Source organism: Myotis myotis, unplaced genomic scaffold, assembly GCF_014108235.1.
Source record: "Myotis myotis isolate mMyoMyo1 unplaced genomic scaffold, mMyoMyo1.p scaffold_m19_p_16, whole genome shotgun sequence".
NCBI lineage: Eukaryota > Metazoa > Chordata > Mammalia > Chiroptera > Vespertilionidae > Myotis > Myotis myotis.
This window is the reverse complement of record NW_023416320.1, coordinates 3142749-3213582: the sequence shown is the minus strand read 5'-3', so window position 1 is coordinate 3213582 and position 70834 is coordinate 3142749. Positions and strand designations below refer to the sequence as shown.

Genomic DNA, 70834 nt, shown 5'->3' with positions numbered 1-70834 from the left:
GTGGAAAAGGGCATTCTGGAAAGAGTGTGAGTGCACAGGGCATCTCTCCAGTCCTAGGATGTAACGCCCCTGGGATGGTAGTTAAGGGGCGGGGGCAGGTCCATATCTTCACCCACTGGGGCAAGGCTGGCCGAGCCCCTGACCCTGGAGAGAATTCCTCACACCTTCCTGGACAGCCCGCATGTGCGGAAGGCCGGCCACGGCGGCAGGTGGCTCCATCACTGGGCTCATTGTCAACTACATGCTGGGGGGTGGCCATCGTCTGCCTGCGGGTAGACAGGCTAGAGAGGGAAAAGGTGCTGTCACTTCTAGTCCGGTGCTACCAGCCGCCGCACACCCAGAGGGCCAGGTGGAAGGGCTTCCCCTGCAGAAGTGCGTCCCCCCGAAGTCGTGGGCCCTCCAACTAAAGGTCACGTGCAATCGGCAGGTGTGCTGCGTGGTCAGGGCCCTGGCAGAGATCAAAGACAGGCGCCTGGAGGAGAGGATGTGCCCCGAGGGGCGGGCAGGCAGGGTGGAGCAGCACTGGCACATGGAGAGCTCCCCAGGAGTGTCTGGGACACAAGCTGTCCCTTCTTTGTCAGCAGATGGGCTCAGGCAGGGAAATTCGAGTCCAGCGCCAAGCGGGAGCCGACGCTGCACCTTCTGGCTCACTGTGCAAACCCACCTCGGCGAAGGCTCAGACAGACTGGGTTCCCCTTTACGAGGCCCAGGCAAGGGGATCTAGGGCTCACCTTTCACACTCAGCCCTAAAAATAACCTTGTAGTGCCGACCGGCATGGCTCACGCTCACCTATGAACCAGAGCTCACGGCTTGATTCCCATCAGCGCACATGCCTGGGGTGTGGGCTCCACCCCAGTGGGGGACGTGCAGGAAGCAGCCCATCAGTGATTCTCTCTCATTGTTGATGTTTCTATCTCTCTCTCCCTCTCCCTTCCTCTCTGAAATCAATAAAAATTATATTTTTAAAAAAATAACCTTGATGTGTTGAGCTTAGTGGGAGGCAGGGTTTGGTTTTACGGTCTCCCTCCAGCAGGGCCCCTACCCTGGCTCTGGGCCTTGGCAGCACATGCTGCTCCCATCACCCTGAGGGGCTCACCCGGCCCTGGGAACACACAGCCCCACCCTCTGAGGGCCGCGTGCACTGGCAGGAAGGGTGGCAACTTCCGTGTGGGGGCAGCTTGGTGCCCACGGGGCAGTGGTGGGAGCTGTGACCTCACAACAGGCTGGAGCCCAGATTCGTCCTCTAGGCAACCGGCAAAGGGGGCATTCATATTGGGGGGGGTGGGGGGGGAGGTTGACACAGCAGATGCTTAGGTTGCTGTAACACAATACTATAGACTGGGTGGTGCCTGAACAACAGAAATGGTTTTTCATGGTTCTGGAGGCTGGACATCTGAGTTCAAGGTGCGGCTGGTGCGGTTCCTGGGAAGTCCTTCCTGGCGTGCAGACGGCTGTCTTCTCAGCGTCCTCACAAGGTGGAGAGAGAGAAGAGGAGGGAGAGAGAAAGCGAGCTGGGGTTCCTCTTTTCTAAGGACACTAATCCCACCAGGGGGCCCATCCTCATGACCTCATCTGACCTAACCACCTCCAAACACCACCTCAGTGGGATTAGGGCTTCAACATGGGAACTGGGGTGTGGGGAGCACAAACATTCGGTCCATAACACCATGTGTTCTGGTTGTTTAAGGAATATTTGCATTAGGTTAGTTCTATGATTTACTGAACATTCATTTTCACTAGCAAACACTTTATTCTAGACAAATAGTGGGTTATAGCACATTTAAGGTACACTGTTCATTTTAAAGTGGTTTAAGAATATTACTGCAGCAAGTGGGAGCTCCGACACTGGGGTGGTGATGTTGGTAAATAGCTCTGTGTGTGTCCCATAAGCGAGATGCATACACTCTCCGCGCTGAGCAAAGCTGGGTCCTGGGAGGGGGCCCCAGTCGCTGCAGCCTGACGTGTCAGATCAGCGGGGGCACTTCTGGGTCATCTTCAAAGCCTGGATCTTCCTCATGTGGCATGACTTTGGGTTCGGGTCGGACTCTTCTGGGTGCGGGTGTTTTCTCTCTGACTATGTTAGCCACGTCGGGGAACGAGTGCTTACTGGGATCCACCTCGAGTTTCTCAGTTTGTCTGCTTCTAGAACAACAACAAAAAAGGCCAAGGGAAATTGGAACATCGTTTAAAATTAAATCACAAATGGATTCAACTCACACATTCATTTCTGCAGCAAACGTGGTAGGTACTACCCCTGCAGCATAGCAACGCCGATAAGAGGCTGTGCCTGGTTTCCCGTGGCTCGGGGTCATGAGCATGACCTTGGAGTAATGGGGTGTGAACAAGTGCTACCGGGCTGTGCGAAGGTCCAGGCAGCTGCGGAGTGGTCAGCTGGTCCAAGGTCTGCTTACCTAAGTCAAAACCAGCTTCCCACAGCCGGGATCACAGTGGAATCGCTCCAGGCAGGTCTTACTCCTGAGTGTCGCTACTAAGGCCTATGGACCTGCTGGGTCAGACAACCCAACCTGCAGTGGTTCGGCAGGAGCGTTCACACTACAAGTGCAGATGCTTAGCCGAGCTCCGCCTACCACGTTCCTCGCCCAGGAGAACCTGCTCCTCCTGCCCACACCCAGAGATCCCAGCAGCAGCTGTAGTGAAACACAGGACAGAAGCCCCACTGGCCAGGGATTCCCATTGTAAGAGTCGGTGAAACTCTAGATGGGGGGTGGGGAACGTCTGGCCCAAGGGCGGTATTATCCCCGTAAAATCATTTGGCCTGGCCCGGCCAAGGCATCAGGGGTGAGTTGATTAAATGTTTGACCAAATACAGCAGGCCAATTTTTAAGCTGATCATTTTGTATGGTGCATGAATGATGTTATAAACATCCAAATGGCCACTGGCAGGAAAAAGGTTCCCCACCGCGGGTCTAGATAATACAGGTCGCTGGGCTGCTTTTCTGGCCATTTCAATTCCATAGTCCGGAGTTGGGCCCAGTGAGCAGTATTTATAAAAAGTTCCCCTGGTGATTTTGTCGATCAGTCAAATTATTTTGGAATCACTGCACCATTCATCTAGTCCAGTGGTCGGCAAACTCATTAGTCAACAGAGCTAAATATCAACAGTAAAACGATTGAAATTTCTTTTGAGAGCCAAATTTTTTAAACTTAAACTATATAGGTAGGTACATTGTTATTAACTTAATTAGGGTACTCCTCAGGCTTAGGAAGAGCCACACTCAAGGGGCCAAGAGCCGCATGTAGCTCGCGAGCTGCAGTTTGCTGACCACGGATCTAGTCAGTTATTCCATAGATATATGCTAAGTGTCTACTACATTCTAAACACCAGCCATCCAGTGGTCCGTGCAGACAGGTCCCCTGGTAACTACATCCAACAGTGTAGTAAGACCTTGACTGTACACTACAAGCTATGCCGGAAGTTATCGTTTTCAGGGACCCACATTAAAGTCATTATTAGCCCTGACTGATGTGGCTCAGTAGGTTGAGCATCGTCCGTGCACTGAAAGGTTTCCAGTTTGATGCCCGATCAGGGCCCATGTCTGGGTTATTGGCTTGATCCCCAATAGGGGGCCTGCAGGAGGCAGCCAATCGATGTTTCGCTCTCACATCTATGTTTCTGTCTTTCTCTCTCTCTCCCTCCCTCTCTCTCAAAGAAAATCTTTAAAGAATATTTAAAGTCATTATTAAATAGCGTTCTACTTTTTAATTACTAGATTCTTATTGAAAAGGCTATGATACCAGTGGCTTAATTAAGTAAACACCCAAATCATCTATTATAATTGCGTTGTCCTTGACTTAGTGGAAAAACAGCCTCTCTCGCTGCCAGCGTGTCTCCTGGGCCACAACTTCCGGTCTCAGTAATAGAGAGTGAGCTCAGCCTGGACGGGTCACCTGCCGCTCTCCCACCTCGGAGGCCGAGGGCTGACTGGCAGGCAGGACTTTAATTACTCCTGACGCTCTGGGTAAGGAACAGCGAGCAGCCGGCCTGGGGCGCGAGGGCCGCACTCATCCCCACAGAAAGAGGCGGCGGCTCTTCTCCCTGCTGCTTCCTCCTCAGGGCCCGGGGCCTGAAGCCCAGGTGCCCAGCGTGGTCTCACCCACCACCTGGCTGCCAGAAGCAGAACCGCTAAGTCTAGTAAGGAAAACTGGAAGACAAAATTGATATACTTATTACCAAAAAAGGAAGCAGAAAAAAAAAGTATTACTAGGCGTAAAACCATCAAAGATTGATTCGGTCTATTAAAGAGCGTAAGAATAGCGATACGCGGGCTGGCATATTTGGCCCAAAGTCTCCCATTTCCAGCTGAAATTTTTCTAGAGGTCATGAAGAACCTGACAGTAAGGAACGACCAGAGATCAGAACTTAGTGGATACAGGAGCCCAGAGAGGGAAGCAGATCCTGAAGCCATTTTTGCCCCGAGGGCATCTGCTGGGCCCCCGAGGCTGTGCTTGGCCACGCTGACCCCATGGAGTCCGGGGACAGAGGCCAAGTTCCTGAGCGGGCCAGGTGGGCAGTCTTACAGGGCGAGGGTGGGATCTCGGAGGGCTCCTTTCCTGTCGGAGGGAATAAGAAGTGAGCCCACCGCCGGGGCTGAGAGGAGGCTGGCCCCGCAGGACTGAGGAGAGCTGAGTTGTCACCACACGCTGACATTTCCATAAGATCTGGTGGTTTCCATGGCAGCGGGCAGTTAAAAACCCTCAACCTTGAATTTAGAGTCAACTGGTTTCCCACTGGCAGTGCCTTCGGGTCTGCCCCAGAGCGCCTGCCAGGGCTTCCTGGCCGAGCACCTTCGGGACGGGCCTGGTGGGCCCAGGGCAATGTGGGTAATGAAGTTTGTCGGTGGCTCAGGAGCACCACACACCAGGTATGGTCGCGAGGGGATCAATTCTTACTAATCAAGATGAAAATAGCATCGGAGGTGCTACTGGGAAGAATGGCGCAAAGACCTCTCCAGTCACCGAGTGGGATCACAGTGACACCGGGTTTCCTGGGTGTGAAATCGGCTCCAAACTACTTGCGCGACCGGGCTTCCCGTCGCGACCCGATCCCTCCCAAATGAGGTTCCGATCTTTACATGTTGATGCCATGTTGATGCTGTTGGGGGTTAATTTTGACTGTGAGTACCCATGACAGTCACGGTGCCCGTGAGTCTCTGTCGGTTACACGTGTATCTGAAATGGAGATCACGGCTGGGACACACGAGTGGGTCTCCAAGGCGAGCAAAGCTCCGCACTCTCCAGGAGGAACTGAATGCCATACCCGTTCAAACCAACCCGTGTTAGAAACCCCTGCGAACCGCCGCCAGCGGTCTCTGAATGCACGCGCGCCTATCTGCTTGTATGATGCAAGAGATCAATACAGCCCCTGCTCAGGTGTTTATAGGGTGATAATTCCAGCATAGACATTGGTGTCACCAAGATAGTGTGCGGGGGTTCAAAACAGACTCTGCCATCTGGCCCGCAGGAGTCTGGAATCATGGCAAGTAGAAGGAAAGTTGAAAGAATTGGGGTGTTCATTCTGAGGAGGAATTGGGAAACAATGAGAGCTTTGTCCAAAATACTGTAAGGGGCATCCCTGCCTGGGGGGAGGGGGCTTTGTTTGAGGGTCCCCGGGGGGCAGAGCCGGAGTCTTCAGTGAGGGATCAGAGAGGCTTGCCAACACCAGCAAATACTCAAAAGGGGTGGACGTTCTCTTGAGAGGGTGAAGGTCCCGGTGGGACGAAGCTTAAGCGAAGGCTAGATGATGACCTCTCGCAGGAGGAGACACGTCGGGGCCTCTGGCCCCGGCAGCCTGAGAGGTGGGGCTCCATGGGCTGACATGTGGACCGTCCGGGCAGGCAGTGTGCGCAGCACCAGCAGCAGGCTCCGACACGACCTCCCTCTCCCTCACGCTCCCCATCTTTGAACTGAGGACACAGCTCGTGCGGGTTCACGTGCTGGCACAGGGCAAGGGCTCAGGAAACGCCCGCAGTGTCGCTGCTGACACCACCATTTGTATTATCGCAAGAAATCGGGACCTACAGGGACACCGATTTGTTTTCGGGGACCCAGGGCCTTGCCCATCACGAGTCTAAGTTTTGGGAGCTAACCTTCCTGGTATGACTCACTTTGAAACTTTAAATAATTGCATCTCTTTGGGAGGTGCTCCCAGCGGCCCGAGAGAGGGAAGAGAATGAGATGATGAAGCCACAGACAGCCCAGCCCGGAGGCGGTACCTTTCGCCTGTGTGCTCCCTGCTGCTCTCCGAGGTACTCGGCACAGACGCGGGCGCTCGCGGGCCCCCTGTGATCACTTCTCCCACCTGGAATGAAAATACAGCACACGCTAAGCGGAGTGTTACGCTCTGTCATGTCTTTTAACATATGACACATGAATATGGATATGGCTTAAGACGCTAAAGCGCTTTAATTTTCACTACACAGTCCATGGCAGAGCCTCACTTTACACTCTGTATGTGGCCTGGAAGGTATAAAACAGAATAGATCTGTTCACAATAGTCTTGTAAGGCCAGAGCTATGTTTCAAAGGGCATGCCGGGGATGCGGCGAGTGAGTTCCGTTTACTAATGAGTTTCCTGAGCGCCAGCAGCAGGCCCGACCCTTGGGGAGTGCTGGGGACCCAGATGGGACTGACACACCGCCCTGAGGAGCGCCCTGCGAACATGCTGCCGAAAGTGCTCTAAGCCGGGACCGAGAGTCCCCGTCCTCCCAACTCATTGGGCTCCGGTCTCTTCCTCTGAGAAATGAAGGAATTAGATGTGATCTCCAAGGTCCCTTCCTGGTCTGAAAAATTCTGTGATGTTACCGCTTCTTTTTCGCTAAATGACCTCAGTGCTGCGCACGGGAGGTCTCCACAACGAAAACCGATCGATCGGATCCAACAAACATCCAGGACAGCTGTTCAGACCCAGGACCCTCCCTCAGGAAGCTCGCCGGGGGAGGGGCGGGGAGGCCGTGCGGGTGCATGTCAGCCCTGACAGCATGCCGGCCACGCTGCTGTGCCAGCCAGGCAGTTTACACATTTCCCTTACTTAACCCCCCAACTCCCCGTGTCCCCATGAGACAGGGATTGCGTGTAGGCGGAGAGAAGGAATTTGAAAACTGGCCTCCTGTTGCCTTGGTCCCCTGGCCAACGTGGGGGCTTGCGCCCTTTCTTTTCAAGGGAGAGAGAGATCCGAGTGTCCATGGCTCTCTCCACCCTCATCAGCAGCTTCTCTGTGGCGGGGGAATGCTTCATTCACTGGGCACATCTCCCTGGTGGGCAGGTCACTCCTCTGACAGGTGAGGGACACATTTTAATCATATGAGTGAGGCCAAGGTTAGTGAAAATTTACTGCAGCATTACTTCCAATAGCCAAGATCTGGAAGCAGCCCAAGTGCCCATCAGTAGATGAGTGGATAAAAAAGCTGTGGTACATTTACACCATGGAATACTATGCAGCTAAAAAAAAAAAAATGGAGCTCTTAGCCCTTGTGGCAGCATGGATGGACCTGAGAGTATCATGCTAAGCGAAATAAGTCAGACAGAGAAAGACAAGTACCATATGATCTCACTCATATGTGGAATCTGATGAACAAAATAAGCTAATAAGCAAAATACAGACAAAATCATAGATAGAGAGAAGGCTGACAGCTGTTGGGGGTTGGGGGTGGAGGGATAGAGGAAAAAAGAGAAAAAACTCATAGACACGGACAACAGTGTGGTGTCTGCGGGGAGGGGGAGGAGGGAAAGGGGGGTAAATGGTGATGGACGGAGACTTGACTTGGGGTGAGCACACAGTGCAGTGTACAGATGTGTGGCAGAGTTGTGCACCTGAAACCTGTATAATTTTGATAACCAGTGTCATCCCAATAAATTCAATAACAAGGGAAAACATTTTAAAAAGATATGTTGAATTTCTTCTTAAAGTTGGTGGGATTAAGTAAATTATAAGACTGTGTAATAAAAGTAGATATTACAGAAAAGAATAGCAACTTTAAGAAGAAGGCTCTTGAGCCCAAGGTCCAAGTTGTGTATCTCTTCATATTGTAAATGCACCAACAAGAACGGGAGCACAGGCATAATTAGCGTCTTAAAACACCCATTTCTAACACTGTTACTTGTCACGTAATAAGCTCAGACGAAGATCCTCTGTGTTTATGGAAATGCAAACAGAATCACAAATGTGGGACTTTCTTCGCAGAGAATGCTGTGCACCAGAATCTAAATGTGTCCCTTCTTTTTAAAAGCTATTTTCAGCTCAGTTAGTTTCAAAGGTCCCTTTAAGCTGAAAAGTTAGGAGGGACTGAGAGCTCAGCCGTGTGTGAGATGCTGACACCCACATTCACATGAACCGCAGGCAAAACTCTGCTGGTGAGAGACTCCTGCTCCCGATTGGAGGACCGTGGGCTGGGCGCTCCGGGGCAATGACCTCGGACTCCTGCCATGCCCGCGGCGGCGTAGGGCTGCTCCTCCTCTGGGGGGGATGCCATGTTCATTAACATCAAGCATCTCCTTCATTTGTGCTAAGCACGCTCAGGAGCGACTAATGGAAACCCTGGGAGAACCAAAATACAGACTGTTTAATACATTCGGTAACGTGGGACTAATGGTTTCCTGAATCCACAGAGAGACACGTAAGCAGCTACTTGAAGAGTGGGTTGTGGGAGAGGCACGCGGGTCCAGATGAGTGTTTTCAGGATGTCAAGCCTCACTTGACCACGTGCAGAGCCGTGCCGCTGACTGTCCTGCAGAGGACGCAGTCCCTTCCGACACTTTCCTGACAGGTGACTGCTGGCCTTTGCTGAAATAGTGCCCCAGGGATGAGGTCGCATTACCTGCCTGGCAGCACCCTGCACGGACACGGTCTCTGTTCACTTGACCGCCATGTGTGTGGCTGCTTCACCAATTCTGAGAGCTGCCGACGCGACTCGCCGAGGCTGGGTGAGCCGTGTAAAAAGCCAGTGAACAGATGCCAGGGAGAGAGACACGGCTTTTCTTCCTGATGTTGAGGTTGAGCCGCAGAAATGACCAGTATCTGATCATTTTTGACCCACACAGCGGTGATTTCACATGGTTCGACGTCAGAGTTATTTGTGTGAAGTTGAGTGAGAAAGGGCCGACATCACTCCGTTTCAGATGAAGATTTGCTGGTGGCAAATGAAAAGAGGGACTGGGCAAAGAAAACGGGGTGTAATCAGACGTATTTGCTGAGCCTGCTCCACACTGGGGCGTAGGAACGGCCGAGGGCAGACCTGGGCCTGCGGGGATGATGGTCAGGGGAGTCAACAGGGAAAAGGCAGAAGAAGGACCAAGGAGCCCAGTGTCGCTCACTGTTCTCCCCACAGCAATTCCCACAGCGCTCTCTTCATGCCAGCTTCTTAATAAATCTTTGGTAAATTGAATAAATATTTTAATTGATTGATTAATAATTCATTCATTGTCTAAAGTTGTTCATGATGTTGCAGAAAGCTTTCTATTTCTGATAGCACCCCACTCCCACGTTGGGACAACCCAACAGACGAAGTCATTCCCTCGCCTGGTACTAATGCCTCCCGTATAATTTATTGACGGTGCATCAGCATTTTGTTTGGTGTGCACACCCAACGTCTTCGCCCATGCCTCAGAAGTAGTTTCTAAAAATGTCTCCCCATTATTTTCTTCGTAAAACTTCCGCACTGCCTACGCCCATTAGAAACCAGTGGCCTTGACATAGGCCCGTGGCCTGATGGGCGGGTGGGGGAGCAGGATCAGTGAGTGGGAGGGCCCTCAGCCACGGGCCCGCCCTACACTGAAATGGCAGCTGCTTCCACCAATCCTGTAGCAGCTCCAGAAGCAGTGGGTCACATAAACTGTTCACCTGTTTACATATCTCTGGTGTTTCTGTTGATTGGTTAGTTATCCATAATTCTGATATTGAACATTTTAATATGCAAAGTTCAGATTCCTAAAACAGAGGAATCCTATATAATAAAAGGCTAATATGCAAATCAACCAAACAGGGGACCGACTGGTCACTATGACATGCACTGACCACCAGGGGGCAGACACTCAATGCAGGAGCTGCTCCTTGATGGTCAGTGCACTCCCACAGGGGGAGTGCCATTCAGCCAGAAGCCGGGCTCACAGCTGGCAAGTGCAGCGGCTGTGGCGGGAGCCTCTCCTGCCTCCACGGCAGCACTAAGGATGTCTGACTGATGGCTCAGGCCCACTCCCAGGAGGCCTATATCCCCAGAGGGCTCCTGGACTGCAAGCGGGCGCAGGCTGGGCTGAGGGACTGCTCCCCCCCCCCCCCCCCATCGAGTGCATGAATTTTTTGTACTGGGCCTCTAGTATTAATATAAAACTTTAGAATCTATAAGACATTTTTATTTCCCTCTGGCATTAGACTACATTTATATATATAAACTCTTTGAACAGATAAAAATACCTATATAAGTCAAACATTTCTGAAGTATATTCTATCTCAAATAAGTACATACATAGCAGCAAAGGAAATTTAAATTCTGAAAAAACAAACAAACATAAAAATACTAGCTTTGATTCCAAAGTTACCCAAGTTGTCGGAGGAAATTTTTAAAAGGCGCGATTACTGATCTTTCTATGTGAAATCAATATTGACAGTTACAAGACTTTGAAGTAAAAGTAGAACATGTCTAACTAACAATAGGTCCTTCAAAATTCTCTCATGCTTGTAAGGTGCAATCTCATCTGACACCCACAACACAGCCTAAAACGGAAAATGTTTGAGGAAGTTAGGACGAACATCAAGGGTGATAATGATGTTTAAAAAGAAGAGAAAACATCCTTTGACAGTCTCACTAGGGAGTCTCGGTTGGAAATGTCCTCCATCCACATGACCATCCTGCTTGGTCCACACCAGCCACAGGGCGGAAGTGCTGGGACGTTTATACCACCCCTTCCCCACCCCAGCACCCCCACAGCAGGAGCAGCCATCAGCCACAGAGCCTGGGGCTGGCGTGCCCCATCCCAGCCCCATCACCCCTTGGGCAGAGGGGTCCCGAGGTGTTCGATCTGCACCCTAGAGCTGCCCGCGGGGATGCTGGCTCAGTAGGACACTGCCGAGGGCTGCTTCCCTTCCCTGCTCCCGACCAGCATCCCCTCACTGACCAAATTGACTGCCGCACTCACAGCACTACAGTAGCTTCCGCTTCTGGGAGACCTCAAGTTAAAACAGTGTTTCACAGCCTGTGTCTCACAATCTAACCCTGCAACAACCGTGGGACTCAGGAGGGAGGGAACAGCCTGGTATAACCAGACTCCCAAACACTGACTGAGTTTCTCCTGGCGCCCACTCATGTCTCAGGGAGCGCCTAGCTTAACTGTGTGTGCTGTGGACTATTTGAAAAAAAACAACAACAAAAAAAACCAATTATCTGCTTATCTATCTATTATCTATCTATCTATCTATCTATCTATCTACTTATCTATCAAAAATTTGAGTCCATGGCGATGTTTACTTCCTCACTGGGTTTGTGAGGCATGTGTGAGTGGTTGGTACTCACCTAAGACCATCTTCATTCAAGTCAAGGCCTAGTTTGGAAACCATTTAGACAGGCTGCAAGACGTTCTGAGGATCGGGTGTCCTCTCATTGACCTCCCCTCCTTCAGTCATATTGCCAAGTGGGGGAGGTTTCTAGAACCCCTATCCACGGAAGCCTCTGAAATGTGACTCTTTTCTTCTCATCCCTGCGTAGTCACTGAAAACATGGTTTATTCCCTTGGCCATTCCTTCTGAATCACTGGGCGGTAACTGCTCACTATCTTAGTAGGTACTGATATTCCTGAGATGTTTTAAAAATACGTAGCGGTTCTCAACCTGTGGGTCGCGAACAATGAAAATACATCCTGCATAGCAGATATTTACATTACGATTCATAACAGTAGCAAAATTACAGGTATGAAGTAGCAACGAAAATAATTTTATGGTTGGGGGTCACCACCACATGAGAAACTGTATTAAAGGGTCGCGGCATAAGGAAGGTTGAGAATTTTTCCTCATTGTGTTTGCTCTTCCTGATTCTCTAGTTGGCAACTAGCAGATGATGGAGACCTAGAGGTGTTACTTAAAATCCTTAGATTAGAAGAGATCATGTGTGGGATGAATATACATGGAGAAGAAAAAGGGTCCCAGAATTCAGTCACTAGGCTGGCCAACTCTCAGAGGCCTGGCCAGGAGAAAGGGCCAGCAAGCAGACATAAATGTCTGTGCTAAGAGTTTTGCTGTAAAGCAGGTCAGGGCAGTAAGTGGAGGGTGGCGTTTTCATTGTGCTCTGCTGTTAGGAAGGGAGATGGCTCAGCATGTTTCCTAACATAAGGTGCAGAGGGGAAACGCGACCAGCAGCAGAGAGAACAGGGGGCTGTCGGAGGGGACCGTGGCCTCTCCAAGGCCAGTGGAAACAGGAGCCCACACACACTTGGGGGGTTTGGATGGATCACAGCCAGCTCATTCGTAGAGTCCGGAAGGAAGGCCTAGCAGGGGAAGACAAGAGGGATGAAGTCTGTGGAAGTTAACCTGCTGCTTCTGGAAGTTTTAGGAGTGAGGAGGAGTGTTCTAGAAAAGAGTGGAAGTATTAATGGAACAGGACGACCCAGCAAGCCCTCACTGAAATGATCACCCAGAGACTAGAGGTGAGTTCAGGATGGGCACAGGCAAGTCTCTCTGAGTAAAACGTCCTGAGAAATGGATGTCCAACCGATAAGGAGAAGGGCATCTGAGACTGTGTTTTTTAGAGTCATGGCCTGTAACAGTGACCTTCACATTGACCTTCACCTCTGTGCTCACTAGAGCAGAACCGAGCAATATGTTCACCCACTGGAGCTGTAAGTATATTTTGCTGTTCTGTTCACATGGCAACTTCCTTAATCTCGGTTAATTATTCTGCAAGAACTCCCACAGGACATCATGGAGCATATTCCTGGAGTGTCCCTATAATTGTCTGTTGAGGGCCTAGATGGGAGTTTAATTTAATGACTTGATGCAAGCCCCTCGGTGAACGCAAATGTTCAGTGAAGTCCGGTTAGGCTGCCCTGGGAGGAGGTCAGGTGCCTCACCCTCCCCGGCCGCTGGTGGGGAGGCTGTTTACAGGCGTATAACTCAGTCCGACCTCACGCTTAAGAAAATATACGGAAGGCCAAGCATAAACTCTAGGAAAATGTAATGCGGGAATTCCCACTCAAAATGGGAACCCAAACTGTACGTATGGTACCTGCGAATATGTAGCAGCTCTAGAGAAAAAAACTACAAAAAAACTTCTGAGAGACATAAAGTAAGAGTAATAAATGGAAAACATGCATTATTGGATATGGAACTTTTATGGTTTTCAGGTGTATTGAACATGGAAAATTTACAGCTCTAAACAGCGAAAGGCTCATGGAAATAGGATGCTGTGTTTATTTGGAAGATGCATTAGCAGCGGCAGCAAAGGCTTCGGATCAGCTACCCGCCCCCTGCGATAGCACAGGAACCATGATCTCCTCTGAGGAAGGAGCAGCTGCCATTCAGTCTTTGGCTTCTCAGTCAGAATGGAAGTTTCCCCAACACACACACACACACACCCCGCTGATCATAGTGTTATACAAATGCCTACATCAAAGTCCTGAGGTAATTAAGTGATCTCTTCCATTTCCCTATAGGATATTCTAATTAGCATACATTTCCTTAATTCGCTGCCGTCACCAAGGACAATGAGATTCTTCCAGTTGTATTTATTTTTTTTGCTCGACAACAAATTGTACTTGCTGTTTTATGGCCTCAGAGTGAAAATACATAGATTATCCATAATCAATCTGTGGCAAAACTGGCTCCGGGAGAACGAAGGATTATTAGGTCATTATCGAAGCCTCCCTGGTCAATCAAGGACAGACTGGCTGCGGCAGTCACGCCGGCCATCTCCTTCTCTTCTTCACAAGCCAAACCCCATGTTAACTGGCTTATCTATTCTTCCCCTTTGACCCGAGCGACTTGGGCAAAGCTGACCCACCCCCAGCTCACGCCATGAGGTGACAGTAACCAAATGGAAAACAATGGAAACGCAACAAAGCGCTACCATCTCTTTGGCCAGAGATCGGGTCACGTGTCCAGGACTGAACTACAGACTCAGCTGGCCGAACCAACCAGAGGACCTGTTACTCCACGGCGACAGGAGAGAGCGCTTTGTCTCTTTCTCTGATTCATAGCAAAAGTACATCTACGCCAACCCTCCCCCCAAAGAGCAGGCAAAAAGGAGTTTTAGTTAAAATAATATCTTGTCGCCGAAACCGGTTTGGCTCAGTGGATAGAGCTGCGGACTGAAAGGTCCCAGGTTCGATTCCGGTCAAGGGCATGTACCTGGGTTGCGGGCACTTCCCCAGTGGGGAGCGTGCAGGAGGCAGCTGATCGATGTTTCTCTCTCATAGATGTTTCTAACTCTCTATCTCTCTCCCTTCCTCTCTGTAAAAAATCAATAAAATATATTTTTTTAAAAAATAAAATAAAAAAAAATAATAATAATAATATCTTGTCCGTATCATAAACATGATATGAAAAATAACACTGGCAATATCTATTGAGTGCTCACGGTACATGAATGCTGTGTGTATCGTCTCTCTTAAGCATTAATTAGGACAGAGAGGCCCAGAAAGATTCATAATTTGCCCCACGTCACAAACATGGTAAGCTCAATGTTTGGAATTTAAACACATACCAAGGATGACAGCATCTCCTCTCACGGTTATGGGTAAGGAGAGTACTGACCACCCGCTAACAGACTTGCTCGAAGAACCTTGCGATTTACAAAGGCCAACTCCCACCCATGCTCTGGTCTGCAGAGGCCGGGCCAGCTGCCGGGAGACAAGAACTCCTGGCAGGACCAGTCACCTGGGCCCCGCCCAGTCCCAGTCCCACTCTCTGTTCTCCTGAGTCTTTGTTCTCCCGCCTGAGCTGCTGGGAATAGCCTTTCGGGCTTTCTCAGCCAGAAGGACCTGGATCAGAAGTCCTACTCAGCCCTGGCAGGTCAAGTACCCGCGGGAACCAACATACCCAGACGCGAAGCGGACCCCAGTGCCGTCACCCACCTTGGGCATGCAGACGACCAGATGCCCTGTCGTCTGAGACCTTCTAGCAGAGCTGCCGTCAGGTTTCACCTCTGCCGGAAGGACGAGCTGAAATGGCTGAAAGTGAACACCAGGTGTCAGAGAGCAAGTGCATCTGACATGAGAGAGCAGTTGCTTGAGGAGGTATTTTCATGACAAGTTTACGACTCCACATTCAATTTTTAAAGACGAGCTTAGATTGACTAGAAGAGCACTAATACATGGGCTGTGCTTGACATGCATGATCTGTTTTTCCTATTTTAATGAAAAGTCAGTCTAAAGAATAATCATCAATCAAAATCAAAGGAAACACTCATCGGTCCATTTTTGTTAATGTGGCTGGTAAAGAGTTTGCGGATAAAAATCACTGTCATTAGACGTGAACATGTTTCCATTTTAAAGTCTTTGAGCGACCTCCGATGAATGATCAGAATTAGCACAGACTCCTCTTTCAAAAATGATGAAACTACACTTACCAAGAATGGGAAGCATTGGTAATTTAAATTTAAAATGGGCATATTATTTAAATATAATTTCAAGTGTAGCCTATGACATATATAAAAGTCAGCCTTGGACAAGGTAGCCATGCAACAGACACAGGATAAACATATTCATTTATCCAGCCACACAGCGGTCAGCAAGCATTCCTGCTAAATACTCCTCCCCTGGCAGAGTCATGTGCCTAAGAAACAGCTCTCTGATTGGCTTTCTCCTTTTCCATTTTAATATTACTTTAAAAACGTTCAGGCAACTAGCGTCGTCCAAGGGTTGACTTTGGAGACGGAACCAGCCCACAGGGCATCCTCACCTTTCCCTTGACCGTTACTCGCACGAAAGTTGGCTGCACGTCAACATTGATGAGAGAGGTATCCATGTACCTTGAAAATTCAACACATGAAACACACTCAGTCTTGTGAGTTTCCAAGAACATTAAGTTTGCAAACAAATTTACAAATACAAACCCTCACTTAGGGGACCCCTTTAAATGGAGAGAGTTTAAAATGTCCATGCTAAACAGGCCTTAAAAAATTAGCTTTGAGTTAATCCTCAGACCAAAGGAAATGCAACGTATCAGCAATTCCGGTTTTAGGCCCATGAGTACACTTGGCATTGACTGCCCCTAACCCAAAAGTATCAGAGGTCTGAAACGTCAGAGGCTTGCAAAAACCAGCTTGCCATGGTCTTTCGTGAATATTTTATTTTAAGCCCCTAAGACTGACATGAATAGTCAGGGATGCTGACTGCACTCTGCTAGGGGCCTGCAACCCGGGCCCCGCTTCCTTAGCTGCTCTGCATCCCTGGCGGTGCCCTGCAGCTGCCCTGATAGCATCTCCCCCGTGGGCTTTGCTTCCCTGGAAGGCACGGCCTGCTGAGTGAGCAGAGGCTATGGCAGAGACCCCGGGATCGGCTGGCAATTATTCTCCTTGACTTTCTGAGCAAATGGAAGATGTAGATTTCACCTCTCTCCTTTAGCCAAACACTATATATATATATATATATATATATATATATATATATATATATGGTGTGTGTGTGTGTATATACTATAGTTATATATTGTGTGTGTGTGTGTGTATATATATATATATATATTTTTTTTTTTTTGTTTGTTTGTTTGTTTTGTTTTTTGTTTTGTTTTTCAGAGAAGAAGGGAGAGAAACATCAATGATGAGAATCATTGATCTGCTGCCTCCTGCACGCCCCCTACTGGGGGATCAAGCCCACAACCCGGGCATGTGTCCTGACTGGGAATCAAACAGTGACCTTCTGGTTCATATCATAGGTTAACACTCAACCACTGAGCCACACCGGCCGGGCTACTTATATATTTTAAAATACTGATTGTGAGTAGTAGAAAAGCCAGTGATGATTCAAAAACCAGACACATTCAGGCAGGTGGGGAACCCCGGGGTTGCAGGCACAGGCTTCAGTCACACACCTGTGAGGGAGGGCTCCCCGCCTTCCTGTGTTAGTACCTGGGACCACGTTCCTTCACCTCTCTAAGCCTCAGCCTTCTCATCTGTAAAATCAAGATAAAAATAGTGCCTATTCCCTAAGGTAGCTATGAAGATACATGCATGTTGCCTAGTACACAGCTAGTGTTTATAAAACATCATTTTATTTTTACAAAATCCTGGTACTAAAAGGTAGAGTCAAGGTCTCCTAAAACTTCAGGTTCAATACCTGCCGCATGAGTGGATGGCATATTCTTCCTCATGCTTAGGGCCTCGGAAGGTGTGTCCACCTGGCCCGACCGGCGAGGTCTTTGCGTGCGCTGCTTTTCTCTGCCTCAAGCACCCTCCTGCCTGTTCTATGCCGACCTCACTGCTTCTCATCCCTGGATTTTCAGTGCTCAGATCGCTGGCTTTCCCTCACTCTCTGAGTTACCCCCCTATTGGGTAACTCCAGGGTAATAAGCCCTCCTGGTTCACCAGGTTATGAGAGACCGAATAAAAGAGAGCAAGTAAAAAAGTCCTTAAAAAGAGGAAGACCTGTATGATAATTCATGTGTACAAATGTTGGCTCCCATCATCAGCATTCATTCATTCATTCAGTCAGTCATTCATTCCTGTACGTATTGAATTCCCACCAGGTACCAGGCACTGTTTTAGGTGCTGGAGACATAAGAAGGGGGAAACAAGCAAACAAAACAAAGTTCTTGCCTTGACCATAGATTTTTAAAAACACAAGTAAATTTATAGTTTGTCAGGTAGCAATCAAAAAGTGTGTGTGTGTGGGGGGGGGGGTAGAGAGAAGTGCTGGGAGAGGAGTGGGTACTGTTTTATATCAAACCAAGTTTCATTTCAAAATGTGTCACAACTCAAGAGATCGCAACTGAGAATGAAAAGAGGTGAAAGTGCCGTTACATAAACGCACAGTGAAATGTCTTTACCTGTACACGGCCAGGTCCAGGATGATCTGGTTGCGTTTCTCATCATCTTTCAAAGAGAAGTCAAGTCTAAGGAATAACCCATTTTGGGAAGAAAGAAGAGGGGAAAAAAGGTGACGTCTTTAGCAATATTTTATAGGTAGCTTCGTCCCATTACCAAATGCAAATTTCATAATTATTATAATTTCCCATGACACACTTATTTTGGTAGCTGAACAATGAAATGTCGACGTTGATTTAAAAATGTCAACAGGCACCTATAATGTGCTCATAATTTGTTTACATTGCTTAAAGGTGCGGATCTTAAGGTAAATTACATCCACAAAATGGGCATTGTGCAGAGACAGAGACATCTGGTGGTTAAAGTTTTCCTTTCCATTTTACTGGAAATATTGAGAACTAAATGCTGTATTTGTCTCCCCTTATCCAACATGCATGCTAGTCCTTCAGTTTTAAATGGTCTTGTCTCCTATTCCCCAGCCATCTTTTTTCTTCTCCCTCCACCTTTCCATTGCCTTGGGAAATGCTGAGACACTGCCCATTATTTTATTTTATTTTTCTAAAAATATTTTTGAATTGATTTTAGAAAGAGAGGAAGGGAGAGAGAGAGAAACATCAGTGATGAGAGAGAATCATTGATCGGCCGCCTCCTACACACCCACTCCTGGGGATCGAGCCCGCAACCTGGGCATGTGCCCTGACCGGGAATGGAACCGTGACCTCCCGGTCCATAGGTTGACCCTCAACCACGGAGCCACACCAGCTGGGCCTGCCCATTACTTATCCCCTCCATTTCACAGATGAGGAAACAGAGGCTCAGAGAGCTGCCGCCGCTGGGAAAGAGGCCACGGGCCCAGAGAGGCAGGATTATAAAGCCCTAGGCCTCTCAGCTACACCCTGAGGCCAAGTCCTCGGTGTGACTCCCATGCTATGCAGAATCACTGTGTCAGAGTTACTTGGTCACTTTTATTTCCAGCATTCACTTAGCATGTTATTCTGTAAAACACATAACCCAGCAGTAGTGAATATAAGCTCAATTGTTCGGAAAATGTAACATTAGCCACAGGTCTGGCTGTCAGCAGTTTGTCTGCTTGTAGCAGCCACTCTCCTTGATTCCAAGAGTCCAGCTGTACGGGACTGCAGTTACTCAAATGGCCTATGCATTTTTTAAATCTCATCTCGGGAGCTTTGTTAATGTGCTGGCCCCTCTGCCCTGGTTGCTACTCCCCGATGTTCCAGCCAGCCAACCCAAACTCTCCCTTCATACATCACTTGAAAGGTAATTTCAGAGGCTTCCTATGGCAGAGATTGCGTTCATTCCCCATGATCTGCTTCCCCTTTCTCACTAGGAATAGCACCCCTAGGAACAGGGCTCTGCAGAATAAAGACTACATTTTCCAGCCTCCCTTGCAGCTAGATGCGGTCATGTGACTTAGTTCTGGGAAGGAAAGTGTTGTGTGGCTCTTCCTGGGAATTTTCCTAAAGAGAGGCAGTGTGTATCCTTCCTTTCCTTCCCCCTTCTTTGTTCAGTTGAGTAGAAGAGATTACAGGAGGCCAAGAGAGGAACTACGGAGTGTACTTAAGAAGCTACTGGAATTGTCCAGGTTTTGTTGACACAGAATAAGCTCCAGAGGGCACAGTTGGTGTGTGTGTGTGTGTGTGTGTGTGTGTGTGTGTGTGTGTGTGTGTGTGGCAGGAGTGTGGGGGGGAGGGGTCCAGGAGCAGGGAAGAGAATGAATTGGATTAGAGAGGGTAGATCAGATATTATTACACTTAAGGATTTCCAGTGTGAATGTTTTTCCTCTCTCATTAACTTCACGGAGATATTTCTATCCATTTTCCCCTAGCTCCCGAATGCTTTGAGGATGTGTCCAGGGTATAAAGTAGATGGGTTGGAGACATATCAGTATTCTCAGCCAGCGTGTTCATGGCAGAACTTAAAAAATTAATACACACAAGAATGATGCACTGGCAATTTTCAGACATAAAGCTGTAGATGGCCCAAAGTTTCGAGAGAGACATAAACACCCAGGATTTCCGTATGTCAAGATCATTTTCTGGATGTCAAGGCAGTAACATGTAACATTGTGCACCCGGGAACAGAATGGATGCTCTGCTTTCGAATGTGCACACGTGTGGTTCTTGTTAGAGTCACCGACCTGGGGGGGAGAGGTCAGGTCAGGTGTGTTCTCTGCAGAGCAAACCTGTCATGGGCATGACCGACACCACCCACTGGGCTGCTTCGTCTCCACGTGGGTTCACGTACTTGGGCTCGTTCGCGTTCAGGGCCCTGCCATCTGCAGTGACCAACATCCTGGGTGGTTTCCCTTTCTTCTTCTTTTCGCTTAAGGTTGGGGTGGGTGGGAACGAGGGGCAGCGGGAAGAGGGAAAAATAAACAGGAGGAATACACGTTACTGATCTGAGGAAGAGCGTAAGAGAAAGGAATCAGAAATGTGTGACAACACCCACACTTGGCTGCTAGGAAGTGCATTCTGTGCTGGAAACTGACCGCGAAGCCAGGCTTCCGTACGGCTGTATCTATGTCTGCAACGCGAAAATGTGAGCAAGACGATTTGCCAGATAATTTAATGGGGGGAGAAATCCTTTTCCTGCCATACCCATTAATATTCAAATAAGTCAATTTTATGCATGATTTACCCAGATCACTGTCAGCTCTCCATTTGTGTGTGCAGCTTCTGCTTTCGGTAAAATGACAATTTTTATAATGCCACATGGAATCCATTTTATAGAAAGAAAAATACCAGAACATAAGGGCCCATGTAAAAGGTCTAATCACAGCACTTTCTGTCATGGCAGCACTCTGGAACTGCCCCCAGCGCCCGCATGGAGGAGGGACGGGGGCAACATGGTATAGTCACAGATATTCTGTAGCTATGAAAACATGTGCTTGCTCTTCACCTACTGATGTGAAAAGTGACAGAAAAGCATGGATGATGGCCCCAGGTGGTGTGGCTCAGTGGATAGAGCGTCGGCCTGCAGACTGAAGGGTCCCAGGTTGGATTCCAGTCAAGGGCACATGCCCAGGTTGCGGGCTTGATCCCCAGTAGGGGGCGCGCAGGAGGCAGCCGATCAATGATCAAATGGACAAATCTGTTTAGATGACAAAATTGGAGGTAATTCCTTGCCTCGGTTTGTATTGTTCTTTTTTTTAATTTTATTTTTCAATTCCTGTTTATATTCAATATTATTTTGTTAGATTCAGGCGTTCAGCAGAGCGGGCAGACAATCATATATTTTACAGAGTGATCCCCCTGGTATTTCCAGCACCCACCTGGCACCGAACATAGTTCTTACAATATCATTGACTAGATTCCCCATTGTTCTTTTGGTATTTGTGTCAGTTAACTTTATTTTAAAATATAAATGTATTTACACTTTCCTGCCTCTTAAACTGGGCCCCCAGGTCCAATAAATTAATGTTCCTTTGAACATTATTTTTCATGAGCGGGACGATGAAGGGGCATCCGGAACATCTGTTCAGGCAGAATGCAGAGCACTGAGCAGCGGCCGCGCCTTCACCCGAGTCAGCCGTGCTCTCTGAGGCTGTCAGGGAAGGAAAAATGTATCCTGCTTTCAGGCCCAATGAAATGGAATGTCTATATACAGGTTGTTCCCCCAAAATACATACACACTTTAATAGCTGATAGCTGTAGATTCTATGACATTTGGAAAATGAAATGTATTCTACCTTTATAATTATTCAAAGTGGACACACATTTGGGGGGACACCCTGTATATGTATACATTTATATACATATATATAAACATATACAAGTATATTGTGTGTGTGTATATATATATATATATATATATATACACACACACACACACACACACACACACACACACACATATATAGTTGGGTGCATATACATCAGAAATGCTGTACTTGTTAAGTAAACATAGAATTTCCATTTCGAAGAGTTCTTGAGCCTGCAAAGCACTTTTACATTTATTGGCCCATTTGATTCTCTTAACAATACAGTGGGGCAGGGAAGGGGGGTGTGTGGTCCGTTTAACTGAGGAGGAAACTGAGGAGGAGAAGTTACCCAGCATGAGTGGCAGAGCTGCAGCAGGAATCCACACTTTCTGTTGTCATCCAATGTTCTTCCCAAATCACCAAGTTGTACAGACAAGTATTTTAACGAAATTTCTCATGTTTGTACCCGGCTATCTACCTAATTCATGAGGAAAATGTGATGAAAGCAGCACTGGCTTTGCTCCTCTTTTGGCTTCTTACTGCATTTCAGAGCTGACTGACTGCATCCCCAGCTCCCGAATCAGAAGCGTTCCCACGGGTGACACAGTTTGCACGCTGGACTTAAGCAAGGGCATGAACTGGAAAGGCACGGAGCCTGTCTTTCAAAAAATCCTACTCTGGAAATAACGGCTCGTGCGTTCTAGCTTTTGACAATTACACATAAATAACGTGAAAGTGAAAGCATGCCGTTCAATGTCCAAGAGAGCTGCAGTAGGATAACACAGCACCTAGTGAAATTAATTTCTAATTATTGATTTTGCAAATGCAAATACACAAAGGAACTCATTCATCCGACAGAGTGGTCTTTCTCTCGGTGTCAGGATGACTATTACTACTAACCCAGGCCCTACTAATACTCGACATGTTTAAAGAACTAAGGACATCCAAACGAAACTACCGAAAATGCCGTAACTCATGACCTTTTAAAGGTCATTTGATATTAAAATAAATATTAGAGAATACAATTCAACAAAACACTGAACTTAAAAAAAGCACAGTTTATGTGTGATGGCTAAGGAAGGTTGACCACAGATAATGAGTGAAAGAAAAAGCAACCATGAAAATAGAGTCCGTGTGAGAGTGTAACCTTCCTCTCAATGATGGGAGAAACGAAATACCTTAATTTTTCTTTGTCTTTTCGTTGCTTTTCCATATGTCTAAGAGTTTCCAATCTAGACTCAGGAGTAAACGAACAGGGCTTATTCCAGAACTCCAGGTCATCTTCCACGTCGTCTACTTTCTTCTTGCTGGGTTCCCCTTCCTGTACTTCCGGTGCCTGGGGGTGGTCTCTGCTCCCCACAGAAGGTGGGCTAGGAGAGAACAGACAGGCACAGAGCACGTGAGAACACAGATGGACGTGCGGGCTTCATCCTTAACGCTGCTCCTTACGTATCTCATTCATTTTTCTCGTGTTACCTTCTCCACAGAACGTGTCTGAAGGAGAGCTTATCCAAGCCACATTAGAGGAATCACCGGCCCAGCGCGGGCGGGCCCTCTTGGCTGGCGGCTGTCACCAGGAGGAATACGGCAGGAATCAGATTGGAGGGATCACACGCTCGGTGATGGAAGTGACCTGGGAGCCTTATAAACAGTACCTATTCCTGGGCTCTCGCAAGAGAGTCTAACTCAGCAGCTTTGGGTTGAGGCTCAGGAATCTTTTATAATATTTGGCAGGAGGTTCTGATCATCGGGCGAACTCAGGGCCTACTGAGCCTTAGCCCTGGAGGAGGGACAGGGAGAAGAGGGCAGACGCTTCCTGTGAAAACGATGCTGTTACTCCCAGTCACGGGCTTTCTATTTGCGAGCCCATTGGTTGGCTCTCGGAGACAGTGCCAGAGCCTCCACGTACCACGGTGGCTGCCAGAGCCATCAGTGTAACAACAAACTCTTCAGATGAATCGTCTGGGATGCAGGTGACACACCCGGACCCCTTGGGAAGAGAACGCGGTTGGTGGCTTTTAACAAGAGTCAAGGGGAAGATGAACGCTCGTGATTTACATACGGATCCGCAGCGACGTCTGCGTCCCAGCGTCCGTCTGAGCCTGGGTGGCCTTCCTTCTCTCCGCGCTCCTGCTCTTCTCGAAGTTTCCTCTGGGCCTCGCTCTTGTCTCGGGCTCGTCTGCGGCAGTAGGCTTTCTCCTGCTCTCTGACTTGTCGCTCAACTTCAGGGAAGTCCTGCAACGCCTGGATCCTTTCGGAACGTTCTATTTCTTTCCCGTCCAGCCACTGGAATATAAAACAGCCGACACGGAGCGATTATCCCAGAGCCGCCATCTGAATCAGCCCCAGCTGACTCTGATGGGGAGATTTTAAACTTAGAGACAATGAACTGCACCCGGGTGATGGGGGAAACATCAGAAACTCTGATCTCCGTCCATGTTGGTTTCATACGATCAACACTATTCCTTTCAAGTAGATCGCAGCTTTCAGCGAAATAAATGGTGGTTAAGATCCTCAAGTGGCCGGCCGGTGTGGCTCAGTGGTTGAGCATCAACCTAGGAACCAGGAGGTCATGGTTCGATTCCGGTCAGGGCACATGCCCGGGTTGCGGGCTCCATCCCCAGTAGGGGGCGTGCAGGAGGCAACTGACCGATGTTTCTATCTCTCTCTCCATCTCCCTTCCTCTCTCAAATTAGTAAAAATGCATTTTTTTTTTTAAAAAAGATCAAGTTAATCAGCCTATTTTTAAGTCCTAATAAACAGTTATGAATGCTGTTTTCAGGAGAGGCTGTCGCCTGGTATAACCGCCGCTCACAGCGGCCTTTCCGGGAGGAAGGACTTGCTCCGAAGCCCGCACATCAGCCGAGGGAGGCAGCGAGAGTGGCTGCAGTGTGAATGGTGGGCCGCCGGGTTCAAATCGCGCCCGAGCCCCGTGCCCCGTGCCCCTCGCCCCGTGTGTGGCTTCCACAGGAGCACCAGCCGTCCGAGGCCCGACTTCCTACCCCGCGTGCACTCACCATCTATCTCCCTGCTGGGGTCCAGGGGGATCTGAGAAGCGGAGCCTAAAGCACCTGGAGCAGCCGGGGCCTAGGTCTCGGGCACCCACCTGATGGCGCTCACCCTTCCAGCGGGTCCCCGGCCACACGGAGCAGGCTCAGCTGGGACGCCCGCACCTTCCCGGGGACGCGGCTCCCAGGTGATGCCACGGGGCCCATCCCTCGGACACGCTGCCCCCACCGGTGTGTTCGCTCAGAGTCTCTGGGCAATGACCATCAGCCAATGTCTCATTTATTCTAAACATTCCAGATCCAATGACCCGAGTCACTCATTCTCGTCCTCAAGGAAATTCTCCACGAGACATGTGTCCTGTTAACCCAGAAACCTCAGCCCAACGCCTTTAACGGCTCAGTAAGTCAGGAACTGGTTTTGGTTTTCTGGGCTGTGTCGTTCTCTGAGGCGGGAGAACTGTAGCGGCTCGTTTGCATGTTCTCCGCGATTTCTGCGTCCCGGAGCCAGCGATTTCTGCGTCCCCGGAGCCAGCGATTTCTGCGTCCCCGGAGCCAGCGATTTCTGCGTCCCCGGAGCCAGCGTACCTTTAGCTGCCGGAGCGTCGCCACCACGAACTGCCGGTAGCCGTCGAAGTCGGCGCACGGGTTCCCCACGAGGAAGAGCTCCCGCAGGTGGATGTTGCCCCGGAGGGTCTCCACGCTGCTCAGCTCCCCGATGAAATTTACTGTCAGGTCAAGTTTCGTCAGCCCCTCACATCCTGGTGAGAGAAATGAAAGCAAAGAGGGACATCGCATCGGTCATAAAATGTGAGGGCCATCACCGTGAACTGCCGGTGACAGTTCACACAAGTAGCAGCAGCCACAGTGGAGGAGGTCTGCTGGCGAATCGCACTGCTGCCCAGATCCCACCCCGTCACAGCCTCGCACTGAGACCTTGGGAAGTTACCAGCCTCGGCTTTCTCGTGTGTAGAATCAGAATGGCGTTGGTACCCAGGGCAGAGGTTGTTGGGAAGACAGTATGAAATGATTCGTGTGTATTCAAAACCCCAGGCACCATAGCCGAGGTCTCATTACGATATCCCACATGTGAGAGAAAATAGAAGCAGGGTGGGGAGAAGGGACGGAGAACCCTGGGGGTGGGGTGAGAGCGAAGCCTGCATCTTCCTCATCAGGACGTCAAAGGATGAGGCCCCCAATGAGAACAGCGAGGGCCGCAGACACCGCACAGTCCGAGCACGCTGTCTGGAACCGTGCCAGAGCAGAGGGGAGCTGAGGCTAGTCACCCCCAGGAGCAGGGCTCAGGGGTCTGAGGGCAAAATAAAGACCCACCTTTTCCAACAAAAATATAGAGCGCGCTTCGCTTTGACTTTTTAAACTGTGAATTTATTACTACAGTAGACATATTAATCAGTAAAAAGATGACTATCCAAAATGCACAAAAACAGCCCTAGCCGATTTGGCTCAGTGGATAGAGTGTCGGCCTGCGGACCAAAGGGTCCCGGGTTCGATTCTGGTCGGGCACGTACCTGGGCCCTGGTCGGGCAGGGCATGTGCAGGAGGCAACCAATCAATGTGTTTCTCTCCCATCGCTGTTTCTCTCTGTCTTTCCCTCTCTCTTCCACTCTCTCTAGAATATATCCTTGGTGAGGATTAAAAACAAAAAAAAAATGTACAAGAACAAATAAACACTGTTATATAGTCTAGATTCTGCTACACAGGTGATGGCAATTCATGATGTCACATCTTCAAAAGCAATCATATAGATGAAAAAGGACAACAAAGCCGTCATTTCTATTAAACTAGCAACAATAGAGACAAAATTTTAAATACGATTGTGAAGCTTATAAGACTATAATGATACTTTCCAGCTTTCAATCTGACAATACGTAATACAGGCTTTTAAATGTCTTCCCGTGGGTCCAGAATTTCACTTGGATACATCAACTGAGAACAGGTGATTGTACAAAGCTGATCAGAACAGCCCTGTTCACAATGGCAAACGTAATTAAAAACACCTCAGGCACCACACAGTAAGGAGTATTTGAAACACGTCAATATGCTTGGTAATTCAGTCATTAAATTATAAAACTGTGGGCTCGGCCACTTAGATGAAGAGTGAACACGAAACTGCACGTGTCTATACATACAATTAAGGCTGCGTCTCCACGTCTGCATGTTTGTTCTGCGTTGGGAAGAAATGTCAGATGGCGTTTATGAGACGTGGGAGACACATTGGGGCAATCTAACTTCAGGCCCAGGTTCCCGGTATTTCCCAGTTACTCTGACAAATTCTGGGAGCCATTTCCATGCTGTTTCTCTTTCATGTAAGAGCAGCCTGACATGTGAAAGACTCCAACGGGTTTAAGAATTCGTATGTTGTTGGGTTTCGCTGTAGAGTTGCAGATGAAGGATCCTCCACATGGCCATCATATTGTTCAGAGTGGTGGATTCTTCATTTTCCTTCTGCTCAGCCCACACATTGGAAATCCAGCCACATTTGCCATCTTACAGAACGATTCCTGCTGAACGAGCCAGGCTTGAGAATGCCTCCTCGATGGAGTTAGCGCTCCTTTCCTTAGCCGAGTCCCACCCTGCTCTCCGGCTCTGCGATGACCCTCGGCGGTCTGAAGGTCACTGAAATCAACCACGCTGACTGCCCAAGGGCGAAAGCTCGGACTGTTAGGAACCCCACCTCCAGGTCAGGATGGGTGAGGAGGAGGGATGGAAAAAGAAGGTACTTTATTCTATCCCAGGGATTCCACAACAGGGAAAAAGGAAAAAAGGATGCTAGCTATTTTTTCCAGTCCAGCAAAACAAACAGAAATGCAACTTATGTTTAAAATTATATTCAGATTTACTCAAGTGGGTGGGCTGAGTGCGTATATGCATCTTCCTCCTCTCTCACCTTTAAAATGAAATAAAAAGTGCATACTTGCCAGCAGACAAGCGCCCGTCCCTCCATACATATCCTCAAACCACCCTGGCCCAGTGCATCCGTATCAGAGGGGGAGGGGGGCCCCACAGGAAGAGGCATCCAGGTAACAGGCCCCAGGTGGACCCTGGTTCCCAAAGCCCCAAAAGACAACAGTGACGATGCTGCCCTCCAGTGGTGGATGACCAGCCATGCAGCAAAAATAGAATTGTCCCTGTCCTTTCAGATCCTTTCCTAAAAATAAGGAGCCGTGGCCACGCCCACTGAGAGTGAGCGTTTTAATGAGTCCTCTGAAAGCTTAGATTGATATTTAAAAAACATGGACCCTGATTGATGTGTCATGCCTTTGGCTCACAGGGGAACACGGTCACAGGGCTGCAGAGTGGTAGCTGGGAGAGCAATGACTCCGTTTCTACCCCAGAAAAACGCCAGACACGGGAAGGACCATCTCAAGGCCAGCACTGATCTGGCCTTGAGTCTTCGGTAGTGATGACATTCTAGGCTTTGAGGATGAAATCTTAAATGCATGATGAACATGTATGTCAATTTCCGCACCAGGAGGTGAAGAGGCTAAACACGACCATCACTTAAGTAATATCCTCCTAATGTTAGCTCCTGGCAGATGGGAGTAGGCGTGCCTGCCGCTGCGCCCACCCCTGCCCACTCCCACAGCCCACAGCAGCCCTGCCAGCCAGGCCGGAGGCTGGACCTGGGGTCCCAACCTCACAAGGGCAGAGGAGCCCACGCCAGCCACCAAGTCAACCAAATCCTTTCAGATGATTAACAGACACGTAGGAAAAAAACCCACAAAAAACAGTGCAAAACAGCAGCCTGCAGAGTAAAACAGGAAACCTTCCCTTGCAGAACAAGACGAGGCGGGTTAAATAAGGACTGCAGGTTAAAAGGCATGGAGGATCGATCTAGTGCAACCAAAACATATTTAAAAGAAGTTTGAGGGGAGATCAGATAATACAGAGGTGATGGGTATGTCTATTACCTTTGATTGTGGTGATGGTCTCACACGTGTGTGCATATGTCCAAAGCCATCAAATTGCATGCCTTAAACATGTGCAGGTTTTTGCGGGTCAATTATTCCTCAATAAAGCTATTGGTTAAGAAGAGTAATTGTGCTCTAAAGGACGCCATCAAGAAAGTTGACAAGAAACCCCACAAAATGGGAGGATATAGTGTTTACGCAATACTGTTTAAATCGAACCTTGAGTCTCCATTTTAATTCGCAAAAATAAGAAGAAAAGTCTTACCTTCCAGATTTTCAATTTTTTCAATGTTGTTTAAAGCTAAATTCAAATATTCGAGTTTCTTGAGTTTGCTGACATTTTCTGAAATACACAAAGAATGTAATTAACATTCAATATCAAAGACATATTTGTATAATCTATTGTGAAGATGGTAAAGAGAATCGAAGAATTATTATAGCTATCAAAACCATGTTGGTCTTTCAGATCCACACCTGTACCCCACACACTGTGGGTTGGCAACGCAACATCGGTGTCACCCTCCATCCTTTCTCATGGAAGCCAGCTCTGCTCACGTCTCTACCCAACTCCAGGGGTTAGGCTTAGCCTAACTGGGCCGGTGCATGGCAACCCCACGTCCCATGCTAGTGACGGCTCAGGGTCCCAGGTGTAAGTCAACCAGCCCATGGCAGTCTCCTGGCATCGGTGTGATGCGGGGAAGGGCACGCAGGCCAAGTGCTCCCGGCCAGATGGAAGGGGAAGCTCTGTAATCCATGCTTAGGGAGTTCCTTTCTCTTTTTCTGCTGGATGTTTACAAAGGAGGAAGTGTGATCCCCTACTGATACTCAAGTCATCTTGCAACCAGGAGGGTTCCAGGTCCAGGACGAAGCCCACTGTGGCTGCTGCAGCAGAGAGGAGTCAGCCAACCACGAGGTGGAGCCTGCCTACCTCTAGACGCATCGCTGGGTCCGACACTAGGTCTCCTTACTGGAAAGTCAGACCGAGTTGGATCTTCCTTTACTTGGAGCCCAAGCCACCCTGACACAGGACCATCGCTTTTAATGAACATGAAAGCCTATGTAGCCCGGCCTGTGATTGAGAGACAACCAATGAACCAGGAGGTCACAGTTCAATTCCTGGTCAGGGCATGTGCCTGGGTTGCAGGGTTGCTCCCCAGGAGGGAGCGTGCAGGAGGTGGCTGATCCATGATTCTCTCTCATCACTGATGTTTCTCTCTCTCTCTCTCCCTCCCTTTCCTCTCCTCTCTGAAATAAATAAAAATATATTTTAAAGAAAAGGAAAGAAAGAAAGCCTACGTGGGCAAAGCAACCACCGTGAGTAAGTCAAGAAGTCAGTGGCCTTTGCAAGCAGCTAATACCACCAGGGCTAACACTGCTGGGTGCTCCTACACGCCACGGATTTTCTCAGCGTGCTGCATACATGCCGCTGATCCTCCACATGGCCCTGCGCGGTGAAAACCCTGGCATCCTCCCCCTTTCTCCAGGAGAATCCCCAGGCGTGAAGCCTCTCAATCCACGGGTCCAGGGTCAAGCGGCAGAGCCAGGAAATCTGACTCCAGAGCGTGGTGGTGAGTCACTGCGCCTTGAAAGAACAGTCCTTCCTCAGACCCCACGGATGTGAAACCCACCCCCACCCCCCAGAGAAGGGTATGGCTGGGCAGCCCCGCTGAGGGACTGCTTCCCCCGCCCGGGTTTCAGGGTCAGTAAGAGATCAAATGTGATGACTTACAACCATCACCCTTGTCGCCCCGTTTCATTTTAACATTTACGAAATATCATATATGTTATCACAGACCCAAGGATAGCAGTTTCCATCTCTAAGCCCCAGTTGGCTCATTTTTCAAAATGAGAACTTCAGAAAAAATTACGCAAGTGCTCTCAGCAGTTCTGGTACCCTAAGCTGCACGAGGCTTGGCGAAGGCACTCCAGGCGACACCTGAGCATTTGAGACTCAAAGGACATGCAGAGCGCCACGTGACAAGGGTTTTGACAGATAAGGGTGTCTACCCTGCATCCCAAACAGAAACACCTGAAGTTAACACACAGCATCGCCAGCCGGCAATCAAATACCTCCTCTTCCCACACGTGTTATATGCATTACCTCTTCAATGCTAAAAGAGTCATCGGGCAGAGAAAATATAGGTCAGATGTGTTGGGGAAGGACGTGCTGAATGAACTCAGGACCAACGGGCCGAAGGGGTCAGGGAAAGAGAGGCTCATCAGTACAAATGCCTAGAGCCTCCAGCGGGGCAGGGAGGGGTCTGAGCATCCTAGCCCAAGCCATCCCGGGGCAAGCTGCCACCAGCTGCCATGACCAGCCCCATCCTGCCCCAATTCAAGCAGCTCTGGGCTCGCCTGAGGCTTATCGGAAAGTCATTACAAATGCAGATTCTGGGAGCCCGCCGCCCAGGTTCTGAGCCCCACTTAACAGGGCCCCAGAGGGTCCTCAGCTCACAGCTGGACCGACAACTAGCAGAGCCTTCCCCCCAAGCTCATCTGCATCTCCAGTGAGGGGCGGAGCTCAGGAAGGCAAACCTCCACCCCCAGGGCACAAGAGCAAGTGGAATCCAAGAGAGATCCTTTTCCCAGCTACAGGAGTGCCTGAGCGCCTCTGAAAACTCCCATTGTGAACGTGTTAAAAGGCTGTGTAATTTCGGAATACTGTGGAAGCCAAAATGTAAGCCTTCTCACAGCTCTGAAAAGGACTGAAATCTACGCTCTCGGTCGTCATTGTGAGGGACCAGCTGTGCAGATTGAAAAACGCAGGGACTGTCAGAGCGGCCGGGTCAGAATGGCTCTTTAATGCCGCATGCGTGAAAGCTGCAGGTGGTCAGATCGACCTCTTAATTGAACAGTGTGCCAAGGTTCCCGTTTCTGGAAAAGTCCAAGATGCTGGAAATCACGTTCTGAAGAAATAGGAAGAATCCAAATACATCTTCAAAAAGATGATGCAAATTCTAGGTTTTTGCAAATTTAGAGCCAACTGGGAGTTACCCAGCCAACGAGAGGCAAGCGCACCCCAGGTTTCTGGCCCTCAGTGCGCCCGCACACCCAGGCCTGAGAACTTCTCGTGTGAGGCTGCCACCCTGGGGTGGTGAGTAGCATCCCTGGCCCCTGCACACCACCCAACACACACGCACACTGGTGACAACCAGAAATGTCTGCAGACGTGGCCAAAGCCCTTGTGTGACCTGTGACAAATGTCCTTGCCCCGCTGGAGGCTCTAGGCATTTATACTTACGAGCCTCTCTTTCCCTGACCCCTTCGGCCCATTGGTCCTAAGTTCATTCAGCACATCCTTCCCCAACACATCTGACCTATATTTTCTCTGCCACGAGGAGTTAAAACCTAACCTCAAGGGCTCACCTCTGGTTCCAGGCCAGCCCCACAGGGGGTGGCGCTCACTCTGCCTCATCAACCCTGACCCACCCCTTGCCCTCCAGCTCTGGCTGGTCCTCCCTTCTGCTCCGACCTTCATGCGCTGGCCCGGGTGCCCTGGGTACCTGACAGCACGAATCGTGGCAGCAGGTGTCACCCACCCAGTGAGCACAGGCTCCGTGCATCCTTTCACATCGTCCTTACACCCCTTGTGATCACTGGCTGCTATGGCTGTGTCCACTCCCCCAAGAAATTCTTTCTTAGCTGCTGTCTTCCTCTATGGCAGTGGTTCTCAACCTTCCTAATGCCGCGACCCTTTAATACAGTTCCTCATGTTGTGGTGACCCCCAATTTCATTGTTACATATTGAACATAATTAAAGCATAGTGATTAATCACAAAAACAATATGTAGTTATATATGTGTTTTCCGATGGTCTTAGGCGACCCCTGTGAAAGGGTGGTTCGACCCCCAAAGGGTCGCGACCCACAGGTTGAGAACCGCTGCTCTATGGGGAACACTGTCTTGTCCACCGTTCTCCCATTCCGGTGGCTCCAGAAACCATGAGCATAAAGTCCTGGGAACTTACCGATCTTCCCGATGAGATTGTTTTGAAGGTAGAGGATCTTTAAATCGCGGCACCATTTGTCAATGTGCTCCAGCCTCTCTATTTCTTGCTGGTGCAAGGAGAGCTCCTCCAGGGAAAATATCACACACTCGTTGTGCTCGGCATTCCGTCGAATCAGGTCTTCCGTGACTGCAAGGACAATTGTCACAGGTCACACCTCCGCCCTCATGTTCATCATGGGGCGATGACATGACTGCCCCATGGGTCTTTCCTTGCAGATAGATCAAACAGTTCGGAGCAGTGCTGCCCCCTGCTGGAGGTTCTGACCCACCGTGGGGCAGAGGGAAGGGACAGGACCCCATAGTTTTGCCTCTTTTGCGCAGGGTTTACACACATTTTTAAATATATATATTATTGACTTCAGAGGAAGGGAGAGGGAGAGAGAGAGAGAGAGAAACATCAACGATGAGAGAGAATCATTGATCGGCTGCCTCCTACACGCCCACACTGGGGATGGAGCCCGCAACCCCGGTGTGTGCCCTGACCGGGAATCCAACCGTGACCTCCTGGTTCACAGGTGGATGCTCAGCCACGGAGCCACGCCGGCCGGGCTACACACACTGTGCAGTGTGGATGCAGACAGAGTTGATGGGTGAGGACTATGGGCTTGTGGCCATGGCATCTCGTGGTCAAACTGGGTGAGACCGTGGAGGTAAACCAAAACAGAGCAGCTGGCCACTGAGAGGCACAGTGGGGCTGACCGAGGGCAGCAGTGAGGAAAGGTGCAGCCATTCATTCACTCACCTGGTCAGCACTAGTGTCACGAAAGCTGCAGAGGAGAGAGGGACACCCGGAGTTTGCATTGCGATCTTATAGAGCAACCGCCACACGGTCTGTTCCCAGGAGGAACGACAGGAGCCGCTCAGAGGAGGAGGGGCAACAAGAGTCTCCTGCCCGGGGATGGGTAGCACTGGGCTGGCCTGACGGGCACCAAGGGACTGGAGATGGCACCCTGGGGCCCACAGTTCAAACCAAGGACAACACGTAAGTCATCTTCAGAAGATACACTAAAGTCGAGGGAACGTTGACAATGGAGAAACCCTGCATTTCCAGGGCTGTTAAAAATTATTAATCCAAGCCCTGGTTGGGTACCTCAGTTGGTTAGAGCATCGTCCTGATACGCCGAGGTGGCGGGTTTGATCACCCATCGGGGCACATACAAGAATCAACTAATGAATGCATGAATAAGTGGAACAACAAATTGATGTTCCTCTCTTTCTCTCCCTCCCCCCTCCCTCTCTCAAATCAATCACTCAATCAAATTATTAATCCATTTGATCCTTACATTTTAGGAATGTGAAAATATTCCATGTTCACCCCAAGAGATAATAAAAAATCATTTATTGCTCATTTACAAGGTACCAGGCACTTCCCTAAATGCTTTGCATGTAATAATATATGCGTAGATACAGTATCTATTTACATCTGTCAGGAGAGGACTGAAGGTGCAGTTTGCAAACTCGCCCAAGGTCCTAAATGTGTTGAGGCAAAGCCCTGCACAGCACCTTCGGCTGCCCCCCGGCCATGCCACATCCTTGAAGCGAAGTTGGCCTTTATTAAAAAATATGAAACATGTATGAACCCGATCATTCGTGTGCAGTTAGCTGAGCCCTCCGCTACTTGTGGTGACAGGAGTGGCTTGCCATGTCCGTTCTTTGGAAGAAAGACAAGGGAAAGGGAGAGGTGGGGAGAGAAATACCACGCAGGGGAACGTGCCCACTGCCCTAAGCTTTGGCTCCACAAACAGGCAGAGATGACTGCACATGTGGCTGGGGAGGAAGAGGCTAACTGGCAGCCCGCCACCAGGGCTTGCTGGGCGCCCATGGCCTGGGGCGCTCCTCTGTCCCTGGAGGCCCCTGCTAGGAGGCAGGCCAGCTTGCAGACAGGCATGGTGCTCTTGGTATTTTAAAGGAGCACCTTTACACCACTAAGTCTGTAAAACGATATTATTATTCCCTTATTGTTTTGGAGATGGGGAGGCTTAGGCCCAAAGGGCTGAAGCCCCTGGCTCCTAGCCAGCAGCTGGAGGAGGGCAGCCAGGCTCGGCTCCTGGGCCACTAGGCACACTGCCTTGCCAAGGGTCTGAAGGCTGAGGCTCTGGGACAGTGAGGAGCCCGGGACCACACAGCAAGCAAGGCCGGCGCAGGCCCGACCTGGGGTGTCTGACCCCAGCACTCACTGCGCCTTTCAGCCACCCTCTCGCGCACCCCACTTCATAGAGGAGGACCCTGAGCCCCTCAAGGGCCAGGCTGCCCGGTGGGTTGGAGGCGGTCCTGGCACAGCTGGGTCTGCCCAGGGCCAAGGGGCGGGATTTGCCGAGCTGGGCTCGGGCCCGCGGGCGGAAGGGGCAGCACTGGTCCGAGCTGGCGCCGAGGGTCCTAGCGGACCCGGGCAGATGCCAGGAAAGGGGACCATCGAGAGCGAAGGTGGGAGAGGAAGGGGCGCTTACTCCGGCCCATGGTGCCTCTGCGGGTTCGTGGGCCCTGAAGCCGGACACAGAGTCCCGCGAACTCCGCTCACGCGTCCCTGTAGCGGCTCTGCGCGCCCACACCTGCCCTGGGAACCATGGCAACGGGGACTCTACGGCGGCCGCGCGGGGCCAGGCGGCGCCGCGTTTCCTGAGCGCGGGAGGAGCCGAGAGGTGAGACCCGCGGTGGAGGGGCTCCCGGGAGGAGACGGGGCTGTCCCCACCCCAGACCTCGCCTCTTCCCCGCCCCACCCTCGACCTGCCACAGCCTGATCCCCTCCCACAAAGCTCTGGCCAGATCCCCCCAGAACCACACGGGCCCTCAGTTCCTGGTGGGACCCGCCTGCTGGGCCTGCCTCCTGGCCTGCCCTCTCCCCTTTTATCTTTTTGTATTTTCTCTCACACCTTCCGGAGCCAGGCGATCTGGATTTGGCCTCCACTCCACGTACTAGCGTGTGACCTTAAGCTTCCTGAGCCTCAGTTTCTCCCTCTGTACGATGAGTAACGACAATGACCGCAAGGGTCCCTGGGAAGCTTGAATGAGATCATGTGCGTGAATGAGAGACACTTGGTAAAAACAGCGGCTCAATATAAAGGTTCGTTGTCTTCTCTTGAAAGTCACAGCCCAACACCATTCAGTTTCCTACAGAAAAGTTTTCTAAAAACACCACCCACTAGGAAGGCCTGGGGGCAGAGGGGCAGGGAGGGGCCAGAAGAGGTAAATGGGGGGTGGGGGGGGGGGGAAGGGACATAAGTAGTACTTCCAACAATCAAGATTAAAAAAAAAAAAATTAAAAAAATAAAACACCACCCACTACCCCTCCGTCAACTCTCCCTACACACCACTGTCTTAATGGTAAAGGGTAGGAAGTCTACCTGCTGTGGCTCGCACTCACCTCCCAGTAAGCCAAGCCTCTCTCCTAAAGTGCCCCATACACTGGACCAGGGACGCTCATTCGCCCTCAGATGTTTGGAAGTCTTACGCCTCCCAAAAGTTGTTTTATTTTTAATGTGTCATTATTAGAAAATTATTACCCTCTACCCCATTTGCAGCAACAACAAAAGGCAACATGTAAACGATTAAAACAGAAGCCCCCTCCCATCCCAGTCATAGTCTTGCCTTGATATGTGTATGATGTTTGCATTTGCAGAGAAGATTCATAGAGCACTGCTGAGTGTTCATGGTTCGTCGTGGGCAGTCACGAGGGTTTGCAGGATGGAGGCAAGCGCATGGATCGAGTCAGAGCGGCAGGAAAGCCAAAGCAGGGGGAGTGGTGTAGGGACTAATCCGCGTGGCAGTGGAGATGACTGCATAGAGGGGGTTCTGGGACAGTAAATCTGAGAAATTAATCAGGGTAGTGGAGGTGTTAGATGCCAGGCCAAAGGAGCGGAACTGGAACAGTGGGGTTTCAGTGGAGTTCTAAGGAGGTACCCAAAAGCCACCCAAACTATTAATTGAGGTGATATCCACCATCATTTCGCCATATTTTGGAAGGAGGGCGGTGTGGGGTGAAGAGTCTGACCTCTGGCTTCGGAGAACCAGTTCCAACCCACAGATTTATTATTGTGTGGCATTTGCGTGGCACCAGACAGGTGACTCCACCTTCAGAGCTAAAGCTTACCCATTTCCAAGTGAAGGTAACCACACAGACGATCATGTATGGCCAAGCCACTGGCAACTGTGTGTGCTGGTGTCTGATTCCTCCTGGAGGAGATGGCCTGCCATCAGCAGCAAATATGCTTGTGCATGAATTTGAGCATTTTGACAGTGAGGGGTTCATCAAGGCTAAAACAATCTGGCTGCTGGCAGGAAGCTGGTGCTAGGGGGTATCCAGATAAGAAGATAGTTTCTAAGATGACAGAGGCATGAAGTGAGGTCCAGTATAAAGGATCTCAGGGTCTGGGGTCCAAAGAGGGAGACAGTCTAGGACTCCAGAAAGTTCTCAAGAGCAATTGCAGCCCAGGTGACTGGTATATTGACTCTGAGCTTCTATCCCTGCCTTCAGACAAACTCACTCTTGAACTCTCAACCTCACTCTTAAACTCTGTAGTGGTCCTCGGGGCCTTGCATTCTTCCTGCAAAACTTAATCCCTTTGAAACTGGGGTCTTCTATTGGTCCCTCCACAAGTGAAGCAAGGGAACTATCATTCTGCATTTGTGCTCAAGGCTGCCCAAGTGCTTTGAGGTGCTAATTAATTCTCACAGCAACCCTTGCCTACAGGCAATGTTATCCTCTGCATGTTACAGATAGGGAAACGGAGGCCCAGTGAGATTATACCGCCAGGAGGATAGTGGATCCAGGCTTTTGTGGCCTAACCTGCATCCCATACGGCATCATTTTCGAGGCTGAAAGCTACGTAAGTGCAGGAAGGGAGTCCATTTCTCATCTCTGAATCCGAGCTCTCAGCACAATTCCCGACACTCACTAGGTGCCCAGTACCTGTTAGTTGAATGATTGAATGAACGGGTTGGTGAGCCAGCCTCTCTTGGATAGTGGCTGTCCTGGGAGAGGACCACGTCTCATGACTTCAGTAGGATCATCACGAAGGCGCCCATTGTTTGAGGAGATGTAGCAGGCTGCCCTGGAAGGGTGCCCCATCCTCTGGTCATCAGACACTTCTGTGTCTTTGGGACCTTTTCACCCAAATCTAGGCTAAGAACTCCTTCCAGGAACAGGGTCTTGACAGGTGGTTCCAGCGCTCTGGTGGGACAGAGCGGAGCCTTGGGTGATGGATGAATCAGGGAAAGCAGGAGCCCTACTTAATAATGTGTCAGGGGCCAGGCTGGGCTGGTTATGCCGTGCCCTCCTCCCACCAACATCACAGTGTTTCTCAGAAGCAGAGCGCCCACGGGGCATGAAGGACAGGCGCACCGATGAGTGATGAGCGGTGGTGGCTACAGTCCAGGGACAGGAAGGGAAATTGGGCAATCAATCACACAACGTGACAGCTCCGAGTCAAGTCGAGCTCATTTCACTCAAACTGGCCGAGACAGTTGGAGGAGTCCCGGTGTGTGTCTGTTTATGCAAATCATTATTCAAAAGAGACTCATTTCTTGGGCTCCTGGAAATATGACAAGATGCGTGGTGCTTCCTGAGGGAACTGCGACCCCGTGTTTGTGCATATACACGGGAGAAGGAAATCTGGAAGAAGGTGTTTGGCAATTCCAGGAGCAAAGTAGCCTTCCTAGTTCTTCTGCGCTGGATAAACTCCAGGGACATTGACCTGGAAAGCTATTGGGTTCTTTTTATCTTCATTACTATATATACTTTAATATTTTTATGAGGAGTAATTAGCACGGTGGTTACAATTCCATTGTATCCCATTAATTTTCCTTCAGCAGTTTCCTCATTGCAACTTTATGGCAGGTCAACAGCTCCCATGTTTACTGGCACCTCTAGACTTTCAGTTCATTCCTTGTTTCCTCCTTTCCTCCCTCCCTTCCTTCCTTCCTTCCTTCCTTCCTTCCTTCCTTCCTTCCTTCCACCTTCCTTTCTACTTTCCTCCTTCTTTCCCTCTTTTCTTCCTTCCCTCTTTGCTTCCTTTCTTCCTTTTCTCCTTCCTTCTTTCCTTCCTTCCTTCCTTCCTTCCTTCCTTCCTTCCTTCCTTCCTTCCACCCTTCCTTCCATCAGCAAATATTTATCAAATGTCTTCCCATACACCAGGCACTGTGAGGAATAATTGAGACAAATGAAAACTGTATCCACAAAAACATTAATCTTGCCTTAATATAATCTACCAGGGTATACTTGAAAGGAGGCCCCTGGGGAAATTGCAAGTAGCTGCCAATTTTGCTAATGATAATAAGTTTATTTTAATTGCTAATATATTCCTAATTACTCTAGTTCTAAAATGTTTACTTCGCTGTCAGTCATCTGCTTTGATTTATGTGCTTTGTGGAAAGACTTTGTCACATCAATCAAGTTTGGTGGCAGCTGCTGAAAGTGATTTCACCTTCCTTGTCACACGGCTTGGCAGGGGACCATTTGTCCAAGGGCAGAGGGGGGCCGTCCCCACCAGTTCTTCTAGAATCCACGGCTTCCCACTGCAGCTTAGAGGAAAGTCCTATTTTAAGGGCTTTGGTTACATGGGCAAAGGAGACTGACATTGGCTGTTCCAAACTCTGTGTTTATTTATTTATTTATTTATTTATTAAAAACTTTGCCATATTCTTTTTTCTTAAAATATATTTTATTGATTTTTTTACAGAGAGGAAGGGAGAGGGATAGAGAATTAGAAACATCAATCAGCTGCCTCCTGCACACTCCCTACTGGGGATGTGCCTGCAACCAAGGTACATGCCCTTGACCGGAATTGAACCTGGGACCCTTCAGTCTGCAGGCCGACGCTCTATCCACTGAGCCAAACCGGCTAGGGCCCAAACTCTGTTTTTAATGTAATCTTCTCCTGCCTGTTCTGTCTCCTCTTACATACCTGAACATATGTGTGTATGTGTATGTCCCCAAATAATTGTTTCAAGTATGTGACAAAGATCCCTAACCTGGGTGGGCATTAGAGAGGCCCATTAATCCATTTATTCATTATCTCCTACTCTCCCCGCAAACATGAGATTGAGCCCCTAGTGTTGGGGATAGACTAGTGACCAAGACTGATGAGGTTTTGACCACCCCAGAACTTATATACTCATAGGAGGAGACAGATGGTAAACAAGTCAGCACGTGAATACTACATAAGGTGGTTGCAGATGAAATGTGCTATGAAAGGGACATGGGGCTGATAGGTGAAGTTCGGAGGAGGGCGACTCGGGGCAGTCAGAGTAGGTCACATTTAAGGTGAGATCTGAGCACAAGAAGGAGGCAGTTATATGAGAGCTAAAGGAAGATTCCCCCCCCCACCCCCCGGGGAGAAAAGGTGCAAAAGCTCTGAGACTGGGGAGCGCCTAGGCCTGTGAAAGGAATAGAAAAAGGCTACTAGGGTGATGGGGCAGGCCAGCAGAGAGGAAATGTTGAGGGAGAGCTGGGAGGCAAGCACTCCTGGAGGAGCTGGTAAGGAGATAGGGGGTGAGTCCAAGTGATAGCCACGGGCAGGTACAGAAGGTGGCCATCCACTAGCCCGCCCACCCCTGCCGTGACAGCCTCAGAAGGAACCAAGTCTACCGACACCTTGAGCTTAGACTTCTCACCCCGAACTCCAAGAAAATAAGTTTCTGTCATTTAAGCCGCCCAGTTTGTGGCTCTCTGTGATAGCAGCTCTAGCAAACTAATATAGGAGTTAGGGATGACTCCCCAATTCTTTATTTTATATAATAAATAAATAAACATTTATTTATTTATGTCAGAGAGGAAGGGAGAGGGAGAGAGAAAGAGAAACATCAATGATGAGAGAGAATCATTGATTGGCTGCCTCCTGCACGCCCCACACTGGGGATAGAGCCCGCAACCCGGGCCTGTGCCCTTGACTGGGAATCAAACTGTGACCTTCTGGCTCATAGGTCAACGCTCAACTACCGAGCCACACCGTCAGGCCCCAATTCTTAATGGAAAAACTGAGGGGAAAGAAATGTTATTTCCATTGATTAAGACGGTGAGGTCAGCGGAGGGGCAGGTTTGGAGGAGGCAGGAATTAGGAGCTCCGACATGGACTTGTTAAATCCGAGATACGCTCTAGACACCTGGACACTCTGAGAGAGCGACTGGGTACGTGAAAGTGGAGCCGTCGTTGCTGCTGGAATAACAGCAGGAGTGGTCACGGTTTACAGAGGCGTTGACGCTCATGCGCCTGGGAGGGACCACTGAGTTTCCACCAATAAGAGGGCCAGGGACCGAGCCTGAGGACACTCCACAATTTAAAAGTTGGCAAGATGTGGGAGAATTAGCAACGGAGACAAAATCAGTGACGTCGTGGGAGAAGCCAAGTAAGAAAAGTGCCTTAAGGAGGAGGGAGGGACTAACTATATCAAGTCAAATGATGGCCTAAGAATTAAGTATCGGATTTAGCAACATTGAAGGGTGCTGCAGCTTGGACAGGGGCTGTGGTGGTGAATGGTTGGGGCGAAATCCTGACTGGAGTAGGTTCAAGAAAGACTTGGAGGAGAAGACTTGAGGACAACCAAACTATAGAAGGCAAATCTATCAAGGAAATTTGCTGCCACTGGGAGCAGGGCAATGGACAAGGGGAAAATTGTAAGGGATATGGAGTCAAAAGAGGGCTTATTTAGGAAAAGTGTTATTTACAGGTATTGGCAGGCTGCCCTGTGGGAGAGGACAATTCCTGCAGTGACTTCCATGGACAGATAAGAGGGGGTGGGTGGCTGCCATGGGTAGTGACTTGGCCTTAGATAGCAGCAAGGACTTTCTATCTATGGAACTGGAAGGCATGAGAGTAGCAACAGATGCTTGTGGGTGTACAGATAGGGTGCCCATGGCTAGCTGTGCCTTCATAAATGTTTCTATTTTCTCAGCGGAATGGGAAGCAAGGACACCGGCTAAGCACGAGACTCAGAAAGGATCTCCTGAAGGTTTGAGGAGAAAGGACAAGGTATGAAATAGTCCCCGGGGTGATGGGAGGGTGAGTACACAGGATGAGGTAAGAGGGTTGCAGGCACCACCCAACACACCGTGAGGTTTGTGGTCATGAGTTTAAAGAAAGGCCTGACTGTGTGTGTTTTCTTTCAAGCCATGTTTCATCTGCACCAAGAAATGGCTGCAGATGGCGCCATCTATGGCATGAGCTCATAGATGTAGCGTTGGCTGCAACCGGAGTTGTGGTTTTGCCAGGGAAGCACAGCGACCAGAGGGAGGTGCAGGGAAATGACTTCAACGAGAGCTCACGGAATCCAAGGCGGAGAACAAAAATGAAGGCATGTTCGGGGCCCGAGAGACAGTGAGAAGGTGTCTCGATCAATAGAATTTGACCCCAATCACGTTGAGAAGTTGTTGGAGGTAGAGAGGGAGTGAGCTGGAAAGAGGGTGATGGTTAAGAGCGGAATGTGCAACATGGAGATGATGACGGAGGGAATGACAAGGGCCAGGGTTTGACTGTGAAAAGTGTGTGTGTGTGTGAGCGATTTTAGGTGAAAGACAAGGTTAGAAGCACAGAGGCCCTAAAGAAAGTGACGGTCAGGCAAGAGGCACAGTAAAGATGCTCAACATCATTAGCCACCAGGGAATTGCAAATCCAGACAACAGTAGGCACCACTTCACTCCCCTGCCTGCATGGATGGCTATCATAAAAGGGACAGACATGACCAAGTGATGGTGAGGATGTGGATAAACTGGAACCCTCGCTTACTGCTGGCGGGAATAGAAAATGGTGAAGCTACTTTAGAAAAGAAAAGCAATTTCTTAAAATGTTAGCTATACATTTACCATACGACCTAGCAATTCCATTTCTAGTTTTCTACCCAGGAGAAATTCAAACACAGACTTGTAAGTGGATTTCATAGCAGCATTATTCACCACAGCCTAAGAGTGGAAGCAGCCCGAATGTCCACCGATGGGCAAATGGATACACAAAATGTACTGTGTCCATAGAGTGGAATATTATTCTTCCATGAAAAGAACTGAGTAGTGATTCATCCTACAACATAGATGAACCTTGAAAACTTTCTGGTGATAGAATCAGGCACAGAAGGCCAGACACCCAGAGGTCAGAGGTGTTCGAGGGGATATCGTGTCTGTATTGAAATCGCCAAGATTGACAGAAGTTGTGCTGGGCAAGAGAGACATGAGGGAGGTGCTAAGTCTTCAAGAAATGAGGGGTCAGTAGGTGACTGCGCCAAGAAATGGCTGCAGATGGCGCCATCTATGGCATGAGCTCAAAAACTAGAGGTTTTCTGGGAAGAAGGAGGGACAATGATCCAGAAGTAGCTGTGGGAAGCTAGGAGGACACCTGCCCTACTTCCTGGGATGCAGAACACGGAATGCATGTGCTTCTGGTTTCTAATTAATCATGGCAACAGCCTGGTGTGAGGTGGGCAGGGCGTACCAGTGAAAAAACGCTCTGGACTTGGAGCCAGACACGGGTCCCTAGTTTGGGCTCCTCCAGGGGCTAACAATTGACTTCAGGCAACTGCATGGCCCTCTGGGACCCTCAACTATGAAATGAGACTCATACCCGGAGTTCCCCTCTGTCTGATTGCTCATCACACTGACGTCACTGCCTCTTTGTCTCCTTCGTTCATTAGACTGTGAGCCCCGAGCTTCAAGGAGCTCGGAACTAACAGGGGGGCAGGAGCCGAACACAAGCCGGAGGGGAAAAAGGCAGGGACACCCCGAGAGACTGGACACACCTCCCTTTTGATAAAGGGTCTTCTTTAAAACTCACTCGTGTGCTCATGTTGACCTCCATGCCGGGGGTGGGGAGTGAGCGGACTTTCCTCCAGGGTGACAGCTGATGGTGCTGCCCTTACAATAGGTCACAGCAGGGGACTGGGCCTGTGGCCTGCGGAGCCCTCTGCCTCCAGCAGGGCAGTGGCCACACGACTGACCCCAGATGGCGGCTGCATCCATGTGCAAAGGCCTTCTCCCTGGGTGGCCTGCTTTCACATCTCCTCAACCTTGCAACCATGGAGACAGTTTTCTTGGATAAACATCAAGATGTTGGCATGGATTGAGGGATCCTGGGTCATTTTTTTCTCTTTTGCTTATTTGAATTTTCTTATTTTTATTTAAGTGACATAGTGGCGAATCACTTTCAAAATCCAGAAAGTCAAGCTGGCCATTTTTATTTTATTTTCTTTATTATTTTTTTAAATATATTTTTATGGATTTCAGAGAGGAAGGGAGAGAAAGAGAGAGAAACATCAATGATGAGAGAGAATCATCGATCGGCTGCCTCCTGCTTGCACCCTACTGGGGATCGAGCCTGCAACCCTGGCATGTGCCCTGACCGGGAATCCAACCGTGACCTCCGGGTTCATAGGTCGATGCTCAACCACTGAGCCACGCCGGCCGGGCAGGCGGGTCATTTTTAAAGTGAATCCTTTCTCATGCCACTGTGTCTGCTCACCCTCTCCTCTTTGACCTTCTCCATGACAACAAGGCGATGCTCCACTCCGCAGAGGATCGCAAGACATGGACTTTTGAGGTTCAAAGGAGCTGAGTGATGGGCCCAGTATCACAGACCTCCACGTGGCGGGGCAGCCGAGTCAGACCTCTGTCTGTCTAACTTCAAAAGCCACGTGGTCTGTGTCCGCTCTGCCTCGTGTGCGGCAGCGGAGGAAGAATCTGTTCCGCTGGATGGACCGGCCTTGGCCAACCTCCGCCCCCGGCTGGTCTCTTCCTTCTGCCGGCTCACCTGGAAGCCGAAAAGTCCACATGGTCTCTGAAACCAGAAAAACGCCTTCCACTACCACCAATGTCACCACCACCACCGCTGCTGCTGCCAACAGCGGTAACATGGCAGCTTCCCCCCCACCACCACCGCTGCTGCTGCCAACAGCGGTAACATGGCAGCTTCCCCCCCCCACCACCACCGCTGCTGCTGCCAACAGCGGTAACATGGCAGCTTCCCCCCACCACCACCGCTGCTGCTGCCAACAGCGGTAACATGGCAGCTTCCACCCCCTCACCCCCCACAGTACATGCAGCTCCCCACCGCTGCTGCTGCCAACAGCAGTAACATGGCAGCTTCCCACCCACCACCACCGCTGCTGCTGCTGCCAACAGCGGTAACATGGCAGCTTCCCCCCACCACCACCACTGCTGCTGCCAACAGCGGTAACATGGCAGCTTCCCCCACCACCACCACCACCACTGCTGCTGCCAACAGCGGTAACATGGCAGCTTCCCCCCCCTCCCCACCACCACCACCTCTGCTGCTGCCAACAGCGGTAACATGGCAGCTCCCCGCCCCCCCACCACCACCACTGCTGCTGCCAACAGCGGTAACATGGCAGCTTCCCCCCCCCCACCACCACCACCACTGCTGCTGCCAACAGCGGTAACATGGCAGCTTCCCCCCCCCCCCCCCCCCACTGCTGCTGCCAACAGCGGTAACATGGTAGCTTCCCCCCCCCCCCACCACTGCTGCTGCTGCCAACAGCGGTAACATGGCAGCTTCCCCCCCCCCCCCCACCACCACCACCGCTGCTGCTGCCAACAGCGGTAACATGGCAGCTTCCCCCCACCACCACCACTGCTGCTGCCAACAGCGGTAACATGGCAGCTTCCCCCCCCGCCCCCCACCACTGCTGCTGCCAACAGCGGTAACATGGCAGCTTCCCCCCCCACCACCCCCACCACTGCTGCTGCCAACAGCGGTAACATGGCAGCTTCCCCCCCGCCCCCCACCACTGCTGCTGCCAACAGCAGTAACATGGCAGCTTCCCCCCCGGAAGAGCCTACCCGAGGCTAGCACTGTGCTGAGCTCGCAGTCTTTGCTGCGGGGACCCGTTTAATACTCATAAGGACGCATGACTCGGGGGCACTTTCATCCCATTTTGTGGATGAGGAAGTTGAGGCTGAGAGACACAGCCCAGTCCGCTGTGGTGCTCGCATGCAAAGGATGTGGCCGCCTGGGAAAAAATCAGGGGAGATGAGGAAGGTAGAAGGCTCTGGAATGTGATCCTAAATTTTTCCTTTTAGAAAAAAAAAAAGGAGAAAAGGATGGAGCCTCCGGCACGGAGTTTCGGCTCTGCCCCCAGCGGATCACTCACGGCCAGAACTACAAAGTGACTTTTTTTCATTGGAAATGAGTCTTTGTTCCCACCCACCCCTCCCTGCGTTTCCTCTCCTTTGTTTTTATTTCTGTTATGGCTACAGAAGGAACCGAAGATCTTTGCAGGCGGTGGCCAGACTTGGGCATCCGCCTGCTAACCGGCCCGCACCCCCACGGCACCGGCTGGCACTCTAGCAGGTGTAGCTTGCAGCTGGAGCCGATGTCGCCCCGCATGGGGCAGATGGAGGGGGAACAGCCATCACAGCGGGCTAGAGTTTTAAAAAATACACGATCAGACCTTCATCAAGGCCTGGTAGGGAGCTGTGGCCTGGATGCCAAGCGTGCCAAGTTGGCAGGTGTCTGCTCTGCTGTACTGTGTGAGCAATAGCAGGATTCCTTTTCATGGAGGGGGGGGGAGGGGCACGAGGCGACTGGCATCCCCTGTCCCAGAGGCGGACTATTCTGGATCTGAGTTGTTGGTGAAGTCACCACAATAGATTTTACCTGGGGAAGCGTTGCGGGCTGGGGTGAGGATGCAGGAAACGGCACAGGAGCCTTAACGACAAGGGGATGTGCAAGTGACACATTCTCTCTGAGATGTGCCTTCTTCATCTTTAAAATGACCCACCCGCTTCCCGCCTTTCCCAGCCCCCCCGCATGCAGGTGGGTCAGGCGACTGAGCCTCACTCCTGGCGGTGAGAGAAGGGACAGTCACTCCCTGCCTGAGGCAGGTGAGCAGGCGGGCTTGGAGCCTGTGTACGGCCAACAGCATGGTTACAGGGTGCAGGAGGGCTGCCTGCCCCACATCTGGCATTATTATCTGGATTCGCCTGTAGGGGCAGCTAAGACAGGAAGTAATCGTTGGCGGGGCTGTGGTGTGGATTATGGATAGGGCAGATAAAGCATCTGGCACATAGTAGGGGCTTCACCAAAATGGCAGCTCTACCCAGGAACTGGTTACCACTATAGAAGCCTCTGACAGCAAAGGCCCTAAACTGGACCAGACAGTGCTTGGTATGTAGCCCTGTGAAAAGTTGTGTGTGTGTGGGGAGGGGGGGGCAGGGGTGGTGGAAGCGGGAAGTCAAGGAGGTTGCCATCTGGAAAAACAAGTAAGAATTACTGTCGCACTCGGCCGATGTGGCTCAGTGGTTGAGCATTGACCTATGAACCAGGAAGTCATGGTTCGATTCCCTGTCAGGGCACATGCCCGGGTTGCAGGCTTGATCCCCAGTGTGGGGCGTGCAGGAGGCAGCCGGTCAATGATTCTCTCTCATCATTGATGTTTCTATCTCTCTTTCCTTCTCCCCTCCTCTGTGAAATCAATAAAAATAATTTTTTTAAAAAAGAATTTTTAAACAAAGTCTCTTTGAAATGTCCTAAAGGACTTGTGACCAAGGGCACAGGAGCAGAGAGGAAAGGGAGTCTCTGAATGACCCTGGGGGACTCAAGCGGCAGTGAGAGCCGAGGAGACTCGAGAAGAATGAGGGGTCTCCAAGAGGGACAGGCAGGGGAGGGCATTGCCTCCAGGGAAGGGCCTGACCAAAGACAGGAGGCTCTGGAAGGAAAAGCATGTTGCCAAGGCCTTGATCGTAGCTTCTGACGTCCAGAAATGTGAAACCATGAACCCATGACCCGTGCTGTGTAAGCCACTGGTTTGTGGTCATTTGTTACAGCAGATATAAGAAACTCATACAGTGGTCAATGAACCTCTTTCCTCCATGATTGCTCATGCTGCTCAATTTTGCTGGTGACTCCATTTATTATTAATATATATTTTCAACCCAAAATACAAATGACATAACAGTGATATTTTGACATTGCCATTTTAAGCAAAGACAAATTTCTCCACAGAAGTTTCTAGACAGAGAATACCATATAGAACCCATGTGAACACATTTGGGAACATGGCCCAGGCAGGAGGGGTGGAGAGGGAGCACCTTGGCGGCCCCCTCATTGGTTTTGTAACAGCACCGTCGTTTCATCTTTCAAAGCACTCTGGGGTTTTGCCTTTATTTTGCCCTAGAGCAATTTTTCTGTGTTTTTATTGTAAGAGCAATTTTAGTGAAAGGTACCAAGAAGGGTGAAAACTTGGTAAAGAAAATGGTTCAAAATAAGAATATACCCTCCAACTTGACCTTGGGGTGGTGAACACACAGTACTATACACAGATGATGTGTTATAGAATTGCACACCTAAAACCTATATAATTTCATCAACCAATGTCACCCCAATAAATTCAATTTAAAACAAAAATTAAAAGAAGAATGTACCTTCCAAAAAAATGGGTCTGTCCTGCCCCTTTCCATCACCTGTCATCTACGGTCACCACCCAATACTGAGCCACTCCTTTAGCAAAAATACTGATGTTTTCTACACGGTATAAGCTGCATTTAATTACGTTCATGCTGGTGTTTGGTTCTATAAACTTGCTTTCATTATTCAGCTAAAGCAGCTGAGCAGAGGGTGGGCCCGTGTGGGCAGGCCCAGGAATCGGCATTGTTACAAGCTCCCCATAGAATCCCCTGTTGATAATTAACGTGTGAGCACCACCACCTCAGGGAATAACAGGACAATGTTTGCCCGGGTGGCATGTCCTCTATCACATTTCCCAGTGCTTCCCTTTTCCACTGCCAGTATTTGCAACAGAAAGATGAATTAATATTGTTTTCACAAACATAGTACAGTTTTACAAGGGTAAAACTGGTGATTTAAAAAAAAAAAACATAACCCAATGAAAATGGCTTTTCTCAAGTATCCAGTCGCTCACTCCCTTCCAGTAAAGCAGTTGATTCCAAGCAGACTGGAAATGGGACAATTTCCGGATATTCAGATTGAAGACATTCATCACAGGCACTCCTGAATGGCTGTCAAATTTTGGCAAACCTAGACCAGAGAAAGGAGACAGGAAATGCATAATTCATCCCCACACACAGGAAGCGCGGTGTCTAGTCACTGCGCACACACGTGCACACTAGCTTGAATGACAACCAGGAAAGCAGAGCTGCAGCGTCCAGCAACTTTTTTTTTTTTTCCTTAGCAGTTCTCTTTCTTCCCTCTGACAGGCTCCAGAGGTTTTGGCCCCTCCTCCCAGATCGTTAGTTAGTTAATGACCATTTCATATTGTTTTCTCACCCGACCCTGTCTACAACTGAAATGCCCGTAGGGTACCAACTGGGGTTTTCCCATACTTCTACTCCCTAAAGTTTGTTCATTCATTCGCCAACTGCCTCCCTGCATGTCAGTGTAGAGAGAACAGAGGTTACCCATTTTGCTACCCTGAAGCCATAAGTTGGCAAAATGCAGGCTGCTGATGCTAACACGTCACTGGCAGACGGGCAGGTGGGGTACCTGTGATAACCTTCATTTGAAAGGGACACTCTGGCCAATGGTGGACAATATAGACTGTCCCCAAACTCACAGACTTTATTTTTTTATTTTATTTCTTTTCAGAGAGAGGGGGGTGGGGCATCGATTTGTTGTTCCACTTATGTATGCATTCATTGGTCGACTCTTGTATGTGCCCTGACCAGAGATTGAACCCCATAACTTTGGCGGGTTCAATATTGGGACGATGATCCAACCAAGTGAGCTACTGGGCCGGGGCCCAAACTCAGACTTTAAATTTAACAAAGAAGCCAGTTGAGTAAGAATTGCATTACGGTAAGACAAGGGCTTGACTTGAGAAGCATAAAGTGCTCAAGAATCGGCACTAATCTGACATATGTAGAGCGCAGGGCAGGTGGGAGGGCTCCTCCATCAGTGTCTGCGGAACTGGGTTCCCAGCCTGCCCTCCACCCCCTCAGATCCTCGTCCTTGATTCTTGGAACAGACTAATGAGTCCCTCTTGACTCCTGATGGTAATAACCACGTCTTTGGCTCATTAGTTTCAGGAGATGTTTCTGTGTGAGGGAGGGGGTTGCAGAATCTATACTGTATAGGCACAGAGCCCTTGGCTATAAAGTACTTTAAGAAATGATGCAGCAAAGACATTCAGTGTGATGAATATTTATGGCGTATGTACCATTTCCAAGGCGTTGAGATGGATACAGAAGTGAAGTCAGAAGTCCTTGTTTTCATAGGTCTTAAAGGCAAGAGCGTGTGTGGATGACGCCTGGTGGGCAGGGAATTGGTAGAAATGGAGAGAGAGTGAGAGCGAGAGAGCAAGTTAAAATGTGCACACAAGTAACCAAAGAAGTGCTCTTACTGCAGAAATGAGGCTGGAGGTGAGGGTGTTTCAGAAGGAATCATGGTTCTTGTTCTGATCTAATTACTTTTAGGAGAGAACAAATTAGCTCAGAACAGCGGGAGGTGCCCTCAGAGCAGGAAGTGACCTGATGCCTGCAGGTCAGACACAGGCTCTTCCGGAAGCCTTCCTGCCCTTACTCCACCCCCCCCCCTTTTCCTGGTCTGGAGGGACCTCCCTCCTGGGGTTCCCATAGCCACTGTGCTAACTCTGTGCTTGCACTTCCCGTATTCCGACTCCACAGTGCCCTTTCCACGTCCTTCTACCAGGGGTGGGGAACGTCTGGCCCGAGAGCCCCGTGAAGCCTGTGAAATCATGTGGTCTGGCCCTGCCAAGGCATTGGGGGGTGAGTTAATGAAAGGTTTGACCAAACACAGCCAGGCTAGTTTTTAAGTTGATAATTTTGTATGGCCCCCGAATGATGTTCTAAATATCCACGTGGCCCTGGGCAGGAAAAGGTTCCCACCCCTGCATTGGACTCTGCATTCTCAGGGCCCTGCATGCAACCCTGGCACCTAGTGCCAGTGTGTGACCCTTAATGAGACCATAAATGTCTGCTGAGCAGAGCTGGGCGCCCAGCACCGCACAGAGCACGTAAGTCCTGAAGAGAGACTTAGGAGGCTCCGTGATGCCACGCTGGGGTCTTACAAACATCTTTCAGCGAAGTTCGCAGTCAATGTGCAGAGTGACCTGGAGAGGCTGCTGGAGGTGGAGACCTCCCCGCAGACATCTGGAGTTGGGAGGCCCAGCATCAGGTTGCATGCATCTGCTCTTTAAACCAGCCCCCACCCCCCCGACTCTCGAGAGGGGTCAGTTAACTGTACACGTTCATCTTAAAACCCACAGAGAAGGGGTGTTTGCAGGTGGCACCAGCTGACAAGCAGGAATGCCTTCCCTTCTGAAAGCTGGGTTACGCAATGACTCCCCGGGTGGATTCTTCAGTTCAGGCATTGTCTGTCGGCCAGGCCAGTCCTGACTAACATACCGACCTCCCAGCTCACAAGCAGACCGGTGGCTAATGCCCCATGAGGTGGAGAGTGACCACAGCCAGGGGAGGGTGGAGGGTACCTAAAAGAGCTTTAAACAAATGCCATTCATTTACCAGGCTGAAGAGCAAGGACTTCTCATATAACCTCAGGACCCAGTTTCCTAACTATCAGATTAGACAAAACTTAGCCGTATGAGCGCCTGCACCCAGAAACCTGGAACGCCAGGAGACGCAGGGGAAGCATCGCTTAAAGTGCCAGGAAATCGATATCGGCTGGAGCTCTCAACAAAATAAATCTCTCTCAGCCTCGCTGTGATCACAGAATTAACCGCGATCCTGTGAACAGGGCCAGGAAGCGTGGAGAGCAAAGGCCAGCGGGCGCATTTGAATGCAGGCCTCAGGCTGCAGCCCCGGGATTTGGCTCCACTCAGGCTGCATGCTGAAGGGAAGGTAATTAACACATCCATCTTCAAGGAATGGGGCTTCGCAGGCTGTCTGCCATTCTGCGAGCCCCCCCCCCCCCCCTTGTCCCAGCCACCCTCTGAATATGCTGAGCCTGCAGCCAGCAGCCAGGGCGATGGTCCCCTGCCTGAGGGGTGGCAGGGACATCAGCATTGGTCACCGGGATCATTTCCTGGGCAGGGTGCCAGTTATTGGGGAAAACTAAGAAAAAAGGCTTCCTCACAGGATGTATGTTTAAAGTGCAGGGCTATGGCTCTACTAAAGCCCTTTAGAACTATTTAAAAATTAAAGTTCACATCATGTCCTAAGTCCCGCTGCCTTAAACATTAACTACCTATTTGATGCAAGGCTTTAAAGACAGGATAAGACTGTCAGATGTTAGTGGCAAGCGGAAGCCTTCGTCGGGACGGGCGGCCAGGGCCTTTCCCGGACGGCCCTCGCCGTCATCACGCAGGCCAGAGGGATCTGGGACCGCGGCTCACGGTCACCTTTGCGCAGACGAGGGTAACGAGGCAACACTCACCGAGCGCAGGGGCCGGCGTTGAAGTAGCTGGCAAGGCTGAGCAGCAGGGACTTGACAACATCTTGGTGAGAGAGAGAAAATACATCAGAATGACCGACATTGGAAGGGAGCCCAGGAATCAGAGCGGCCACTCGGGAAACGGTGACTTACAGGCAATCGTGATGGTCAAGGAGCACGTGAAGACACCGGCTACCAGTCCTCCCAGCAGCCACCTGCACCGACAAGACAGCTGGGTCAGCAGAGTAACCGTGCGTTGCCGACACGTGAGAAGTCCTTTCAGACCGACTATAGATGTACGGGGTCAACATTTACTATGAAACTACAGGGTCCCGGCCAGTGTGGCCCAGTTGGTTGGGTGTCGTCTCATGCACCAAAAGGTCTCCAGTTCGAATCCCGTTTAGGGTACACGCCCAGGTTGAAGGCTTGATCCCCATTAGGGGGCGTGCAGGAGGCAGCCAACCAAAGAGTCTCTCTCTCTCTCTCTCTCTCTCCCTCTCCCTCTCCCTCTCGCTCTCCTTCTTCCACTCTTTCTAAAATCAATAAAAACATTTTTAAAAAACTACAGTAATAGAGATAGTGTTGTATTGACAAAGGATAGAAATATGGATCAATGGAAGAGGAGAGACAGCTCAGAACCAGATGCAGACAGAGAGAGTTGAGTGATTTTTAGCAGAGTTGCAAAAGCAACCGGTGGTATTGAAACAATTGTATATCCACGTGCAAAGAAGGAGCCTGCACATGTACATCACTCCTTGACTCAAAATGAGTCAGAGACTGAAATGGAAACCACAGAAGCCTGAAACTTCTAGAAGAAAAACAAAGGAGAAAGTCGAAGTGCCCCCTGCTTCCCAACCCTGCCCCAAAAGTCTGCGAAACATCTGGGGTTTTGCCAATCTGCTGAACGACTGTGGCACGGGGTGGGTTTCTTTTTAAAGAATAATGTCTTCATGGTTTTTGTGTTCAAACTATGAGTTATTGAAAGAAATTACAAATATGTACAAAGGAGAAAGGAAAATATAAAAAACTCAACCACCTGAAGCAAGTATCTAAATGCAGCTCACACTCAAGGGATGTAAAAAATCAGTAAAATATATTTAAAAACCAAAAAAAAAAAAAGAAAGAAAGAAAAACACAACTCCCCTACGTGACATGAGGCACTTGACCCTCAAGAGGGGAGAGCAAGCAGCACTTTCGAGGACCCCAGGACTGTGCCATTCCCCCCTCTTTCACTGACTCAGCAAATACTGACGAGCCCCTGGAGCTGGGGATGCAGTAGTGAGAGAGACATGCCATGTCTCAGCTCTCGCGGAGTTCCCCTTCTTATAGGGAGAAATAAGTCATTAGCACTTATACACATGAACATTTAATAAGTGCGCTAAAGAAAAGTAAAGTGAGGTCTGTGTGATGGAGAGTGGTCAGGGGAGGGCTCCCTGATGATGTGACGTTGGAACAGATTCCGGAAAGACATACATTATGAGGCTTTCGGGGAAAGACTGTACTAGGCAACAGAGCAAACAGCAAGTGCAAAGGCACTGGGGCACGAGTGGGCTCAGCACAGAAGGGATGTGATCACTGGCCTGGAGACTCGGGCGAGAGACGGACAGGAAGGACATGCTTGACAGCGGGTAGAACAGAAACCTGCCTTTAATCGGGCGAGGGCATTATGTGCTCTGAGATGCTGCGTGGGCATCCCTGGAACAGAGCCTTTATGTTAGGACATAAAAATACAATGGGAACGGTGGAGTCCCAGCAGGATTCCCAGTCCCCTAGTGGGAACTTTAAGTGCCCTTGAACTCCAGGCAGAGGTACTTGGTCTGAATTTGTAACCAAGAGTCACAGAGGACTTAAACGAAGGATGATACATAGCAACCTCCAATTTCTAGCAAGATACCCTGGCTTTTGTATGCTTTGGGAGATGATGGGAGGAGGGAGCATTTATCAGGGAGAGACAAAGATAACAACCCGACCACAGAGCTACCTGGAAATGCTTTGTGGAATAAAGCAAGTGAATCATCCATCAATTACAGCTTCATTCATTATGAATCACCACCCCATGAAGCTAGAATCGGAATTACCTTGCACATGCAGACATGGCCAAGCATGCAGCAAGCAGAACTGTCTGAAAGGAGATCTCTCCCAACGAACTGGTTTCTAACAGGAAAAATAGACATAAATGAATTAGAAGGCATTGCTGGTTAAACAATCTCGGAACAGCGGAGTCATAGTAAAACTTCTCTCCTACACACCAACCAGGAAGAAAGTTTTCAGATGTGTCATCCCAAACAACTTGTCAGAAGTAACAAGATAAAATCATCAAACGCTAGAAAAATGCTGCCAATCATTCTTTTTTCCCCCCCATCATTAAAAATAAATGATTATGCTCCATAAAGAATTTGGGGCCCGCCTTTCACGTCGATGTTGGGGGAAGGGTTTGTAGACTGTATGCGGACGTCCAAACCCGAGCTCTGATGCTGCCGACATGTGGGGAGTGCCGTGTAACTCCCAGAGCACTCGAACACCGGTTCGTTCAATCAACACAACAGATCTAGGAGGTAGGAACCATTACCCTAAGTTCTAAAAACGAGGAGACCAAGACGAGAGGAATGATGAAATGTGTCCACGGTCACACAGCAATGAGGGGCCGGAGCCAAGACTGAAAAGCCCCATCCACCCAGAACACAATGTTTTGCCTGAGACCGGGAAGGGAAAGAGAATTTGCAACTTGCCCACGGGGCGTCTCTAAAGGGCAAAAAAGGAGTGTATATCGTGAGCCGCTTGGCCTTGCAAAACCCTTTGCTATCAACAGCATATTTGCTGTTGAGCCACAGGGGGAAAGACAGCAGATTCTCCAGCCGTGATCAGCATGGGTTGAACCAACCAGAACTCCGAGTAGCGTTTTAATCACCTAAAAGGAACCAGAGCTGTTTGAGGATCACCATGGGAAGAGGTACAGGAGAGTGTGGACAGGCCCCAGCCTATTTGCCAAGTGCTTCAAAGCCCCACGTTCGGGGTCATTAGCACACAGGACACACGATGCTCAGTGCTTCCCCCGCATGCTGTTCGTCACTATCAGGCGGGACGCTGAGGATCTCCGTTGACAGAGGAAAAGGTCGCGTTTTAGAGGCCAGGTGGGCTGTCTCTGAGGCCCAGCTGACAGGTGGGGAGCTGGGCCTTGAACCTTGGGAAGCCGATGCCCGAGGCTCTCGTGGCACCGCATGGAGACGTGAATAATACGATGTTAGCAAACTACAGACTAAGGGATGTGCTTGCTGAGTTTATCCCAGACTGGCTCCCAGCGGGAAACCCCGGTAGCTTTCCATCGTTGGACTTTTCCTTGCCAGGGACATAGCGTGAAAGGACACTCCCCCCCCCCTTTTCTATTTTCCTCATATGGAATGTGTCAAATACAAAGCAAAGTATGAAGATAGAATAACAGACACCTGTGTATGCACTACCCAGATTTAATAAAGTTTAACATTTTGCCAAATGTCTTCAGGGTTTTTAAAAAACAAGCCTGGCCAGCCGGCGTGGCCCAATAGTTGAGCGTGGACCTATGAACCAGGAGGTCATGGTTCAATTCCCCATCAGGGCACATGCCGGGGTTGCGGGCTCGATCCCCAGTGTGGGGTGGGCAGGAGGCAGCCGATCCATGATTCTCTCTCATCACTGATGTTTCTCTCTCTCCCTCCCCCTTCCTCTCTGAAATCAATAAAAACATATTTTAAAAAACAACAACCAAACAAACAAACCAAACTACTGCCGATCCAGTCCCTCCGATGCCTCTAAAGCAGCGGTTCTCAACCTGTGGGTCATGACCCCTTTGGCGGTCGAACGACCCTTTCACAGGGGTCGCCTAAGACCATCCTGCATATCAGATATTTACATGACGATTCATCACAGTAGCAGCATTACAGTTATGAAGTAGCAACGAAAATAATGTTATGGTTGGGTCACAACATGAGGAACGGTATTTAAAGGGCCAGAAGGTTGAGAACCACTGCCCTAAGGTGGCACCTGGAGGCAGTCACCCTCTCTGTGAATGCGTCCCCTGGGGCCCGCAGCCCCCCAGGTCCTCCCCCCTCAGGCAGGGTGATGCCCCTCCTCCGTGTGTGGTAGTCACCTACCTCTACGCTGATCTCAGGCCCTGTGAGGAAGGATTATTTGGGTGTGGCAAAGATTTAAAAAAAAACTCACTTGAATGATCCAAAATGCCCCGTTGGAGATGCTCAGCAGCTGTCCCCTGGGGCTGCAGGGCCCTGCGGAGGGAGTCTCCTCCGGGAGTCTCAGGTGTGAGGTGGCCCGGGGAGGAGGCTGCCACGGACTCTGCCTCCAGCCGCTCCGACGCCCAGTCATCAGTCAGCGCACAGTCAAAATCACCGCCTGGAAGGGCAGAGGCTCCGTAAGTGTGTATGCACATGTGTGTGCCCGCGTGTGTGCGTGTTCAGCGACTCTCAGTGCACTGCAGCTAGTGACCGTGATAGGAGTGACGCCACTGGAGTAGAACGGGACATGGACTCCTAGAGGAGAGGGCACTTCCAGCTGCCATTCTCCTTGAACGCTGAGAGGAGGGTCTTCAGCACAGAGACCTGCGAAGGCCGGGGCATGACAGTCGGGTGACGGGTGCCAGGGCCAGTGGGGTGAGAACAGGGCCCATGTGACCCAGGGGAGCCCGGGGAGCATGAAGCTGGGAACCCAGACTGGAGGCGGGTCACAGGGTTGGACTCCGGCTGAGGAGTCTGGAATGTATGCCACAGGCACCGAAGCGATGGCTTGTCTGAGTGAGGGTGGCACCCTAGGCAGGCCTCTGTGCATTTTTTTGGCAAATAACGTGGTTGTAATATGTGATACACAGCCAGGGGGCTCTGAAAGAAATCATGAACCATCAGAAAGGATTCTCGGCTTTGATTGCTGTCCCGGGGTGTCTGCAGGGCCAGTGACTGAGAAGATAACAGCGGAGGGAAAGACTGAGGCTGCATGCAAGGGTCATCCCCAAAGAAGACCCCGGGGATCTGCTGGTATAGGGCGGGGTGCCTATAGTCAACAACACGGTATTTTATGCTCCGCAGAACTTGTCAGCAGGGTAGCTCTTATGCTGAATGCTCTTACTACAAAAATCAAAGAAACCAAAACAAACCACAAGGGGGACTCAAGGAAACTCCTAGATGTGTTGGAAGTCACCTGGATGATGGGGACGGTGCCATGGGTGTTTGCATATGTCTGGACTCACTGAATTAGATACATTACACATGTACAGTCCTCCATAATACCATCAGACCTCCACAAAGCTGTTTAATGAAGAGAAGAGGCTAAGTGGTCAAGTTAAGGCGGACATCAGAAGGAACTGGGAACTCTCATGGCTGATTATACAGTCATGAGTGGCACCTAATGAAGATCGGGAAAGATGTGGGTGAGGCTGCCCCAGCTGTGAAAAGTGTCCTGCGCTAGTGCCCAAGGCTGCCCTCTGAGCTCGTACCACTGCCACTGAGAGTTGGATGAAATAGAAAACTGTATCCTACGTGGAACTCTGGAAATCCTACACGGGATTTTTTAAAGAAAAGATGACATTAAGGAGGGAAGCCACAAAAAAAAAATCTTAGCATTAAAAAATGGTCAAGGATTTTTCATCTCTTAAAACACATGTTTTGCCCCCAACTGATATTTAATTTTTCCTCCGCCCTTCATAGTAAATGAAAGGGTCATAACGCAGAGACGTTTAGGCGATTAGCTCTCTCGTGTTAGATTTGAAGATATTCATTCCATCCTGTTTGCCGGCTGGTCTGGCGTCATTTACTTCTGTTTAGAAGGCTGGACCTGTTTCTTCCCAGCGCATGTCCATACCCTCCGCCGGTACAGTGGGCATTGCTGCCGGCTACAGAAGGAAGCACAAAGCCACACACAGAAGCTCCCAGCGAGGATATTCACGGAGAGCCAAGGATGAGCTCCCAAGAAAACCGCAGACCTCCAGCTCTGCCTGCCTCAGGCCAACTTGCCTTTCTGTCTCTGGACTGGCAGACACAGAGCGGGAAGTCCCGCCCAGTCCTCCCTGCCTGAGTCCTCAACCCATTTCAGTGTAACTCAGGGGCCTCCTCCAGGAATGCATCCCCCATCACAGTCCTGGGGTCCAGGGAGCTGCCTGAAGAATGAATTGCAACTAATGAAGGGAGGGGTCTCGACACAGCTGTGAAAGGGGTGAACTGAGGATCAACAAAACAGGCAACGACAAAAAAAAAAAAATTCTTTTAGCCTGAAAAATGAAGCAAGAGAAAATGAGGGGAAGTGAGTTTTGATTGCATCCGTTGCCCAGAGAAAACAGCAAAACAACTTAATTTTGAATTCTTGAGTCTTTCTAACTAGGCTACATTTCCAGAGAAAAAGAAATTGCTGATCAGAGTCACGGGGCCCGGGGAGCGCTGATCACAGTTGACAGCTGAGCTGAGAGATCTCCAAGCCCCGTGTGCACCCCGGCTGACGAATCACCGATTTCGGAGGGGGCGGTTTGATTCGCTATATTTAGAAGATATTTGGAAACCTTGAGGATTTTTTAACAAGGTAAACTCAAGCATGTGCAGCGCTGCTGTGGTCCAATTGCTTTAAAATTGTTTGGACACATTTTGAAGAGGCAGCCATGGGAAAACTAGATGTGAATTCCCAAATCTGGGGAGCACTGCCTTCAGAACAGCGATTCCCAAACTCCAGTCCTCCAAGCACCAGATTCCTGAGCTTTGCCATATCCCGGAGCCTGCCTACCCCTAGACATTTAATGTTATCCTCTAATTGTCCCGATAAATACCCATTGTTTCCTTCCCACTAATAAAAGTAATTTTAACTACAAATTCCTGAGCATCCAGCATTGAATGATGCCTGATATTTATTGTTCCTTTTAATATTAAAATATGCTTTGAGTTTCCATTACTATGTTTTATATGCATATGTGTACATATTATATGTATAATATATTACATGATGTGAATAATATATAATGTATAATATATCAAATATATACATACAGCATATATTTCAATAGGACTATGTCATATATTAATATCATATACTGATATATATGATAATATATAAGTATATTATTATCACACTATGGATACATATCTTGTTTAAAAATGAGGAAACTGAGATTTGGCCAAGTTAAGTAACTATCACATGTGCCCAAACGAGGACCTGAACTCCAACTCCAGCATTCTTCCTCCACCCACAGGCCGTGCAGAAAGGACACCTTGGAGATGCGCATGTATTTTCCAGGTTTTATCAGCTTGATAATTTAGGCATGTAAATTCTGGGCTATCTTGCAGGACATGGACACATATATATTTGGATCACATGAGTAGCGTGGAGAGAGCTGTAGGTGAATTTTTTAAATGTGGCCCATCCTCTCTGCCCAAATGACTGTGGTCCCCGGACCTGACCTTGGTCCAGGACCAGGCGTTGCGGTGCCCACTCGGAGCTGTCCCACTGGGGAAAGGAGGGGCGGACTCACCACTGTCGCTGCAAGGCTGCGCGTCCAGGCTGCCGGCTCCCTCCAGCCAGCTGGCCTCGCCCAGGGACGAGTCGGCATCAGCGAAGATGCTTCCCCGCAGCCAGGATCTAGAGGCCCCGAGGCGGAGGAGGGAAGGGAAAGAGCTGCGGACCCTCTTTTTCTTCCTAAATATCCTGGAGAGAAAGGAAAGCAGCACGGTGGGTAATGAAGAGTGGTCACCCCCAGGTTCAAGACAGAGGATCTAGTGGGAGCGCGTTGAGGAACAGAGCCCCTCTCTCCCATTCAGGTCCACGGAGCTCGCTCATTGTACTTGTTCCCTTGATTCGTTCCACAGAAGTTCCTTACGTTTCCGGGTGTGCCAGGTGCTGGGATCAAAGTGAAGGATGCCAAGATAAAAGACAGAACCTGGGGCCCTAGCAGGTTTGGCTCAGTGGACAGAGCGTTGGCTTGCGGACTAAAGGGTCCCAGGTTCGATTCCGGTCAAGGGCATGTACCTCAGTTGCTGGTTCCCGCCCGGCACCAGGCCCTGGTTGGGTCTCGTGCAGGAGGCAACCAATCAATGTGTTTCTCTCACATCAATGTTTCTCTCTCTGTCTCTCCCTCTCTCTCCCACTCTCCTTAAAAATCAATGGAAAAGTATCCTCGGGTGAGGATTAAAAAATAAAATAGAAGACAAAACCTCCGGTACCAGCAGTATACAAGCCAGTATGGGAGAAGACAAGAACAGTGACGCTGCAGCTAAGGCTTTCACGGAGCTCATTCTGCGCCAGGCGTCTTTCCTAGTGGCTTACGTGTAGTAACTCACGCCATCCTCAGAATGGCCCCGCGAGGTAGGCACCGTGGTTACCCCATTTTTCAAATCAAGAAAACGAAGCACAAAGAGGTTGAGTAACTTGTCTGAGGTCATAGCTGAGAGGCAGACCCAGGCAGCCCGGCTCCATCATCTCTGCTCTGTGACTGCGCTGCGGAGGGGAGGGTGCTCTGACCGATGAACCAGGGCCGCTGGCCGAGGGCAGCAGATGTCGGAGCAGAGGGGGGCCACAGCTCATCGGGGGTCCGGGGACGTTTGTGAGGGAGGACAGCTCTGAGCTGATCAGGATGGTCTGGCCTGTTCAGTGAAGCACAAGAAGGTCCCATACTGGATCCTGCTAGGAAAGGAGGCTAGGAAGGCAAGAAGGCTGGTCATGAAGAACCTGGGATGTTATGTGAAGGAGTTGGAATTGGATGTTCGAGCTGAAGTGTGTCAAGGGGGAGGGGTGACGTGATTGTCTGTCTTTCTGAAAGACTTTGGCTACTCACACATGCACAGTCCCAGCAATCCGTCCTCTACCTTGTAACCAGTGTTACCCTGCTATGGAGAAATCGGACAGTCTGTCCATGGTTCCTGTTTATCTGCTTAGCCTGGAACGCGACCCCCTCCACGCAGCACCTGCTTCTGCGCCCTGTCTTCTCTCTTGCAGACCAGCCCTCTGACCCTGAGCTGTATTTCCACCAAACTACTTGCATTCCCCACTTTGCATCGGGGTCTCTCAGAACTCTCTTCGAAAGTCTCCTTCTCCGCTTCTATTTTAATGGACGTCTGCATCTCTCAAGACTCTCATCACAGTCTCTAGGAAGGTTGTTTTAGCCTGTCCCCCCAGGTAAAATCAGCCTTCTCCCTGTTCCCCTTATATCTCCCCATTCAGACTTCTACCCTGGCGCCTGCATCAGATCACTGCTTCTGTTACTTACCTGTCTGCTCTACCTGCCCCTCGTTAGCCTTTGTGCTTCCACAGTCTGGAGCAGGAATGGGCTCCTTATAAGTGAACGCTGAATGGGCGAATGAATGAATGAATGAATGATGGCTGGATGGGACTTTTGATTTTTCCATGTAATATTTCCTACTTACCTAACTGAGTTCTCCCTGTACATCACACTGGTCTGGGATGGGCTCAGTGTGATGTTGCCATCTCTGTCGCAGAGGAAACTGTCCTCTGTCCAAATGTAGTAACCGTTGGTGAGGAGCCTGGGACTTCGGCGACAGGGAAGGTAGGAGCCTGTCAGGGGATCTAGGGAGCAGCAGTCAAAGGAACCATCACCAGCCAGGAAATCACAGGCAAAGCTGAAGAGGGAAGAAGGACACACACAATGGAAGATTACTTGGCCACAAAAAAGGAATGAAGTCTTACCACTTACGACGGCATGGATGGACCTGGAAAGTATTACGCTAAGTGAAACAAGTTGGCCCGAAAAAGACAAATACCATGATTTTACTTCTATGTGGAATCTAAAGAATAAAATCAATGAAACAAGGCAAGTAAGTCTTAAACCTTCTTGTTTTTAAACCAGGAACACAACAAAATAGTGCCTCCAGGAGGAGAATTTGATTGATTTTTCTTGTAAAGAGCCCCATGGAATACCTTGGGAAAATGCACGTGGGAGACAGCTCTCCAGCAGATTCTCTCTCGGACCCGGAGGAACCTGCACAAGCCAAGGAGAGAGAAGTAGACGTTCATCACCCTCACCAGCACCCACGCTACAAACAGTGGCGGCGCGAATGGGAAGGTGCCAATAGCTGACGTCCCGGCCCCTGTGGAGACTCCAGCTGGGGCAGCCATCCAGCGAATGGGCTCTAACACAACCTGTCACCAGGTCCCCACGGGAAGCCAGAATAGTGTGGGGGCTTCTGTCTCCTGCGCCTTCTCCTGCTCAACACTCCTTTAGAGGCCCCTGGGGGCAGGATGAGGCAATAATACGTCATCAGCATCCAACTGACCCATGAAAAGCAGGGAGACAGCATCTCGTGTGGAGCTGGAGAAAACCAAAACCAATTGCCCCATGCGCTGGCTGTTTTAGCCGACTCAGTATTTCTGAGGGATCGATCATCTGCCCTGGAGTTCTCTCAACAGCGCACTTTAAGGCACTTGCATTGTACAATAATGAGCAAAAGGCATTCGTGGAGGGAAAACAATTACGTTTGGTTTCACATAAAAGATCTTCTAATGTAGGAAGTATTCTTAATTAAGAAGCAAAGGCATCCATCCATTCATTCCAGGTAAGCAAAAGCATGGCCATGGATTTCCATTGGGGAATGTTGTAGTTCATTAATATTCTAAACTCAGAATTTTGTATTATACAGAAATGCCGTGAGTACTTCTACTTGACAGGCTCGGCGAAACTTGATCCCATTACTGACCATTAATAGCGAAGCAGCGAGAGGAATTGAGACGTTTGGCTGGCCTGGCTGAGCTATGAACGGAAGATGCGATACACATACACTGGCAATACGACTCCCCCACAAGTAAAGACAAAATACTGCCATTTGTGACAACATGGATGGACCTTGAGAACATTGTGTTAAGCGAAATAAGTCAGTCAGAAAAAGCTAAGAATCATATGATTTCATTCATAAGTGGGATATATTAAAACTGAAACTCATGGGCACAGACAGCAGGGTGGTGGTAGCCAGAGGGAAGAGGGTGGGGAGATGGGGCGTGGAGGGGGACTAAGATATGGTGACGGAAGAAGGTTTGATTGGGGGGGGGGCACACAGTGGCATATACAGATCATGCATCACAGAAATCTACACTTGAAACCTACATGATCCTATTAACCAACATCACCCCAATAACGTTAATAAAATTAAAAAGCGAGAAAATAGTAGGTGTGTGAGGGAGGGTTGGAAGCAGGTTTTGGGGAGAAAAAAACAAGAGGAAGGAAGAAACTCGAAACCACTACCGTTTTAACAAGTTACGCCCTTGTTTTCTGCAAGTAGCTATCAAAATCATTCAGTGTGTTGTGTGTGTGTTTTTTTTAAATAGACAAACAGTTTTGCATCTTAATAGTAGCGGATAAACAATCTCCTTTCATATTTATGCACGGGTATCTAAAAAAAACTGATGACTTTTTTTTTCCTACTAAAAGGAAAAAAATATCACATTTCCCTCAAGGAAAGAGATGAAGTCAAAATCATTGCCAACGTGAACACTGGCATTTCAGAAGCACAAGCTCCTGACAGATGGTTAATGGTACGAGTATCAGCAAAATCAAAGCAAGGAAATGGCTCAAAGAAGTCTAATCATTCAGAAGATAATTGCGTGTCGCAATTCGCCCACATTGACTTGCCACCGGTGTTGACATCAGTCGAGATGTTCGGTACATCTTGGGAAGGCTGCTTGTTCAAACTTCACAGATTTCCTGCAAAAGACATTAAAAAAAAAAAAGGCGGACTATATGTTAAAAATAGAAAAGTGATGCCCAAACAGATGGCATCTACTAATTGCACTTGTCGGATATGTATACTGAAATAAGGCAGAGATATTGGGTGGGAGGCAGGGGACTGGATTGAAGGACCCCTGGGGTTGTCCCTGCTCTACATTCTCCATTGTCTTGCTCAGCACATCTAAATGATGTCTTCCTGTAAATAAGGTCAACATTTTCTTGGGGGAAAGCTAGACGTGCAAAGGTTGACTTGTCAGCAAAATAAAAATAATAAAAATGAGTTATTTGATTAAGAACATGGGAGGACATCTGTAATAGTATCAACAATAATTTTTTTTAATCTGAACAACAACAAAAAAGATTGGTTCTAGAGCTTTCTAAATAAACTCATTTATATTGTCATCATCCAAAACACATCCATCTCATTATCAAGTTTCAAGTAATGCGTAGGATTGGTGTCTGCCCCTCATCCGACACCTTGGACCACTGACAGGTAGTCACAGAGAGGGCCAGTGGTCTTTCGTACTTGCTATCAGCCTGGACATTCCTGGGCATCGTAAGCAGAATTGCACTAAAAATAGTCCAGCACTGGGCAGATTTCAATACTCAGTTCCCGAGGACATACTATGTACATTCGCAATTACAACTTAAACACATCCCCAAGTGCGCACATCATGTCAACTATGACCATTTACCAACTCACCACATAGATCTACCTTCTGTTAACTATTAAGCTGTGTCGGTATCACTGTCCTAACAGCTTTCTAATGCAGGTCTGAATGCTTTTCTGAATCACCACCTCCATCCACATTTAAAAAATGTGATAACTTAGCAATGGGTTGTTTTTGTAGCCGTGACACACAGCATTGACCCAGGATAATTCTGTAGCTCTAGGTGGATTCTTCCAGTAAATTATATGCAAAACCTGTTGGAAAACATTGACCATGGCTTATCCAGACCTTCAGATAAGTCAGGAGGACTGCCTGGCACGCCTTGCATGATTTTGAAATCAAAGCACACATTCAGAGAGCTCACTTGCTTGGAATGTAGAATAATTGTGTCTCACGGTAGTGGAATAGCATGCCCCTGGTCCTTTGACTTTTGATCACTATCATATGACTATGTCCAGCCCCCATGACCCTGTATTACATTCCCCCAAGAACTCAGTTCAATTCGGAGCTGACGTGTCCTGCAGCCGAAAGCAAGGTCCTGTAGCCGTACCCTGCGAGTACCCATGGCAGCAACAGCAGCAGGTGAACAGTTAAGTGAGTGTTAGTAACTGGGAAGAAGACGCCAGTAAACAGCTCTCAAACTTCTCAAGAAACAGATCCCGTCTACCAGTTCCCTCAAAGCGACAGATCTGTTTGGGAAAGTAATTTGCCCACACACATCCTTTCCAAAGGGAGCTCCCTGTCTTTCTTTCCAATTGACAGATAACAAAATAGTTACTGAAAGACGAAGCCTCCCGAGCAAGACGGTCAGCGGAGAAACCCAGGATGTAACCGCTCTTCAGCTGCAACGGACGAATGCCGGGCTGTCAACAGGTGCAGAGGTCGCCTGATGCGGGGAAACCCCACCTTCCCCTCCTTCTCGGCGATGCCCTCACGGTGCAGGTGCAGGCATTTGCAGGATTTCGTCCTCAGCCGCCTCTGGTTCCTTTGGCTGTTTCCTAGAACAGAAGAGCATGTAGTTCTTGGGAAAGTCTGCCTTCAAACTGTTCTTGTTTTCATTCAAAAGCAGCCTGCGAAACCGGGGGCTGAGCGGCAGGATGAGGTCACACTTCCTGTCAGCCTGAGTGACAGTCTCGCTGGGGAGCCTGGTGGAGACTCAAGATTGTCTCCTGGGCCAGCCACGGTGTGTGTGTGTGTGTGTGTGTGTGTGTGTGTGTGTGTGTGTGTGTACATCAGGTCACCAGGGAGACGCTTTTCTGAACTCACTGGGCACCCCCAGCTGCGTGAGCATAAGAAAAACTCAGACAAGCCACACTTCCTGCGGCTCATCTTCTGGCCGTTTTCAGTATGAATCGCTGCATACCAGTGCTTTGTTCCAATCAATACAATTTATTGGTGATAACGCACTGATGCTATGACATTCAGAATGCCGTTGACTACCAGGAGCTTGATCTGGGGGAATGTCAGCACTGGGAATAGGTTAATCCAGCAAACGCTGGGCTTTACAGGAAACTGTACGGGTGGCAGTTTGCATCCTATATTTTAGTTTGCATTCTGTATGTATATTTTAGTAGCGCTCAAAGAACTGGATCTTGGTGGTCCCTGCAGATCTCTGCTGTTGCAAGCGATCCAAGAAAAATACACATTCCAGCAACACTGAGGCGCATGGGGTCATGGGAACAGTGTGGGTTTGGGAGCTACATAGACTTCGATGCAAACTCTGTCCTCCATAGATCTGTGACTTAACCTGTTGGAGCTGTAGCTTTCTCAATGATACATGTGATGATGTATATTTCAAAGGATGGCTTGGAGAATGAAACGAGAGAAAAGGAATGAGAAAGAAGTGAGTCCTCAGCTCAGATATGCAGGATGGGTTCCTTATTCGTTTCCTGTAAACCAACTTTGGAGGCCCCCGTGGGTCATCTCATTTTTTTTTTCTTGAGTTCCTTTTCCTCCTAAGGTGATGCCACAGGCAGGATCTTGTTAGGAGAGCCTGTCTAGCCTGTGGTAGGCAGCTTTCAAAGATGGCCCTCAAGAATCCTTGCATAATCCCCTTCACCCCCCGACCCCCTAGAACAGCGGTTCTCAACCTTCTGGCCCTTTAAATACAGTTCCTCACATTGTGACCCAACCGTAAAATTATTTTCGTTGCTACTTCATAACTGTAATGTTGCTACTGTTATGAATCGTCATGTAAATATCTGATATGCAGGATGGTCTTAGGTGACCCCTGTGAAAAGGTCGTTCGACCGCCAGAGGGGTCGCGACCCATAGGTTGAGAACTGCTGCACTAGAAGGTGGGCTAAAGCTAACTTCTCCTGAATAGAATAAGACAAAAGTGGTGGGTTGTAACTTACCATGATGAGGCTACAGAAGACTGCTGCTTCTGTCTTGCTAGACCCTCTGTTATATTCTTGGTTTGCACACTCTGATGACACAAGCTGCCATGTTGGAGAAGCCTGCATGGCAAGGACCTGATGGCTGTCTCAAATGCCTGTAAGCCTGAGGCCCTCAGCTTAATAGCCAGGAATGCAGCCCTAGTCCGTTTGGCTCAGTAGATAGAGCGTTGGTCTGTGGACTAAGGGCCTTGGTTGCAGGCTCCTCCCAGGCTCAGGCCCTGGTTGGGGCTCATGCGGGAGGCAACCAATTGATGTGTTTCTATCACATTGATGTTTCTCTCTGTTTTTCCCTCTCTCTTCCACTCTCCCTAAAAGTCAATGGAAAAATAGATCCTACCCTGGCTGATTTGGCTCAGTGAATAGAGCATCGACCTGGGGACTGAAGGGTCCCGGGTTCAATTCCAGTCAAGGGCACAAGGCTGGGTTGCGGGTTCGGTCCCCAGTAGGGGGTGTGCAGGAGGCAGCCAATCAATGATTCTCATCATTGATGTTTCAAAATCTCTCTCTCTCTCTCTCTCTCTCTCTCTCTCTCTCTCTCTCTTCCTCTCTGAAATCAATAAAAATACATTTAAAAAAAGAAAAATATATCCTCAGGTGAGGATCAACAACAACAAAAGAGAATAAACAGGAATGCAGCCACCAGCCCCAGCTAACACTGTGATCACAGCCTGTGAAACACACGAAAGCAGAGCAGCCGGTTTAGTGTAGCCCAGATTTCTGCCCCACGGACACTGTTCGATCATCAATGGTATTTTAAGACCCCAAGTTTTGGGGTAACTTTTTATACAACAATAGATAACTAATAATACATAGTCCGAGCACATGTTACCTTTGGAGCCATCTATTATTCCAGGCTACTTGGTCAGTATGTGCCTGCTGTGTTAGTGTCATCATTAGACTACAGGCACGTTATTCAAGACTGTGTCTAGTCACATTGGCCTAGGTTTACCAGATAGCCACGTTCTACTCTACAGATGTTCTGGGAGGCTGGGGCCCTCTTTCTTGTAATTTATAGTTCTCCACCTTCTCTTCCTCTTTCTGTTCCTCCCATTCTTTTATTTCTCATCTTTCTCCTTCCAGCCTTGGCTGCTGTCTTCTCATGGAGGGGGAACTCCTTCTGACTTCTTCAAGATGCTCTACTCTGCCGATGCCCACACACCTCAGTCTACCCTCTGTCCCTTGAAATCAGAAAGTGAAGAGATCTTTAAAGCCTTGAATTGTCATCATTTCTTTGATACCAAACTGGCATGTCTCTGGCGGGTCTAAACCAGTCAACAACTTTTTATCTATTTGATTCTAATCAGTTACCTGTGCCAATACTAACACCTACATTTTTGGGAAACATACCTATGTTTCTGGTGCCTTGACTACCCATTTATTGGGTATTTGTCATGTGTGATATGAGTAATTCATTGGCACAGTCTTGGAAGAATTTTCAAACAGATTGTAAGATCAGAATGATACCGGGGGCTATTTTGTCTGTAGGTAATGGCAGGGTAGGGATGGGGATTTATATATAAATATTTGGAGAACATAATATTTTAGTTTTGAGTCGTATACTAAGAAAAGACAAATCAGAGAAATGGCAAGCCGGGATAGATATGGATTTATCGAAACTGGCACACTTTAGTTTTCCTTGTAATAGTACCAGAGTATCTCATGTCCAGAGGATGAAAGAAGAATGACATCTCTACTGGTTTCCTTTTGATTTTTAGAATCTGCAATTTCCACTTAGATTCATTGCAGTACTTTTATTATTTGACTTTAAATTGGATTTTCTTATCATCGATGATCTCAAACTTCCTTTGTTGCTAATGTGTCTGTTTAGGGTTTACACAGTACTTTTTGTTACTGGAATTCCTGTCTCTCAAAAATGCTTCAGATTATGTCCTTCCTGTTTGCTCAGGGTTCATATTTGAATTGCAGTGGGAATAATGTTTTTTTGTGTGTGTTTTTTTGTTTGTTTGTTTTTTGTGGCAGAGAGAGAAAGAGAGATGGATGGAGAGAGACAGAGAAATGATGGGTAGGGAAAAGGAGGAGGATCGAGATTGATTAGCTAGTGAGAACCCTAGAATAAAGTCTTAATAGAAGTTAAATTCTTGATGACAAGTACAGTGTCTTACTCATCTCTTTAATCCTCAGAAGCAAACAGGGCTTGACACAAAGTAAGTCCTCAGAAAATGTCTGTGTTTGTGGAATCAATAAAGAGAGAAACTGGGTCTGACCTCAGAGGCAACAATGACTAGATGCATTGGTCCCTGTGAAAGGTGAGAAAGGAATGTTGGGAAGTACCTGGCATTTGTATGTCAATTATAATTTTAAAAAACATGTAAAGCTTGTCCTATCTAATTTAATTCTAAAAACAACTCTGTAGATTTAAAATTCCCATCTACCACCCTGGCTGGTGTGGCTCAGTTGGTTGGGTGTCCTCTTGTGCACCATAAGGTTACCTGTACTCTTCTAGGTCGAGGGCACATGCCCTAGTTTTGGGCATGATTCCCAATTGGGGGCGTGCAGGAGGCAGCGAATAGATGTTTCCCTGTTGCATCTCTCTCCCACTCTCTCTCTCTCTCCCTCCCATCCTTTCTCTCTAAAAATCAATTAAAAAATATATATTTTTTAAAGCACCTATTGCTCTCAGTTTGCGAGGTGCCAGCAGGGCTGTTTACCCAGGTGCTGGGGACGGCGTGTGAAATTCTCACTTACCTGTGAGGAAAGGAGAATCAGAGAAGTGTCTATCCCAGGAACACTGGTAATAGTGTCAGGTCTCATTTACAACTCCTGGTCCTATTCCAAATCGCTGGCTCCAATATGCTTTCTTGTTTTAGGTTGCTATTAAAAAAACAGTGGCAAGAAGCAAGTTAACGTCTTTGTTCCTTTCAAATGTATAGTTCCCGATGATCTTCATGAGACCTATTGTTACAAAAAAAAAAAAAAAAAAAAAGGAAAGGAAAGGAATGATGAAAATCAAAGGGTGTTTACCCTCCGCCTGGTGACACTGGCTCTGTGGAACGTTGTGCAAGAATACAGAGGAGGAAGTAACCCAAGACCTGACCACAGGGTTGTGTTGCCTCAATGTTTCTACTGTGGCAAAACCACGACTGTGGCAAAACCACGACTGTGGCAACGCCCCTGCTACCACACTCTCTGCCCCCGGCCGACCCTTTTCCCTTCCCCACAGGGGCAGTTGTTCCATTCGAATGTCAGGCAGTGGCCTTGGAGAAGCTGGTAGTGTTCCCTGGCACTGACCAGGAGCCAGGCCCTTGGACAATCCAAGTGACTTGTTGGAGCACATATTCTGCCCCTGCTCATCCTGCATGCTGCTTATCATTTTCATCGTTGATAACTGCACTGTGTCAGAATGACCTGTTGCTACGCTGGTCTGCTTGCCCACACTGCTAAGAGCCTTCTGATCAGGAATTAAGCCTCTTCATTGCTGTGCTCCTTAGGCCTGAGCACTGTACTTGGCGCTTCACAGATGTTCAGTCAATGTTTGTGGGAAAGAAATGGAATGATTTTTTTTTATTTGTCAGAGCCTGAATCAAAACGATATAGAACTATGGGCCAATAATAATTTTGGAGCCTGCGTAGAACTCTTATTTGAAGCATACTCATCCTTCAAAACATGTTTCAAATGCCACTTCCTGTATGCGGTCTCCCTAGATTTGCTGAGTCAGAATGAGCACACCCCCTACAGGATAGTATCTCTATTTCTTTTCTTTTCTTTTCTTTTCTTTTCTTTTCTTTTCTTTTCTTTTCTTTAAATATATTTTTATTGATTTCAGAGAGGAAGGGAGAGATAGAAACATCAGTGATGAGAGAGAATCATTGATCAGCTGCCTCCTGCATGCCCCCTACTGGGGATTGAGCCCGCAACCCAGGCATGTGCCCTTGACCAGAATCAAACCCGGGACCCTTCCGTCCGAAGGCTGATGCTCTATCCATTGAGCCAAACCAGCTAGAGCAACAGCATCTCTATTTCATGTTGATTAATATTTAGCTTTCTGTTGTACCTGGTTGATTCTGTACCCACCTTCCCATCAGAGCAAGTCCCCTTGGAATTGGATACCTACTCTGATTTTTCTTCCTGTTCTCTCTGCATCGCCCATTTTCTAGCATTCGGCAGAA

At 49.1% G+C, this 70834-nt stretch overlaps 2 protein-coding genes across 4 annotated transcripts; both read right to left on the bottom strand.

Moving 5' to 3' along the window:
• Positions 1-1774: 1774 nt before the first annotated feature.
• Positions 1775-35202, bottom strand: LRRC6 (leucine rich repeat containing 6). The gene is made up of 12 exons (XM_036337556.1): positions 35094-35202; positions 32606-32773; positions 28905-28982; positions 25296-25468; positions 23765-23988; positions 22881-23072; positions 20247-20324; positions 17984-18049; positions 15899-15968; positions 15073-15168; positions 6235-6320; positions 1775-2143 (listed from the first exon to the last, which is right to left on the bottom strand). Exons 1-12 carry the CDS (start codon positions 35101-35103, stop codon positions 1966-1968), a joined length of 1419 nt encoding a protein of 472 aa, XP_036193449.1. The 5' UTR covers positions 35104-35202; the 3' UTR covers positions 1775-1965.
• Positions 35203-47436: 12234 nt separating this feature from the next.
• Positions 47437-69589, bottom strand: TMEM71 (transmembrane protein 71). Of its 3 annotated transcripts, XM_036337661.1 has the most exons (12): positions 69413-69589; positions 65086-65305; positions 63531-63612; positions 61836-61896; positions 61325-61537; positions 59437-59609; positions 56142-56327; positions 54023-54098; positions 52098-52159; positions 51948-52008; positions 49753-49842; positions 47437-48614 (listed from the first exon to the last, which is right to left on the bottom strand). In XM_036337661.1, exons 3-12 carry the CDS (start codon positions 63574-63576, stop codon positions 48599-48601), a joined length of 984 nt encoding a protein of 327 aa, XP_036193554.1. In that variant the 5' UTR covers positions 63577-63612; positions 65086-65305; positions 69413-69589; the 3' UTR covers positions 47437-48598. The 3 variants fall into 3 exon arrangements, with proteins under 3 accessions (XP_036193554.1, XP_036193553.1, XP_036193555.1); XM_036337660.1 differs by lacking the exon at positions 69413-69589 and having other exon boundaries at positions 65086-65404; XM_036337662.1 differs by lacking the exons at positions 49753-49842; positions 69413-69589 and having other exon boundaries at positions 65086-65402.
• Positions 69590-70834: the final 1245 nt, after the last annotated feature.

Coding starts and splice junctions, on each gene's coding strand:
- LRRC6 (XM_036337556.1), bottom strand. Junction 20,325..22,880: donor AAAGACAAAGAAAAATTAAG/GTATTTCGTTTC, acceptor CCCAACCTTAAG/CGAAAAGAAGAAGAAAGGGA. Junction 15,169..15,898: donor GAGTAACGGTCAAGGGAAAG/GTGAGGATGCCC, acceptor GTTCACTTTCAG/CCATTTCAGCTCGTCCTTCC.
- TMEM71 (XM_036337661.1), bottom strand. CDS start 63,576: ATGTACCGAACATCTCGACTGATGTCAACACCGGTGGCAAGTCAAT. Junction 61,538..61,835: donor CCCACGTGCATTTTCCCAAG/GTATTCCATGGG, acceptor TTCCCTCTTCAG/CTTTGCCTGTGATTTCCTGG. Junction 56,328..59,436: donor GCAGCCTTGCAGCGACAGTG/GTGAGTCCGCCC, acceptor CTGCCCTTCCAG/GCGGTGATTTTGACTGTGCG.